Raw genomic sequence first — 72,089 nt, forward strand, 5'->3', positions numbered from 1 at the left:
GTGCCCGTACAGCGGTTTACGACCACATATGGGGTGTTTCTGTAAACTACAGAATCAGGGCCAAAAATATTGAGTTTTGTTTGGCTGTTAACCCTTGCTTTGTTACTGGACAAAAATGGATTAAAATGGAAAATTTGCCCAAAAAATTGAAATTCTGAAATTTCATCTCTATTTGCCAATAACTCTTGTGGAACACCTAAAGGGTTAACGACGTTTGTAAAATCTATTTTGAATACCTTGAGGGGTGTAGTTTCTTAGATGGGGTCACTTTTTTGGAGTTTCTACTCTAGGGGTGCATCAGGGGCAGTGGCGTCGCCAGGGGGGGGCCAGAGGGGGCCACAGCCCCCCCTACATCACGCGGTGCCCCCCCCAACTAAAATGCCCCCCTCCCAAGTGAGCCGCCGCCGTTGCCGCCGCACTGCTGCAGCCGGGCACAGGGAGATGAGCGCTTTCATTGCGCTCATCTCCATAGTAATCTGCCTGTGCCAGCAGCGGTGCAGGGGAGAGAGAGGTGTGTCCCTTCCTCTGATAGGCTGCAGGCACTAGGCCGGCAGCCTATCAGAGGCCGGCAAAGGTGGCGCGATGACGTCATCGCGCCGCCTGAGCCATACAGAGCGGGACACAGGCCTGCATTGCATCGCTGACATGGAGGTAAGTATAAGTGTTTTTTGTTTTGTTTTTTTACAATATTTTTACAGGCACAATAAGGGGGGCTCTTGTTACTGGCACAATAAGGGGGGCTCTTGTTACTGGCACAATAAGGGGGGCTCTTGTTACTGGCACATTGGGGGGGCTTACTACTGGCACATTGGGGGGGCTTACTACTGGCACATTGGGGGGGCTTATTACTGGCACATTGGGGGGCTTTTTACTAGCACATTGGGGGACTTATTACTGGCACATTTGGGGGCTTATTACTGGCATATTGGGGGGTTTATTACTGGCATATTGGGGGGCTTATTACTGGCATATTGGGGGGGCTCTTATTACTGGCATATTGGGGGGCTTATTACTGGCATATTGGGGGGCTTATTACTGGCATATTGGGGGGCTTATTACTGGCACATTGAGGGGCTTATTACTGGCACATTGGGGGGCTTATTACTGGCATATTGGGGGGGCTTATTACTGGCACATTGGGGGGCTTATTACTGGAATATTGGGGGATTATTACTGGCACATTGGGGGGGCTTATTACTGGCACATTGGGGGGGCCTATTACTGGCACATTGGGGGGGCCTATTACTGGCACATTGGGGGGGCTTATTACTGGCACATTGGGGGGCTTATTACTGGCATATTGGGGGGGGCTTATTACTGGCACATTGGGGGGCTTATTACTGGCACATGATGGGGGGCTCTTGTTACTAGAACATTGGGGGGCTCTTATTTCTGGCACGTGATGGGGGCTGGGTTCTTATTACTGGCACGTGATGGGGGGCTGGGCTCTTATTACTGGCACGTGATGGGGGGCTCTTGTTACTGGCACGTTATTGGTGGGCACTATAGGGGCATCTACTGAGGCCACAAAAAAGGGGTATTTTATATGGGGGGCTCTGTACAGTAGCATTTTATACTGGGACACATGGTCGGTACTATGGGGAAGGGGGAGAGGAGTACTATGGAGTCATCTACGGGGGGCACTAAGAAGGGGTATTTCATACTTGCAAATTATGGGGGCACTATGGGGACATTAGCTCAATTGGGGGCATTACAAGGGGGTATTTTTTGCATTGTCACATTATGAGGAGAATTATTTCTACTGGGGGGGCATAATAGTGGGCTTTATTACTCCCCGATAGTATGACCCCCTAGTAGCAGCACCAGCCTCTCCCTGCTCTGCTATCCCTCTGCCCCTTCTCCAAATCCTTATTATGAAATCTTTCTCATTAGGATAAAGCACAACATCAGCTCCGCAGAGCCCCCGGCCAAAGTCTTGAAGTGGCGTCCGAGATCCCCAAGGGCCAAGCCAAGTAACTGTAAGTTTTCATGTGAAATATGTTTGTTATACACATATAGCCTACACTGTGCCACACAATGTACAGTATACCTCTACACTGTGCCACACAATGTACAGTATACCTCTACACTGTGCCACACAATGTACAGTATACCTCTACACTGTGTAGTCTGTTCTATAAGCACCCTTGTTCTATGGCGGCGGACAGAAAATAATCTGGAAGTGCCCCTCCCGAGACCAGGCTCTGGATCCGCCACAGTTTAGAAATGTCAAATGTACACTCCTGTGAGAGGCGCGGAGGGAAATCTGTGGATGACAATGTTATGGAGGGGGAAATGGGGATGTCACTGTCATGGGGTGGATCTGTGGATGACACATATAGCATAAGATGCTATATACGGTATGTGGCATCCACAGATTCCCCCCCCCCCCAGCAGTGTCATCCACAGATCCCCCTCCCTATAAAAGTGTCATCCACAGGCAGCTAGGACATGTTGAAATCTGAGTGATTTTTCTTTTAAACCACAGACAGCAGGACTTTTCTTCCCTGTTGCGGTTTTAGGTATTGGGTAAAGTATCGCAGCATTTCTAAGCATACTTGTGTAAATGTATTGTTGTTATAGCTGCCCCCCCTACTTTTGTCCTGGCCCCCAGTGTGCCCCCCCAAAATTTGAAAGCTAGAGACGCCACTGATCAGGGGGGCTTCAAATGGGACATGGTGTCCGAAAAAACAGTCTAGCAAAATCTGCCTTCCAAAAACCGTATGGCGTTCCTTTCCTTCTGCGCCCTGCCGTGTGCCTGTACAGCAGTTTACGACCATATATGGGGTGTTTCTGTAAACTACAGAATCAGGGCCATAAATAATGAGTTTTGTTTGACTGTTAACCCTTGCTTTGTAACTGTAAAAAAAAATATTAAAATGGCAAATCTGCCAAAAAAGTAAAATTTGGAAATTGTATTTCTATTTTTCATTAATTCTTGTGGAACACCTAAAGGGTTAACAACGTTTGTAAAATCAGTTTTGAATACCTTGAGGGGTGTAGTTTCTAGAATGGGGTCATTTTTGGGTGGTTTCTATCATGTAAGCTTCACAAAGTGACTTCAGACCTGAACTGGTCCTTAAAAAGTTGTTTTTTGAAAGTTTCTGAGAAATTTCAAAATTTATTTCTAAACTTCTAAGCCTTGTAACGTCCCCTAAAAATAAAATGTCATTCCCAAAATGATCCTAACATGAAGAAGACATATGGGAAATATAAAATAATAACTATTTTTGTAGGTATTACTATGTATTATAGAAGTAGAGAAATTAAAACTTGGAAGTACAATATGTGACGAAAAAACAATCTCAGAATGGCCTGGATAAGTCAAAGCGTTTTAAAGTTATCACCACTTAAAGTGACACTGGTCAGATTTGCAAAAAATTGCCAAGTCCTTAAGGTGAAATAAGGCTGTGTCCTTAAGGAGTTAAAGTTATCACCACATAAAGTGACACTGGTCAAGGTGAAAATGAGCCCGGTCCTTAAAGGGAGTCTTTCACCTAATCTGAGCGTTTTAGACCGCTCAGATCAGGTTATAGACTCTTTAACCCTCATTACGATCATACCCGTCTCTTATGTGTCCCTCGCCCAGATAATGAAAATAATACTTTTTAAACTTATGCAAATTACCTTCTGAAGGTGCCCAGGGGCGGCGTTACTGGGCGATGTGCCCAGAAAAACACACCTCCAGCCGGCGGACGTCACGAGCGGCACCAGAGGACGGCGGGCTGGGAACTGGCCCGCACCTGCGCACTGCTCTGCCCATTATGGGCAGATGAACAGCTTTTCATATTGCGCATGCGCCGGCCAACTAAAGACAGCCGGCCGGCGCATGCGCAATATGAAAGGATGTTCCTCTGCCCATAATGGGCAGAGCAGTGCGCAGGTGCGGGTCAGTTCCCAGCCCGCCGTCCTCTGGTGCCGCTCGTGACGTCCGCCGGCTGGAGGTGTGTTTTTCTGGGCACATCGCCCAGTAACGCCGCCCCTGGGCACCTTCAGAAGGTAATTTGCATAAGTTTAAAAAGTATTATTTTCATTATCTGGGCGAGGGACACATAAGAGACGGGTATGATCGTAATGAGGGTTAAAGAGTCTATAACCTGATCTGAGCGGTCTAAAACGCTCAGATTAGGTGAAAGACTCCCTTTAAGGGGTTAGGTTTTAGACCAGGACTGACCTCTGGAGCTCATTGAAGAAGTGCTCTAACCCTGCTTTCACACCTGAGCGTTTCTCAAACGCGCGTTTTACGCGCGTTTTAGTCGCGCGTTTTTTGTAATAGTAAACGCGCGTTTGACGCGCGTTTGTGTGATTGACTGCAGTGTCCTATGGCCACAAACGCGCGTCAAAACGCCCCAAAGAAGCTCAAGTACTTGATTATGCGTCAGGCGTTTTACAGCGCGATCGTACGCGCTGTAAAACGCCCAGGTGAGAACCATTCCCATAGGGAAGCATTGGTTTTCATGTGTTGAGCGTTTTACAGCGCGTTTGAACGCGCTGTAAAACGCTCAGGTGTGAACTTAGGGTAATGGTTTCAATGCTTACAAAGTCTTTAGAATAAAATCAAGCAACTCATTAGCTCCATACATGACTCCCATAGGAGTTGGAGGACCACACATGTAGAGACTAAATCAGAAAATATTTTAGCTGCACTTGACGTAAGTCACAGACAGCCTCCCACTTCTGGCGTATTGTGAAACTGCACAACTAACCACGACTGAAGGGAAAAACAGAGAAAACCCAGACTGCAGGAACAATTTCTCCCACGCATACAGCTACCCTCAATAACCGCAGGCTACTATATTCCTGCCGGTCAGCACCCACCGCAGGGGTTTTGGAATACACGGCAGTCTAGGTCAGGGCATCCTGCTATAAGTGTGCAGGCTGGGTTAGCTCACACAGCAGGATGTGCTCAGCCTCCTGCGCTTACACAACATCTGATGGGGAACAACACAGAGGATGAGAGTGCTTGTCCACATGCTTGCTTATTCCTTAATTTCCCAACTTTATGTAAACAAAGTTCTGCAACTCCATAATATCCTTGATGCCTCACCATTTTCAAGATACACACAAACGTATTCTGTGTGCAGGGGAGAGCCGGGCCCTTCTGTGTGCAAGGGAGAGCCAGGGGCTTCTGTGCGCAGGGGAGAGCCGGGCGCTTCTGTGTGCAAGGGAGAGCCGTCGCTTCTGTGTGCAGGGGAGAGCCGGGCGCTGCTGTGTGCAAGGGAGAGCCGTCGCTTCTGTGCGCAGGGGAGAGCCAGGCGCTTCTGTGTGCAGGGGAGAACCAGGCGCTTCTGTGGGCAGGGGAGAGCCAGGCGCTTCTGTGCGCAGGGGAGAGCCGGGCGCTTCTGTGTGCAGGGGAGAGCCGGGCGCTTCTGTGTGCAGGGGAGAGCCGTCGCTTCTGTGCGCAGGGGAGAGCCGTCGCTTCTGTGTGCAGGGGAGAGCCGGCCCTTCTGTGTGCAAGGGAGAGCCAGGCGCTTCTGTGTGCAGGGGAGAGCCGGGCGCTGCTGTGTGCAAGGGAGAGCCGGGCGCTTCTGTGTGCAGGGGAGAGCCGGGCGCTGCTGTGTGCAAGGGAGAGCCGGGCGCTGCTGTGTGCAGGGGAGAGCCGGGCGCTTCTGTGTGCAAGGGAGAGCCAGGCGCTTCTGTGCGCAGGGGAGAGCCGGGCGCTGCTGTGTGCAAGGGAGAGCCAGGCGCTTCTGTGCGCAGGGGAGAGCCGGGCGCTTCTGTGTGCAGGGGAGAGCCGGGCGCTTCTGTGCGCAGGGGAGAGCCGGCCCTTCTGTGTGCAAGGGAGAGCCGTCCCTTCTGTGTGCAAGGGAGAGCCAGGCGCTTCTGTGTGCAGGGGAGAGCCGGGCACTTCTGTGTGCAAGGGAGAGCCAGGCGCTTCTGTGTGCAGGGGAGAGCCGGGCGCTGCTGTGTGCAAGGGAGAGCCGGGCGCTGCTGTGTGCAGGGAAGAGCCAGGCAGAGGAGGACTGACATAGGTTATCATGCACACGACCGTTGTGTGTTTTTTTTTTTTTGCAGACCACGGAATAGAGCAACGGATGCGGAAAACACACGGAGTGCTGTCCGCATCTTTTGCGGCCACATTGAAGTGAATGGGTCCGCATCCAAGCCGCAAAAACTGCGGCTCGGATGTTGACCAAAAGAGCAGGATATCCATATATGTGTAAGGCTACTTTCACACTTGCGGTAGCAGGCTATTCCAGTCGGGGAACAGCCTGCCAGATCCGTGCTTATGCTAGCCCACCATGCCGCCGGAGGTCCGCTCCTGCCCCATTAATTATAATGGGGGCAAGCTGGAGGTCCGGCTGCAGCACGGCAAACATGCCGAGAGGCGGCCAGACAAAAACTACAGCGGACTTCCGACGGCACGGTGGGCTAGTGTTAGCACGGATGCCGGACCCTGCTACTGCAAGTGTGAAAGTAGCCTAAATTCTGCCACATGTATGTTTGTGCATATTGCTGTGAGTGTCTGCCATCATACGCCATCTATAATATCTCTGTTATCACTGTAAGGGCCCATGAACACCATTGTTGGATGTTTTGCAGTCCGCAAATTGTCAATCTGCAAAACATGGATACCGGGTGTGTGCATTCCACATTATGCCGGTCTCTACTAGAACCGCCCTATCCTTGTCTGTAATGCCGACAATAAGAGGACATGTTCTATCATTTTGCGTAACGGCCATGCGGACATACAGACACGGAATGCACATGGGGTCATTTCCATTTTTTGCGGCCCCATTGAAGTGACTGGTTTCAGATACAGGCCACAAAAAAATAATTGGTACGGAGCAGGAGCCCTAAGGTGGGCCCCCAGAATCAGTTACACTGGTGGGCCCTAGGTCCCCCAGTCTGACACTGGATGCGGGTGCCGGGGGCGAGGTAAGTACAATCTGTGTGAGGAGCTTGGGCATATGGGGGGCATTATAGGCCTTGGATAACCCCTTTAATTTACAGAAACGTCTTTCTCCTCCTATACAAATGAACAGGGGAACGAGTGGAGGCGGCACACACAGGAACCCATCGCTCTGCAGCTCTCATTTACAGGAAGTCCTTTTGGAGAATAATAGCAGCAATCTCATTGGTTGCTATGGACAACTGCATCGCTCCCCCTTTTAATTGGTTTTCATACAGGATACCCCTAATAATATTATCTCCATAGCAGCTATGAGTCATTTACATAGGGACTAATAGTGAAACTTGAGAACCGCCAGACACCCACTACCGCTATCAGCCCGAGCTGCTGTACGTCACTGTGACGGCAGGGGGCGTCCACACCGCCTTCGGCCGAAAACAAAGAGGGCGCGCGCGAACCGCACACTAATACTCCGCAGGCGGCCACGCCCCACTGCGATTCATGGCCAGCCAATCACAACCAATCGTGACGTCACGGCGAGAAGTGGGCGTGATGTTGCACGTCGAGCGTAATGGCGCTTGTGCGACTGAGTCTGATGTGGGGGCACTAGTGAGAGCTGGTCGGACTTCTGACATATGGCTGACGGTAGGGACAGCAGCGCCATCATATGACTGCTGCGTCACGTTTCAGCTTAGCGCTCGCCTATGCGTTTTATGTGAGAGTGGGCTGCAGCCAGTGGCATGCTGGGAGTTGTAGTTTCACAACAGTCATATATGTCAGACCCAGGTGATGTATACCAGTATTCACCATCGGTTGCAAAACTGCAGCTGCCCTCTGCTGGGACTTGTAGTGAACAGCTGGAGAGCCATAGGCTATATACATTGCTGGAGATGTATGTAAACTAGTGCAAAACAAAAGCCAGGCAGTCGCCTATGGCAACCAATCAGATTCCACTTCGGGTTCTTCAAAGGCCTTTTAGGGAATGAAAGCAGCGACCTGATTGGTTGCAATGGGCATCATCTCCCCCCCCCCCCCCCCCATCGGTTTATGGCATCTCGGCCTTGTCGTACATGGACCTTAGGCTAATACGCAGCTTATTTGGCTGTGTTGGGGGTGATAGGTTTTAAATGTGCAGTACCTGCTGGTATTTGTAGTTCCACAGTGAGCAGAACAAGAAGTTACTTGGTGGATCACAGCCCTGGCAGTCTTGGGACCCTGTGTCAGCAGATGAGGTCTGTAGAAGTCCAGGTAGATTGGTGGTGGACGTGGAGCAGATCAGGGAGGAAGGGGCACGGTATCGGCACCGGACCCACACCGTGACATGGCAACAGGTTTTCTTTTTGATTCTACAGGTACCTTTAGGAATGATATCAGTATCTGGTCTGCAGGTCATTCCCTTTAAGAGTGGGGTCAGCGGGGTCATGCAGCCATGTACAGTCACGTACAGTCACTTCTCTGTTGTGTAACCTCATGATTCCCTCCTCACTTTCTTTATTACTATTGCTGGTTTTATGTGGACAGGGAGATTTCTTAGAAAGCAGCTCCGATGCCAGTGTGACCTCAACTGGAGGAATAGGAATCTTGAAGGGGTTTTCCATAATTATAAGACAATGGCTGCTTTCTTCTAAAACAGTGCCACCAATGTCCAGTGGTTGTGTGTGGTATTGCAGCTCAACCTGTTTCACTTCAGTTGACCTGAGCAGCGATAGCAGAGAAAACCAGTGGACAGATGTGGTGCTGTGTTTGGTAGAAAGCAGCCATGTGTTTTCTAATTCTGGACAATCCCTTTTAATGAGTGAGAAAAATGGTCACAGCAGTTCCTAACACTACTCCAGTTGTCACGGCATGTCCTCCCCTGCTTCCTCAGTTGTCACGGCATGTCCTCCCCTGCTTCCTCAGTTGTCACGGCAGCCCCTCCCCTGCTTCCTCAGTTGTCACGGCAGCCCCTCCCCTGCTTCCTCAGTTGTCACGGCAGCCCCTCCCCTGCTTCCTCAGTTGTCACGGCAGCTCCTCCCCCTGCTTCCTCAGTTGTCACGGCAGCTCCTCCCCCTGCTTCCTTAGTTGTCACGGCAGCTCCTCCCCCTGCTTCCTCAGTTGTCACGGCAGCTCCTCCCCCTGCTTCCTCAGTTGTCACGGCAGCTCCTCCCCCTGCTTCCTCAGTTGTCACGGCAGCTCCTCCCCCTGCTTCCTCAGTTGTCACGGCAGCCCCTCCCCTGCTTCCTCAGTTGTCACGGCAGCCCCTCCCCTCCTTCCCCAGTTGTCACGGCAGCCCCTCCCCTCCTTCCCCAGTTGTCACGGCAGCCCCTCCCCTCCTTCCCCAGTTGTCACGGCAGCCCCTCCCCTCCTTCCCCAGTTGTCACGGCAGCCCTTCCCCTGCTTCCCCAGTTGTCACGGCAGCCCTTCCCCTGCTTCCCCAGTTGTCACGGCATGTCCTCCCCTGCTTGCCCAGTTGTCACGGCATGTCCTCCCCTGCTTGCCCAGTTGTCGCGGCATGTCCTCCCCTGCTTGCCCAGTTGTCGCGGCATGTCCTCCCCTGCTTGCCCAGTTGTCGCGGCAGCCCCTCCCCTGCTTGCCCAGTTGTCGCGGCAGCCCCTCCCCTGCTTCCTCAGTTGTCGCGGCAGCCCCTCCCCTGCTTCCTCAGTTGTCGCGGCAACTCCTCCCCTGCTTCCTCAGTTGTCACGGCAGCTCCTCCCCCTGCTTCCTCAGTTGTCACGGCAGCTCCTCCCCCTGCTTCCTCAGTTGTCACGGCAGCCCCTCCCCTGCTTCCTCAGTTGTCACGGCAGCCCCTCCCCTGCTTCCTCAGTTGTCACGGCAGCCCCTCCCCTGCTTCCTCAGTTGTCACGGCAGCCCCTCCCCTGCTTCCTCAGTTGTCACGGCAGCCCCTCCCCTGCTTCCTCAGTTGTCACGGCAGCCCCTCCCCTGCTTCCTCAGTTGTCACGGCAGCCCCTCCCCTGCTTCCTCAGTTGTCACGGCAGCCCTTCCCCTGCTTCCCCAGTTGTCACGGCAGCCCTTCCCCTGCTTCCCCAGTTGTCACGGCAGCCCTTCCCCTGCTTCCCCAGTTGTCGCGGCAGCCCTTCCCCTGCTTCCCCAGTTGTCGCGGCAGCCCTTCCCCTGCTTGCCCAGTTGTCGCGGCATGTCCTCCCCTGCTTGCCCAGTTGTCGCGGCATGTCCTCCCCTGCTTGCCCAGTTGTCGCGGCATGTCCTCCCCTGCTTGCCCAGTTGTCGCGGCATGTCCTCCCCTGCTTGCCCAGTTGTCGCGGCATGTCCTCCCCTGCTTGCCCAGTTGTCGCGGCATGTCCTCCCCTGCTTGCCCAGTTGTCGCGGCATGTCCTCCCCTGCTTGCCCAGTTGTCGCGGCATGTCCTCCCCTGCTTGCCCAGTTGTCGCGGCATGTCCTCCCCTGCTTGCCCAGTTGTCACTGTAGCCCTATGAAGCTTGCTCAGTTGTCGCGGCATGTCCTCCCCTGCTTGCCCAGTTGTCACTGTAGCCCTATGAAGCTTGCTCAGTGAAGGAGACATTTACTGTACATGCACGATCTCCTCCACAGTATGAGGAGAAGGTATGGTTGTAGAGCTCGTCCTCATACAGAATCATTGTTTAGACCACGCAATCTGCTCTCCAGAAACGATCATTGATGTGCCTGCACGAAAGACCGGATCACCCAATGAACAAGCGTTTTGCTCGATCATCGGGTGATTGGGACAGATTGTCAGGAATGAGCGTTCGCAGGCGAGGGTATTGTGGTTACTTATTACTAGTGTTCCTGCAGGTCACGAAGCCGCGGTTTCCCTTATAGCTTTATCATCAGGATGTTTTGTAGCTTTTTCTATTACTATGAATGTATTATTTTGCACTTCCCTGTAATGTAAGGGGCAGTGGAGACAACAGAACGGTATCCGGCTTTCTCATTCACTTTATGCCTCAGTTCTCCTCATTTTTAGGATCTGTGGATATGTAAGAGAATTATAACTAGAACATACACCAGCAGGCTGTACCAAGTCTATTTGTATAACGGGTGTGTCCACCTTTGCATAAATTTTTTAAAAATTAAAAAATACCCTTTATGACTATTTGTAAAAAAGTATCTCTGGGCATTTTAGGAAATCTGTCCTCTGTACTGTCCTGTGCTAGAACCTTCTGCTGCCCTCCCTCAGGCTGCGGGCTCTTCTGATCGGGTCCCGACCAGATGTGGGCCCTTCTCTTCCTGTTCAGCTACATTCTAGGGTTGTCACGATACCAAAATTTTGATTTGATTTCAATACCATAAAAAAGTATTGTGATGCTCAATACCATTCGATACCACGTGAAAAAAATTAAAACACAAAAAAAGCCTTGTGCGTTCCGCATTTTATGGAACGTCCTGCCCATAATAGAACAGTCCGATCCTATTTTTTGGGGAGAACAAAGTGACAAAAAAATGGCGAATCGCGTGTTTATTTTTATTTTTCTGTTACGGCGTTCACCACATAGGAGATATTTTTTAAATATTTTATTAGTCTGGACTTTTTTGGACGTGGGGATATCTAATATGTTTTTTTTTATTGTGTTTTATATTTTTATATGTAAAATTGGGAAAGGGGTGTTTTTAAACTTTTAATATTTTGGTGGGGTTTTTAAAAAACTTTTTTTTATTAATATATATATATATATATATATATATATATATATATATATATATATATATATATATATATATATATATATATATATATATATATATATATATATTTTTTTTTTACTTTAGCCACCTTTAGGGGGCTAGAACCCTTGTCCTATTCACCCTAATAGAGCTATTAGGGTGACTAGGACTTCACACTGTCTCTGCGGCCCCATGCATACACCATCAGGAAGCTTACCATGGAAGGCTTCAGTAGCGTAATTGTTGCCATGGTAACCGATCAGAGCCCCGCCATTTCACTGCTGGGGCTCTGATCGGAAGCTGCCACTGCACAACCAATGAGGGGGAGGGGTCCCTGTGGCCACTGCCACAAATGTTTATAATACTGAAGGGGGTGGGGGAGCCACCAATGAATAAATTTTACCCCTAAATACAAATGTAGGCTGCGGGTGCCAGCCATATCATACAGCCGGCATCCGGCCTCAATGACGGGGCTCTGCGATCTGCCAAACTGCGTCAATTAACCCCTCAGGTGTCTGTCAGCCTTATCCTCTTTTGCCCATATTTCCTGCCCAGTATCTTATACAGATGCTTTAAAGGCTATGTACATCTTTGGTGGAATTTTTTTTCAATTATTGCATTGTAGTCATTTTTGGCTAAAAATAATTTTTTCAATTGGCCTTAATTAAAAATATTGAACTGTTATGTCACAAAGGTTAAACAGTTTTTCTAGCTGTGTGACTGATACTTTCATTTTCACTTTGTGCAGGTCAACTAGTAACATAGTATATGAGGCCGAAAAAAGACATCTGTCCATCCAGTTCGGCCTGTTATCCTGCAAGTTGATCCAGAGGAAGGCAAAAAACTGTGAGGTAGAAGCCAATTTTCCCCACTTGGGGTCCGTTCACACGTCTGTGTGTGTTTTGCGGACCCGCAAAACACGGACATCGGCAATGTGCGTTCCGCATTTTGTTGACCACACATCGCCGGCACTTAATAGAAAATGCCTAATCTTGTCCGCAGTTGCGGACAAGAATAGGGCATGTTCTATTTATTTCGGGATCGGAATTGCGGACCCGGAAGTGAGGGCCCGCATTTCCAGATCTGGCCCGCACATCGTGCGGCCCCATAGAAATGAATGGGTCTGAAATTCCGTTCCGCAAAATGCGGAACAGAATTGCGGACGTGTGAATGGACCCTTAAGGGGAAAAAAATTCCTTCCCGACTCCAATCAGACAATCAGAATAACTCCCTGGATCAACGACCCCTCTCTAGAAGCTATAGCCTGTAATATTATTACTTACCCACATACAGACGTTTTCTCCCAGTCCGAGCATTCTCATTTTATATACTAACCTTTTCCATGGTACAATGTCAAATAGGGTTGTTTTGGGTATCGAACTTTCAATACCTAATCGATACTTTTAGCCCGGTATCGCAACAATACTGGGATTTGTCTTTTATCAATAGTAGGCTATGCTACTGCACAGCCCAGTATCAGAGAATATGGATCGCGCTGCTCTCAGCAGCACAGGGAAGAAGGAAGCAGTCTCTCCATCCGCCCTGTGCTGCTGCTACCGCTGCCTCCAATGAGAGCGCGGAGGAGGGGAGGGCTGTGGCCACTGCGCCACCAATGATAAATAACGTTTAATACATTACAAATGCAGGCGGCGGCAGAAACACATTGCCGGCACCCTGCCTCTGACAGGGCGCTGGGATCAGCGGAAATTAAACCCTCAGGTGCCACACCTGAGGGGTTAACTGCCGCTGATCACAGCGCCCTGTCAGAGGTCGGGTGCTGGCAATGTGTTTCTGCCACCGGCTGTACTTGTATATTAAATGTTAATTATCATTGGTGGCGCAGTGCGCCCCCCCAGTATTAAAAACATTGGTGGCAGTGGCCACAGCCCATCATCTCCTCTCATTGGTAGCAGTGGCAGCTTCTGATCGGAGCCCCAGCAGTGTAATCCTGGGGCTCCGATCAGTTACCATGGCAGCCAGGACGCTACTGAAGCCCTGGCTGCCATGGTAACATCCCCGATGCTGTGTGCACTATGCACAGGGCAGCAGGGAGAGTGTGAAGTCCTATTCACCCTAATAGAGCTCTATCAGGGTGAATAGGACAAGGCATGAAAAGATCCCAGGTTCTAGCCCCTAAGGGGGCTAATAGTTATTAAATAAACTGTAAAAAAAAAAGTTAAAATAAATAAAAAGACACATCAAAATATTAAGTATAAATCACCCCCTTTCCCAATTTTACATATAAAATATATAAACAATAAATAAAATATCCGAAAAGTCCAAACTATAAAAATATTTTAAAAAAAAAAAACATCTATGCGGTTAACGCTGTAAAATAAAAATGCGCGATTCGCCATTTTTATTCTTTTTTTTTTTTTTTTTTTTTTTTTTTGTCACCCTGTCCCACCCCCAAAAAATAGGATCGGACTGTTTAATTATGGGCCGGACGTTCCATAAAATGCGGGATGCACACAGCTTTTTTTTTTTTCCGTTTTCTTTTTTTCGTTTGGTATCGAGTGTCGCAATACTTTTTTATAGTATCGAAACCGAATCAAAATTTTGGTATTGAAACAACCCTAGTGTTAAATGCTTTAAATGATCTCTTATCTCTAATTTACTAAGAGGTCATAAACTCTTATTTAAGCCAATTTCTTATCGGTAAGGTAAGAAGTGAGCTAGAATGTGTGTTTAAGAGGTCAGAGAGCAGAGATAAGTCTGTCTGCTCCCCAGATGACGGGAAAGACAGAAAATCCAAAGGGTGCTCCTAGAGCATCTCAGCTATATACAGAAAACAGGATGCCATATTTTTAATAAACGCCAATTAAATATTTATTTTTTTTAGCTCAAAATTAGTACAATGTAATAATAAAAAAATTTGCCCCCAAAGGTGTACATAGCCTTTAACTCCTTAAAGTGGTTGTCTCACTTCAGCAAATCATGTAGACAAAATTAATACAAAGCACTGACTAATGTATTGTTATTGTCCATATTGCCTCCTTCGCTGACTTGATTCCTTTTTCCATAAAGATGGGAATATCCCTTTTAAAAGCAGCAATGGTTACCTATAGATTTCATGTGAGTAGGTCATCAATAGTAAATTCCTGGACCACCCCCCTTAAAGGATCTTTTCATCTTCACAACAATTTTTTTTCTATCAGATTATACACTGCTTGTATCCAGGGGCTACGACCATCTTGCAATCCAGCAGAGGTGGTCGCACTTGGAAAACTTTTTCCTATAGTGTGCAAGTATGGTCACCTCTGCCAGACACCACGCCTCCGCTGCCTGAATTCCGCCATGTGAACGGGCGCTAAGCTGCTTAATGGGAATCCTGTCGGTAACACATTGATTATTTACTCAACTTTTTTAGTAATGAAGCTCTTGTTCCATTGACTTGATCAGGAATGAAGATGAAGGTGGTGGTGTTTCTGTCTGTGTGCCTGACCCTCAGTGCTGCCCACCTGCACGCATCTTCCAATCATCCCGACGATGGACACTATACGAACGACGAGCACAATGCCGACTATGACAAGAAGATGTTCCTGGGAGGAGAGGTACTGCGAGAGATAAAGCGGCTCCAGTCATGTAAAGATCTGTATACTGTGTATATTTTATCCTGGGGCTTAAAAGTCTTTAACTCTTGCTAAGTAACCAGTGAACTTGTTAGAAAATCTCCTTGGATCCCTTCATCCCTTCTGTTTCTTCCAGGAAAAGAGAAGGCCTAGTGCCATGCTTTGCTTGGATTCTATGAAAGTTATCATAGTTGTCACTGTGTATCTGCTCCTTTTTAGCTATTTCTATGCTGGAATGCATCTAAAATAAACACTACAAGAAAGTTTCCAGATAAACTCAGTTTAATTCCCTACCATCTTGTGTATGTAGCTCCAGTGCAGACCCTGTGTCTCCATGGTTACAGACTACAAAACACACCGTGTAGTCTGATTTTGCTGCACACTTAACATTTTTGGTGACACATTTCCTTTATCTGCCAGTTAAAACCAGATCGCAGAACATCTTGTTTTTTCTTATCTGTTTTTATTTTCTGATTGTAGATTTGTTTTATTTTATTTCCTGAACATGATTATACGGGCGGCCATCTTGTCTGAGCTGTTCTTAACGGCATTAAGAAAACTGTTTAATGGCAGCCCCGTGGTCCATAGAGACAGTGGTCAGGAGGGGACCTCATTGACTCCTATGGGAGAGTCTTCTAGGCGCGTTCTGTGACCTCTGCAGTGATTGTACAAGGAAAGAATAGATAAGATTTGACAATCACCTATTGTGAATGGCGGATCCTGTCTTATCTATACACAGAGGCGATATCTTTACAGGCAGGATTAGAATGACAGATAAGCAGGTAACTGCGGTAAAGTGATCCGTACAAACCAAGAGGTGGTGCCAATTATTAGATATAGTGGTCAGTGCGTGAGTTTTTTGTTAAACTGTATGGAATACATGGAAAATTAAAAATATCATCAAAAATTCTTAAAAAATATGTTAAACATAAAAAGCTATTTAAACAGCAGGTCATTTTCTGATGACGCATTCCCTCTGCCTCTTGCTTATTCCTCCTGTCTGTGGTAATACAATAATACGGTTATATAAATGCTCATCCAGTCCTCCGGCTGCTGTTTGGTTAACCTTGTACCACTTGTTTTCCTGTAAGGAAGAAGCAGACGAATTTGCAGAGCTGAGTCCAGAAGAACAACAGAAAAGACTGAAATCTATCATTCGGAAAATTGACGTGGATGCAGATGGATACCTGACATTGGGTAGGAGAGATCTTTGTGTGACGTTATAGCAGCACATAGGTGTTCCTTTTTTTAATTTTTTTTTTTTTTTTTTTTTGTTGCTAAATTATAAAATTGAAGCAAAATGGTGTTGTCCTTCCACACCCGTAGTTTCAGTCCCGCATCTTGGTGGGGCCAGAAATGATGCGGACCCGTGTGCTGGCTGCATCTGTATTTCCGTTCTATGGCCCTGCAACAAATAACATGTGCTGTTCTTGTTCGTTTTGCAGACAAGGTTAGGACATTTTTGCAGACCTCAAAACACTTACGACCATGTGGATGAGCCCTGATTCTGCAAATTTTTAACCCCTTAGTGAAAATTGCATACCTATACGTCATAAAATGTCTTAAAGGGACATTTTGTATATTCAGTGTCCCGTACTTCTGTTGGCCCTGCCTACTTGTGTTGCTCCAGCTTCTGTCAATTTGGGCTGGTCTACAACATGGTGATCTTTAGGCTCCCAGTCCGCCCATGATTGCAGCCCTGACATCTGACTCTGAGGGGTCATTTACTGGGAGCAGGCTGTCCCCAGTCTGGCAGCCTAGAGCCTTCCTATTCACCTCTGCCTGTGACAGGGCTCAAAGGGGATGTACAAGTGTTTGAACAGCAGGGGCCTGACTGCTGGGGCTCACGCTATCACTAAAATGGGGGGTCCATGTTCCGAATTTGAATGGAGCAGCAGACATGCATGTTTGCTACTCCATTCCAATGGGGAACCATGGCGGTCTATAGTATAATCAATCTAAAAATTGTATGTCTAAATCACCCTGGGAAACGAAAAATAAAGTTAAAAAAATTAATTTTGGTATCACTGCGTCCAAAAATGCCTGAACTATATATAAAAGTATTTATTCCCTGCGGAGAACACCATAAAAAAATCAAAAGGGTCGTTTTTCCTCCTAAACAATTGAGTAACAGTGATTAAATTGTCATACGTATCCCAAAATAAAAAAAAAATAAAAACTTCAGTTCACCCCAAAAAAGAGCCCTCACACAGCGCCATAGGCAGAAATATAAAAAAAAACTGTCATGGGTGTCAATATGGCAATGCAAAGGAAATGTTTTCTTTAAAGTTTATTTTTTTTAAAGCATAACAAACTATAGTTGTTTGTTTTGCTCAGTGCCACCCCATTAATACTTTTCTTTCCAGCTTCCCAGTACAGCATATTAAAAAATAACTAAACTTTTAATTATGTTTTTTTTTTTTTATGTCCCAAAGGCCCTAATAATACTTTTTCTAATATACTTTATTTATGGATTTTGAATTTTTAATAGTCTCCCCCCCCCCCCCCCCCCAAAAGTGCATCTTTTTCTGTGGGCTTTAAATCCGCTTTTCTCCACACCGCAGACTTCTCAGCGGTGTACAGAGTAGGGAGTCTACAGTTTATGAATGGGGCTGCAGTGCATGGAGTACAGGCAGTAGCACAATGCAGGAGCCTCTCCGCTCAGCTAATCCTGGCATAGCACATGGTTACTGGTTACCCATGTGCTCTGCCAGCATTTAGTAAACATCCAGGGGGCACAGGAAGGATCAGCAATGTGTGCTCCTGCCCGCACTCCGTGTGCTGCAGCCCCATTGAGAAACTGTAAACTCAGTACTCCGCTGAGAAGTCAGCAGTGTACCGAAAAGTGGAGTTTAAGTGCACGGGAAATGCGCTTTGGGGAGGTAAAGTCTATAAAAAATTTAAAATGCATTAAAGGGGTTCTGCAGTTTGTTTAAACTGAGGATCTCTCCTCTGGATAGATCATCAGCATCTGATCGGCGGGGGTCCGACACCCAGGATCCCCACCGATCAGCTGTTTGAGAAGGCAGCGGCGCTCCATTCCATTCAAGTGAACAGAGCTTAGCCCCACCCAGGCCAGTCATACAAGTCGTGACGTCACTGGGCCAGCGGTAAACAGTAAGAAGGCCGTGGTGCTCCTAGAGCGCCGCTGCCTTCTCAAACAGCTGATCGGCGGGGGTCCCGGGTGTCGGACCCCCGCCGATCAGATGCTGATGATCTATCCAGAGGATTAAAATGGTCTGTGTCCTTAAGGGGTTAGAGCGATGGCCTACTTCTCAGCCTTTTTTGTCCCAGTTGTGCCAGCCAGAGGTGGTTGGAACTATGCATACGGCTGGGCTCCACTAAGCTCTGTCTCTGTAGCTCTCATACAAGTGAATACGAAGATAGGGAGGAACCTCAGGTCCAGCTCGGTGGGGAGATGCTGGCAAGGAGCTGCCCAGATGACGCTTTTCCTTGTTCCTGGCTGTTTTTTAAGGGCTTATTCAACATTATATCAGACCTGACAGAATGACTGACCCACGGTGGTCAGCATACTGGTCCCTGTCGCACTCCCCGGACCGCTTTCCATCTCCCTGGTGTGCTGATATGAACATCCTGTTGATGGGGGATGCATGTGAATGCTGCAGACATTCGATGGTTGACAAATGGTCACATGGTGCAAGGAGAGATGAAGAGCCGGCTGGGGAGCAATGGAGACCGAATATAGCGGTAGAGACCTGTCTGATCATCACTGTGGGTTGGCCACTCTGGGAGGTCGGACATTATGTTGGATAGCCCCTTTAACTATAATTTCTCTGAAACTGCACAGAGTTTCAGAGTAAGACATAATTGTAATGAGGAAAACTGTCAGAATTCCATTCTGTCTTTGGCTTAGGTGCCATGTATCTCCCGATAGGGTCACTTTTTTTTTTTTTTATAGCAATATAAACACCTGTATACTTAACTTATTTGTACATAATCTGTGCATAACTATTCCTACCTTCTACACTACCCTTATCTATATAACATGTTTTTTATTGCACTTCTGATTAGATGCAAACTGCATTACTTTACCCTGTATTTTCTACATGTGTAATGACCATAAATTTAAATCAAATCAAATTAAGGAGTTAATATACTTTCTGTTTCCATTCTTCACAATTTTCAATCTGTCAGTGTCATCGTTTCCACCCATAGTCAGTCTTGTGCAGGCACACGCTTCATTACAGTGTACAGACCCCCAACCAGCTGTGTGAGCAGGACTGGGTCCGGATGTAAATGCACTACATAAGGCTAATTTCACACTAGCGGCACGGACCTCCAGCAGGCTGTTCCGTCTGGTGAACAGCCTGTCGGATCCGTCCTGCCGCTAGTGAACGTGTGCCCCGGACTGCTGCTCCGTCCCCATTGACTATAATGGGGGGCGGGGGCTGAGTTCCGGCAGCCTCTCGCGGTGCACTGCCATAACTCTACCCCCGCCCCCATTATAGTCAATCGAGACGGAGCGGCAGTCCGGGGGCGCACGGTCACTAGCGGCAGGGCGGATCACCCGACGGAACAGCCTGCCGGAGGTCAGTGCCGCTAGTGTGAAAGTAGCCTAAGCAGTGTCCGCAGAGTGGCCCTCCCACAAACAGTGCCAACATAGCCCCTGCAATCCCAGATAAACAGTGCCGGGTGAGTGTCCCTTGGCAAACATTGCCACCAGAGTCCCATAGAATGCCATGATAAGAAGGTCACTACAATACCTTGACGTCAATGAGAGCAATATAAATAAATTTGGCGTTAGCACCCTCTAGTGGCAGTGGGCAGCATTTGTCGCTGTGCAACAAACCCTTGAGATCTCTATCTCAAAAGTGAACCCAGGGGAGTGAGCAGGTATGTACTTCCCGCCTTTACCCCAAGACTGTAGGTGAGCGTTGATATTATTACTGGTCCCTGTATTGTCTGTATTGTATGAACCAGCAGCATATTTTTTCCAACTTTTCGTAACGTGGCTTTATGCAAATGACTTTATTAACCATTTCTTGTTTCCTAAGATGAGCTGAGCTCATGGATTCAGAAGTCCTTTAAGCATTATGTTTTAGAAGACACCAAGGAGCAGTTTGCAGAAGTTGACTTGGATAAGGACGGCACCGTAACCTGGGAGGAGTACAACCTGCACATGTACGACCGCATCATCGACTACTCTGAAGATACTGTTCTTGAAGATGATGAGGAAGAGTCTTTCCGCCTGGTAAGAAACTGGGCATTTTAGTCATTACTTACAGTGATTATAATTGATGTTTAGAAGGAGGCACAACTCAAGATCCCATATTCAGTGCTGTCATTTTACAGTAGGCGTTGGACGCCATATTAAACTATATATGTTTTCTTTGCAAAGATCCACTTGAAGGACAAGAAGCGATTTGAACGCGCCGATCAGGATAACGATTCGGGGCTGAATTTACATGAGTTTACAGACTTTGAACACCCTGAGGAAACAGATTATATGGCGGTGAGATGTAAATGTGGATTAAACAATCTAAGCCCTGAGATGTCCTGCAGAAATGCACTTAAAGGGGTTGGCTCATCTCAGGCAATGGGGGCATATTGCTAGGATATGCCATGAATTTCAGGTAGGTGTATGTGGGTTCCACCTCTAGGATCCTCTTCTATCTCCAGAACGGGGCCCCTGAAGTGAACAGAGAGCAGCCACGCATGTGCTGCCACCCTTCATTCACTGCTATGGGAGTTCCGAAAATAGCAGACTGTTATTTCTGGCAGTCTTATAGCGGTGAACGGAGCAATGGCGGTTCGCCCTCATTTCCTGCTATGGGACCTTCAAAAATAGCAGAGTGTGCTTGCGCGACTATTTTTGGAACTCCCATTGCGATAAATGGAGAGCACGCTTTGTGTGTACGATATGCTCTCGGTTTGGAGGTCCTGAGGGACCTGTACCTATCTGACATCCTAGCGATATGTCATCAGTGTCTGAGATGAGACAACCCCATCATGCTAGCTTATGTAATATGTATAGGGTCATCCAGACGGTTTCCCAGCAGCAGAGGATGGGGAGAGAAGGATTAGGCATGAGTTTCTACATGTCACATATTATGTTCACATGGGAGATAAGCTGACTTTTATTCAGTCATTGAAAGGGCATCTGTCAGCAGATTTGTATCTATGACTGGCTGACCTGTTACATGTGCTCTTGGCAGCTGAAGGCATCTGTGTTGGTCCCATATTCATATTTGCTGAGAAAGTTTTAATATAGGCAAATGTGCCTCCAATATATGTGCAAATGGGGATGTTGCAGTTACACCTAGAGGCTCTGCTCTCTCTGCAACTGCCGCGTCCTCTGCAGTTTGATTCAGTCTAGAGACAGCAGCAGTTGCAGAGAGAGCAGAGCCTCTAGGTGTAACACCAACGCCCCTGTTGCGCCTAGAGAATTATTAGCATATAGTAAAACATCATTTTTCTCAGTAATGCAGGCACATATGAACATGGGACCAACACAGATGCCTTCAGCTGCCAAGTGCACATGCAACAGGTCAGCCAGTTCCATAGGTACAAATGTGCTAACCGATGCCCTTTAACCCTCCACCTTCTAGTGATAATAGTGGTTAGAATCAATTTCACTGAAGACTAAAATGTGATGCTTTTCTCTTGGACTAGAGTGCAATGCAGGTTTTTTGCCAATAGATGTCACACATGTGAGAACTGAGTTGGAGATATGTTGGCAGGCTGCAACGTGTACCACCATGTAGGCATGCAATGGCATGCTTTGCTAATAGGATCCGATTGTTGTGGAGTATACATTTTTTTTTTTTTTTTTTTTTTTTTTTTTTAGGAATTTGTCATTGAAGGAGCCTTGGAAGAACATGATAAGGATGGGGATGGATTTGTTAGCTTAGATGAATATCTCGGTGAATACTCGCAGGATCCAGGTATATTGAGTTCAGCATGGTCTGCTATATTCTGGGCAAGTACAGCTGCTGGGGAACTAGATTTCCCAGTATGCTCAGCCAGGATGAGAAGCCTTGCTTTGTGTTGTGTGGTGATGGTGGTCAGTGGTGCTGAGCAGGAAGTAACCGCTTTACGTCTTCTTAAGAAGCTGTTGAAGATCCACAATGGCTGATCGTTGAAAAAGACCGGTTTGAAAACGACTATGACAAGGATGGTGATGGCAAGCTCGACCCTACAGAACTGCTGTCCTGGATTGTCCCAAACAATGTTGGGGTGTCACAGGAAGAGGTAAGGGAACTTGTTTGGTGCAAGCGTCCTATATGTTTTAAAATCATTATCTTGGATAGTGGAAAGATGATGGCTGCTCGGTACTAGTCCTTAGCACAGTACAACTAGACTAGACATAATATGGGTCCAAGAAACCTGCCCTGATGCCCACAAAACCACCCATATACCAAGGTAGCATGCTCCTAGCAAATTGAGCATCCCACTCTGCTCAAGCAGGACCATTTGAGGGCACCCACCTTATAAAGTGCCATAGATGTGGCCACATGTTCCCTGTCAGGCAATGATCTGGTCCCTTAAATCCTTTCTGCACCTTGACATCAATGGCCTCAGGTAGCTGCTGCACCTTGACTGACTATTATGTCAAGATGATGGCTGCAACTTCCAACTCCAAACCAGACAGGCAACCCTCTCAGTGCTGTGACCAGTGGCGTACATAGAGAAGTAAGGGCCCCCATAGCAAGGATCAAATCAAGCCCCCCACACAGGACAGAAGGGTTTCTGCCTAAACCCTTTTCAATGACCCTTGGCCAATTTTTCCACTGCCTCATTTGCTAAAAGTTGTTCTTTTTAGAGGGTAGAGTCCTGACCAAGTTTTCACCTCCCAGTACAAGAGGAGATAATCCCAACTTAGACTGGGCCCCATAGCAGTCGCATGGTGTGCCGCTATGGTAGTTACGCCCCTGGCTGTAACTGTGGTACATTACAAAAGGGTAAGATCCCCTCTGGTTCTGTCTCACAAACAGGGCCACATAGGTAAATTAAGAATTTGTCGAGCAAGGGCAGCACTCAGCTGTTGTAGGATCCCCCATATAAGTGTCACGGCTGAGGATGGGGGAAACCCTCAGCCGTGTGGTGCCAGATGATGTTATGGCTGCTCGGCCAGGAGAACAGGATAGGGAGCAGGTCACCTCCTCAAGCATCGCTAACCTGACCCTAACTCCTACCTGCATGGGCCGACCTTTAAGGTAGGAGGACCCATGCGCAGGAACCTCGGAGCCCTGACTTACCCTCTGCAGATCCCTGAGCTAGGAGCTGGGTAAGACGACCTACTCAATGGCCAAGCTGTTGGGAAAAGGGGAACTCATACAGCCTTACGGGTATGGCAGGCGAACTAATAGTTCCACCAACCTGCCACAGCCTTGCTGACTGGATCCCTGCGCAAACAGGAATCCAGAACCGTAAGCTGCACCAAAATACATAGGAAGGTCCCAACAGTACATGACATACAACTAGAGTTGAGCGAACACCTGGATGTTCGGGTTCGAGAAGTTCGGCCGAACATCCCGGAAATGTTCGGGTTCGGGATCCGAACCCGATCCGAACTTCGTCCCGAACCCGAACCCCATTGAAGTCAATGGGGACCCGAACTTTTCGGCACTAAAAAGGCTGTAAAACAGCCCAGGAAAGAGCTAGAGGGCTGCAAAAGGCAGCAACATGTAGGTAAATCCCCTGCAAACAAATGTGGATAGGGAAATGAATTAAAATAAAAATTAAATAAATAAAAATTAACCAAAATCAATTGGAGAGAGGTTCCATAGCAGAGAATCTGGCTTCCCGTCACCCACCACTGGAACAGTCCATTCTCAGATATTTAGGCCCCGGCACCCAGGCAGAGGAGAGAGGTCCCGTAACAGAGAATCTGTCTTCATGTCAGCAGAGAATTAGTCTGCATGTCATAGCAGAGAATGAGGCTTCACGTCAGCCACCACTGCAACAGTCCATTGGCATATATTTAGGCCCAGCACCCAGGCAGAGGAGAGAGGTCCCGTAACAGACAATCTGGCTTCATGTCAGCAGAGAATCAGTCTGCATGTCATAGCAGAGAATCAGGCTTCACGTCACCCACCACTGCAACAGTCCATTGTCATAAATTTAGGCCCAGCACTAGTGTTGAGCGGCATGTCCCATATTCGAATTCGCGAAATTTTGTGAATATTCGAAAGAATATTCGTAAAATATTCGCGATTATTCAAATTCGTTATTATTTCGCATATGCGATAATTCGAATTTTCGCATCGCATAATACATATGCTATGCAAAATTCACATGTGCGCTAATGAAATCGCCTTACGAAGATTCGCAACTCAATTCAATCACTAATGTATGAATGCAATGCCCTTTGCCTCTGTTCTGGGACAAGTGTAGATATTCGCATGTGCGCTAATAAAATCGCCTTACGAAGATTCGCACCTCAATCACTTTCTAGGGAATGTGAGACTTTTGGGAATCAATCGAGATACAGTGGGGGGTGATGACAGTAGTTGACAGAGTACAGATCAATGTAATCTGTAAGGTGGAAAGTAAAATAAAAAATACGAATATTCGTAAATCGAATTTTACGAAGTTCTACGTATTCGCGAATATGGTGCTATACTATATGAATGCACAGGCCTTTGCCTCTCTGTTCTGGGGACAAGTGTAGATATTTGCATTTGCGTTAATAAAATCGCCTTACGAAGATTCGCAGCTCAATTCAATCACTAATGTATGAATGCAAAGCCCTTTGCCTCTGTTCTGGGACAAGTGTAGATATTCGCATGTGCGCTAATAAAATCGCCTTACGAAGATTCGCAACTCAATTCACTAATGTATGAATGCAAAGCCCTTTGCCTCTGTTCTGGGACGTGCCGATATTCGCATGTGCGCTAATAAAATCGCCTTACGAAGATTCGCAACTCAATTCACTAATGTATGAATGCAAAGCCCTTTGCCTCTGTTCTGGGACGTGCCGATATTCGCATGTGCGCTAATAAAATCGCCTTACGAAGATTCGCAACTCAATTCACTAATGTATGAATGCAAAGCCCTTTGCCTCTGTTCTGGGACGTGCCGATATTCGCATGTGCGCTAATAACATCGCCTTACGAAGATTCGCGCCTCAATCACTTTCTAGGCAATGTGAGTAAGATCTGAGCTGTTGGACCTTTGGGAAACAATCAATTATATGTGTACTGTAATTTTGTGGGGGGGGGGGAAAAAACAAAAAACGAATATTCGTTTTTACGAATATATAGCACTATATTCGAAATATTCGCGAAATCGCGAAGTTGCGATATTCGCGAAAAAAATTTGCTTTTCGAATATTCGCGCTCAACACTACCCAGCACCCAGGCAGAGGAGAGAGGTCCCGTAACAGACAATCTGGCTTCATGTCAGCAGAGAATCAGTCTGCATGTCATAGCAGAGAATGAGGCTTCACGTCAGCCACCACTGCAACAGTCCATTGGCATATATTTAGGCCCAGCACCCAGGCAGAGGAGGGAGGTCCCGTAACAGAGAATCTGTCTTCATGTCAGCAGAGAATTAGTCTGCATGTCATAGCAGAGAATGAGGCTTCACGTCAGCCACCACTGCAACAGTCCATTGGCATATATTTAGGCCCAGCACCCAGGCAGAGGAGGGAGGTCCCGTAACAGAGAATCTGTCTTCATGTCAGCAGAGAATTAGTCTGCATGTCATAGCAGAGAATGAGGCTTCACGTCAGCCACCACTGCAACAGTCCATTGGCATATATTTAGGCCCAGCACACACACAGGCAGAGGAGAGAGGTCCCGTAACAGAGAATCTGGCTTCATGTCAGCAGAGAATCAGTCTGCATGTCATAGCAGAGAATGAGGCTTCACGTCAGCCACCACTGCAACAGTCCATTGGCATATATTTAGGCCCAGCACACACACAGGCAGAGGAGAGAGGTCCCGTAACAGAGAATCTGTCTTCATGTCAGCAGAGAATTAGTCTGCATGTCATAGCAGAGAATGAGGCTTCACGTCAGCCACCACTGCAACAGTCCATTGGCATATATTTAGGCCCAGCACACACACAGGCAGAGGAGAGAGGTCCCGTAACAGAGAATCTGTCTTCATGTCAGCAGAGAATTAGTCTGCATGTCATAGCAGAGAATGAGGCTTCACGTCAGCCACCACTGCAACAGTCCATTGGCATATATTTAGGCCCAGCACACACACAGGCAGAGGAGAGAGGTCCCGTAACAGAGAATCTGGCTTCATGTCAGCAGAGAATCAGTCTGCATGTCATAGCAGAGAATGAGGCTTCACGTCAGCCACCACTGCAACAGTCCATTGGCATATATTTAGGCCCAGCACACACACAGGCAGAGGAGAGAGGTCCCGTAACAGAGAATCTGTCTTCATGTCAGCAGAGAATTAGTCTGCATGTCATAGCAGAGAATGAGGCTTCACGTCAGCCACCACTGCAACAGTCCATTGTCATAAATTTAGGCCCAGCACCCAGGCAGAGGAGAGAGGTCCCGTAACAGACAATCTGGCTTCATGTCAGCAGAGAATTAGTCTGCATGTCATAGCAGAGAATGAGGCTTCACGTCAGCCACCACTGCAACAGTCCATTGGCATATATTTAGGCCTAGCACACAGGCAGAGGAGAGAGGTCCCGTAACAGACAATCTGGCTTCATGTCAGCAGAGAATCAGTCTGCATGTCATAGCAGAGAATGAGGCTTCACGTCACCCACCACTGCAACAGTCCATTGGCATATATTTAGGCCTAGCACACAGGCAGAGCAGAGAGGTCCCGTAACAGACAATCTGGCTTCATGACAGCAGAGAATCAGTCTGCATGTCATAGCAGAGAATGAGGCTTCACGTCACCCACCACTGCAACAGTCCATTGGCATATATTTAGGCCTAGCACACAGGCAGAGCAGAGAGGTCCCGTAACAGACAATCTGGCTTCATGTCAGCAGAGAATCAGTCTGCATGTCATAGCAGAGAATCAGGCTTCACGTCAGCCACCACTGCAACAGTCCATTGGCATATATTTAGGCCTAGCACACAGGCAGAGGAGAGAGGTCCCGTAACAGACAATCTGGCTTCATGTCAGCAGAGAATCAGTCTGCATGTCATAGCAGAGAATGAGGCTTCACGTCACCCACCACTGCAACAGTCCATTGGCATATATTTAGGCCTAGCACACAGGCAGAGCAGAGAGGTCCCGTAACAGACAATCTGGCTTCATGACAGCAGAGAATCAGTCTGCATGTCATAGCAGAGAATGAGGCTTCACGTCACCCACCACTGCAACAGTCCATTGGCATATATTTAGGCCTAGCACACAGGCAGAGCAGAGAGGTCCCGTAACAGACAATCTGGCTTCATGTCAGCAGAGAATCAGTCTGCATGTCATAGCAGAGAATCAGGCTTCACGTCAGCCACCACTGCAACAGTCCATTGTCATAAATTTAGGCCCAGCACCCAGGCAGAGGAGAGAGGTCCCGTAACAGACAATCTGGCTTCATGTCAGCAGAGAATTAGTCTGCATGTCATAGCAGAGAATCAGGCTTCATGTCAGCCACCACTGCAACAGTCCATTGGCATATATTTAGGCCTAGCACACAGGCAGAGGAGAGGTTCATAAAACTTTGGGTAGCCTCGCAATATAATGGTAAAATGAAAATAAAAATAGGATTGAATGAGGAAGTGCCCTGGAGTCCAATAATATATGGTTATGGGGAGGTAGTTAATGTCTAATCTGGACAAGGGACGGACAGGTCCTGTGGGATCCATGCCTGGTTCATTTTTATGAACGTCAGCTTGTCCACATTGGCTGTAGACAGGCGGCTGCGTTTGTCTGTAATGACGCCCCCTGCCGTGCTGAATACACGTTCAGACAAAACGCTGGCTGCCGGGCAGGCCAGCACCTCCAAGGCATAAAAGGCTAGCTCTGGCCACGTGGACAATTTAGAGACCCAGAAGTTGAATGGGGCCGAACCATCAGTCAGTACGTGGAGGGGTGTGCACACGTACTGTTCCACCATGTTAGTGAAATGTTGCCTCCTGCTAACACGTTGCGTATCAGGTGGTGGTGCAGTTAGCTGTGGCGTGTTGACAAAAGTTTTCCACATCTCTGCCATGCTAACCCTGCCCTCAGAGGAGCTGGCCGTGACACAGCTGCCTTGGCGACCTCTTGCTCCTCCTCTGCCTTGGCCTTGGGCTTCCACTTGTTCCCCTGTGACATTTGGGAATGCTCTCAGTAGCGCGTCTACCAACGTGCGCTTGTACTCGCGCATCTTCCTATCACGCTCCAGTGCAGGAAGTAAGGTGGGCACATTGTCTTTGTAGCGTGGATCCAGCAGGGTGGCAACCCAGTAGTCCGCACAGGTTAAAATGTGGGCAACTCTGCTGTCGTTGCGCAGGCACTGCAGCATGTAGTCGCTCATGTGTGCCAGGCTGCCCAGGGATAAGGACAAGCTGTCCTCTGTGGGAGGCGTATCGTCATCGTCCTGCCTTTCCCCCCAGCCACGCACCAGTGATGGACCCGAGCTGCGTTGGGTGCCACCCCGCTGTGACCATGCTTCATCCTCATCCTCCTCCACCTCCTCCTCATCCTCGTCCTCCTCGTCCTCCAGTAGTGGGCCCTGGCTGGCCACATTTGTACCTGGCCTCTGCTGTTGCCAAAAACCTCCCTCTGAGTCACTTCGAAGAGACTGGCCTGAAAGTGCTAAAAATGACCCCTCTTCCTCCTCCTCCTCCTCCTCCTCCTCCTGGGCCACCTCCTCTTCCATCATCGCCCTAAGTGTTTTCTCAAGGAGACATAGAAGTGGTATTGTAACGCTGATAACGGTGTCATCGCCACTGGCCATGTTGGTGGAGTACTCGAAACAGCGCAACAGGGCACACAGGTCTCGCATGGAGGCCCAGTCATTGGTGGTGAAGTGGTGCTGTTCTGTAGTGCGACTGACCCGTGCGTGCTGCAGCTGAAACTCCACTATGGCCTGCTGCTGCTCGCACAGTCTGTCCAGCATGTGCAAGGTGGAGTTCCACCTGGTGGGCACGTCGCATATGAGGCGGTGAGCGGGAAGGCCGAAGTTACGCTGTAGCGCAGACAGGCGAGCAGCAGCAGGATGTGAACGCCGGAAGCGCGAACAGACGGCCCGCACTTTATGCAGCAGCTCTGACATGTCGGGGTAGTTGTGAATGAACTTCTGCACCACCAAATTCAGCACATGCGCCAAGCAAGGGATGTGCGTCAAATTGGCTAGTCCCAGAGCTGCAACGAGATTTCGCCCATTATCACACACCACCAGGCCGGGCTTGAGGCTCACCGGCAGCAACCACTCGTCGGTCTGTTGTTCAATACCCCGCCACAACTCCTGTGCGGTGTGGGGCCTGTCCCCCAAACATATGAGTTTCAGAATGGCCTGCTGACGTTTACCCCGGGCTGTGCTGAAGTTGGTGGTGAAGGTGTGTGGCTGACTGGATGAGCAGGTGGAAGAAGAGGAGGAGGAAGCCGAGAAGGAGGAGGTGGCAACAGGAGGCAAAGAATGTTGCCCTGCGATCCTTGGCGGCGGAAGGACGTGCGCCAAACAGCTCTCCGCCTGGGGCCCAGCTGCCACTACATTTACCCAGTGTGCAGTTAGGGAGATATAGCGTCCCTGGCCGTGCTTACTGGTCCACGTATCTGTGGTTAGGTGGACCTTGCCACAGATGGCGTTGCGCAGTGCACACTTGATTTTATCGGATACTTGGTTGTGCAGGGAAGGCACGGCTCTCTTGGAGAAGTAGTGCCGGCTGGGAACAACATACTGTGGGACAGCAAGCGACATGAGCTGTTTGAAGCTGTCTGTGTCCACCAGCCTAAATGACAGCATTTCATAGGCCAGTAGTTTAGAAATGCTGGCATTCAGGGCCAGGGATCGAGGGTGGCTAGGTGGGAATTTACGCTTTCTATCAAATGTTTGTGAGATGGAGAGCTGAACGCTGGCGTGTGACATGGTTGAGACGCTTGGTGACGGAGGTGGTGGTGGTGGTGTTGGTGGTACATCCCCTGTTTGCTGGGCGGCAGGTGCCAACGTTCCTCCAGAGGCGGAGGAAGAGGCCGAGGCGGCAGCAGCAGAATAGGCCGAGGCGGCAGCAGCAGAAGAGGTAGCAGGGGGAGCCTGAGTGACTTCCTTGGTTTTAAGGTGTTTACTCCACTGCAGTTCATGCTTTGCATGCAGGTGCCTGGTCATGCAGGTTGTGCTCAGGTTCAGAACGTTAATGCCTCGCTTCAGGCTCTGATGGCACAGCGTGCAAACCACTCGGGTCTTGTCGTCAGCACATTGTTTGAAGAAGTGCCATGCCAGGGAACTCCTTGAAGCTGCCTTTGGGGTGCTCGGTCCCAGATGGCGGCGGTCAGTAGCAGGCGGAGTCTCTTGGCGGCGGGTGTTCTGCTTTTGCCCACTGCTCCCTCTTTTGCTACGCTGTTGGCTCGGTCTCACCACTGCCTCTTCCTCCGAACTGTGAAAGTCAGTGGCACGACCTTCATTCCATGTGGGGTCTAGGACCTCATCGTCCCCTGCATCGTCTTCCACCCAGTCTTGATCCCTGACCTCCTGTTCAGTCTGCACACTGCAGAAAGACGCAGCAGTTGGCACCTGTGTTTCGTCATCATCAGAGACATGCTGAGGTGGTATTCCCATGTCCTCATCATCAGGAAACATAAGTGGTTGTGCGTCAGTGCATTCTATGTCTTTCACCGCTGGGGAAGGGCTAGGTGGATGCCCTTGGGAAACCCTGCCAGCGGAGTCTTCAAACAGCATAAGAGACTGCTGCATAACTTGAGGCTGAGACAGTTTCCCTGGTATGCATGGGGGTGATGTGACAGACTGATGGGGTTGGTTTTCAGGCGCCATCTGTGCGCTTTCTGCAGAAGACTGGGTGGGAGATAATGTGAACGTGCTGGATCCACTGTCGGCCACCCAATTGACTAATGCCTGTACCTGCTCAGGCCTTACCATCCTTAGAACGGCATTGGGCCCCACCATATATCGCTGTAAATTCTGGCGGCTACTGGGACCTGAGGTAGTTGGTACACTAGGACGTGTGGATGTGGCAGAACGGCCACGTCCTCTCCCAGCACCAGAGGGTCCACTAACACCACCACGACCATGTCCACGTCCGCGTCCCTTACTAGATGTTTTTCTCATTGTTATGGTTCACCACAACAACAAATATATTATTTGGCCCAATGTATTGTATTCAAATTCAGCGGGATATAAATTTGAGGCCTAGTATTTAGGCGCTGGGTGACCGGTATGGATTTAGTGACAGAATTAGACTTGGAAATGCACAGAAGCGTGTGTGTGTGAAGTTATTCTGAATGACCCAATGTGCACCTTGAATATTATATACCCTTTTAGGGATAGATTTCAAATAGCTCTGATATAGCAGAAACCACTAAATTATGAAATTGCTAAATTGGGAATTGTATTTCAACCCAGAACAAGAAATGTGCTTGAACGGACACTAAATAACTCGCCCAGCTACAGCACTAAGGACAGATTTAGCTGGATATAAATTTGAGGCCTAGTATTTAGGCGCTGGGTGACAGGTATGGGTTTAGTGACAGAATTAGACTTGGAAATGCACAGTAGCGGGTGTGTGAAGTTATTCTGAATGTCCCTATGTGCACCTTCAATATGATCTACCCTTTTAGGGATAGATTTCAAATAGCTCTGATATAGCAGAAACCACTAAATTATGAAATTGCTAAATTGGGAATTGTATTTCAACCCAGAACAAAAAATGTGCTTTGACGGACACTAAATAACTTTCCCAGCTACAACAGGACAGCGGTAACGAGAGATTTAGCAGGATATAAATTTGAGGCCTAGTATTTAGGCGCTGGGTGACAGGTATGGGTTTAGTGACAGAATTAGACTTGGAAATACACAGTAGCGGGTGTGTGTGAAGTTATTCTGAATGACCCAATGTGCACCTTGAATATTATATACCCTTTTAGGGATAGATTTCAAATAGCTCTGATATAGCAGAAACCACTAAATTATGAAATTGCTAAATTGGGAATTGTATTTCAACCCAGAACAAAAAATGTGCTTTGACGGACACTAAATAACTTTCCCAGCTACAACAGGACAGCGGTAACGAGAGATTTAGCAGGATATAAATTTGAGGCCTAGTATTTAGGCGCTGGGTGACAGGTATGGGTTTAGTGACAGAATTAGACTTGGAAATACACAGTAGCGGGTGTGTGTGAAGTTATTCTGAATGACCCAATGTGCACCTTGAATATTATATACCCTTTTAGGGATAGATTTCAAATAGCTCTGATATAGCAGAAACCACTAAATTATGAAATTGCTAAATTGGGAATTGTATTTCAACCCAGAACAAAAAATGTGCTTTGACGGACACTAAATAACTTTCCCAGCTACAACAGGACAGCGGTAACGAGAGATTTAGCAGGATATAAATTTGAGGCCTAGTATTTAGGCGCTGGGTGACAGGTATGGGTTTAGTGACAGAATTAGACTTGGAAATACACAGTAGCGGGTGTGTGTGAAGTTATTCTGAATGACCCAATGTGCACCTTGAATATTATATACCCTTTTAGGGATAGATTTCAAATAGCTCTGATATAGCAGAAACCACTAAATTATGAAATTGCTAAATTGGGAATTGTACTTCAACCCAGAACAAAAAATGTGCTTTGACGGACACTAAATAACTTTCCCAGCTACAACAGGACAGCGGTAACGAGAGATTTAGCAGGATATAAATTTGAGGCCTAGTATTTAGGCGCTGGGTGACAGGTATGGGTTTAGTGACAGAATTAGACTTGGAAATACACAGTAGCGGGTGTGTGTGAAGTTATTCTGAATGACCCAATGTGCACCTTGAATATTATATACCCTTTTAGGGATAGATTTCAAATAGCTCTGATATAGCAGAAACCACTAAATTATGAAATTGCTAAATTGGGAATTGTACTTCAACCCAGAACAAAAAATGTGCTTTGACGGACACTAAATAACTTTCCCAGCTACAACAGGACAGCGGTAACGAGAGATTTAGCAGGATATAAATTTGAGGCCTAGTATTTAGGCGCTGGGTGACAGGTATGGGTTTAGTGACAGAATTAGACTTGAAAATACACAGTAGCGGGTGTGTGTGAAGTTATTCTGAATGACCCAATGTGCACCTTGAATATTATATACCCTTTTAGGGATAGATTTCAAATAGCTCTGATATAGCAGAAACCACTAAATTATGAAATTGCTAAATTGGGAATTGTACTTCAACCCAGAACAAAAAATGTGCTTTGACGGACACTAAATAACTTTCCCAGCTACAACAGGACAGCGGTAACGAGAGATTTAGCGGGATATAAATTTGAGGCCTAGTATTTAGGCGCTGGGTGACCGGTATGGATTTAGTGACCGAATTAGACTGGGATATGGCCAAAAAATAACCACACTATTGCTGGTTAAATGCACTTGGTGACGGGCGCAGCTTGCCCCTGATGTAGTATATGGCCAAAAAATGAACAGACTATTGCTGGTTAAATGCACTTGGTGTCACAGCTTGACCAACCACACTACTGAGGGTTAAATGCACTTGGTGACGGGCGCAGCTTGCCCCTGATGTAGTATATGGCCAAAAAATAAACAGACTATTGCTGGTTAAATGCACTTGGTGTGACAGCTTCACCCTGATGTAGGCTTTAGCCAGAAAACAACCACACCATTGAGGGTTAAATGCACTTGGTGACAGGCGCAGCTTGCCCCTGATTTTGTATATGGCCAAAAAATGAACAGACTATTGCTGGTTAAATGCACTTGGTGTGACAGCTTCACCCTGATGTAGGCTTTAGCCAAAAAACAACCACACCATTGAGGGTTAAATGCACTTGGTGACAGGCGCAGCTTGCCCCTGATTTTGTATATGGCCAAAAAATGAACAGACTATTGCTGGTTAAATGCACTTGGTGTGACAGCTTCACCCTGATGTAGGCTTTAGCCAAAAAACAACCACACCATTGAGGGTTAAATGCACTTGGTGACAGGCGCAGCTTGCCCCTGATTTTGTATATGGCCAAAAAATGAACAGACTATTGCTGGTTAAATGCACTTGGTGTGACAGCTTCACCCTGATGTAGGCTTTAGCCAAAAAACAACCACACCATTGAGGGTTAAATGCACTTGGTGACAGGCGCAGCTTGCCCCTGATTTTGTATATGGCCAAAAAATGAACAGACTATTGCTGGTTAAATGCACTTGGTGTGACAGCTTCACCCTGATGTAGGCTTTAGCCAAAAAACAACCACACCATTGAGGGTTAAATGCACTTGGTCGCAGCTTGTGCTGGCGCACCACAAGACACAAAATGGCCGCCGATCACCCCAGAAAAATGTGACTGACAAACGGTCTGGGCAGCCTAAAAACAGTGAGCAATTGAGGATCAGCAGCTCAATGATCCACAGCTGCAGATCGATCAGTTAATCAAGTCCTTTGGAGGAGTTAATCTGCCTAATCTCGCCCTACTGTCGCAGCCGCAACCTCTCCCTACGCTAATCAGAGCAGAGTGACGGGCGGCGCTATGTGACTCCAGCTTAAATAGAGGCTGGGTCACATGGTGCTCTGGCCAATCACAGCCATGCCAATAGTAGGCATGGCTGTGATGGCCTCTTGGGGCAAGTAGTATGACGCTTGTTGATTGGCTGCTTTGCAGCCTTTCAAAAAGCGCCAAGAAAGCGTCACAAAAGCGCCAAGAAAGCGACGAACACCGAACCCGAACCCGGACTTTTACGAAAATGTCCGGGTTCGGGTCCGTGTCACGGACACCCCAAAATTCGGTACGAACCCGAACTATACAGTTCGAGTTCGCTCATCCCTACATACAACCCATCACACACAACAAGGCATAAACATAAGGACAATATCTTTATGACCACAGGGGTGGCTCTCACTGGCAGGTAATATGCACAGGAGGCTGCTCCAGCCAAGCATGACTGAAGCAACCTACTGAGCCATGCCAAACACCAAGGCTATATAGGCCAAGAAGCCACACCCCACAGTCTGACACACCCAGTGACATCACACACACACTGGGAAGGGAGTTAACCCTTCCAGCACCACAGAAGGGAAACACACATAAAGGGGAAGTGACCAAACTAAGATCACACTGTGGCTGTTGCCGCAGGCAACGACATGGGTGGCAGCCGTCCTGGGAGACAGCCCGAAGGCCGGGACACTGCCACCACATGTACAACATACCAAACGTTGCCACGGGCAGCCACAGAGAAAGGAAGATGTCAAAGTGCACACCAGACAACACAAAGTGCACACCAGACATACAAACGTGCATACACACACGCACACAACTCCAAGGGAACCGCACACATCACTGTTGTCCGTGGCAACCGCACTTGAGGCAAACAACATCATGCCTCAAGCTGCGGTTGAAACAGCAACCCAAACCGCGGGCAACTGTATGCGGCTCCCAAGGAGTCACGGCCATAACCGTGGCCGTGACAAGAAGTGAATGAAGAGAGCAGTGACTACCTCTTCATTCACTGGAGCTGCAAGTGTAGATGTGGTTCCCAGAGGTGGACCCGACAACATCCGGACATTAAAGATCGGAATATGATGAGATGAGTTAAATAAGACACTTTTTTTTATTCTTTTTACTCATCCCCCAAAATTAAATGAATAAAAATGTAATGCTAACGTATACATGCCACATAATGGTAAATGTAGAAGCTACAACCTGTCCTGCAAAAAACAAAACACCATTGATACAAAAGTATAAAAGGTCTTACAACCCCAGTTCTCAAAAAGTTTGGACGCTGTGTAAAATGTAAATAAAACCAGAATGCAATGATGTTCAAATCTCATAGACCCACATTTCATTCACAATAGATCACAGAACACACGTCACATGTTGAAAGTAAGACATTTTACCACTTCATGAAAAATATTTAACTCCTTTAGAACTTTAGGGCAGCAACACAACTCAAAAATGTTAGGACCAGGGCCATGTCTACTATTGTCTTTTAACAACGGTCTGTAAACGTCTGTGAAGTGAGAAGAGTTTTGGGAGAGGGATGTTGTCCTATTCTGGTCTGATGTAGGATTCTAGCTGCTCAAGAGTCCCAGGTCTTTGACAGAATTTTTATTTCATGATACTCCAAATGTTTTCTATTGGTAAAAGGTCTGAGCTGCACAAAGACCAGTTCAGCATCTGGACTCTTCTTCTGTGAAGCCATGGTGTTGTGATGGATGCAGTATGTGGTGTAGCATTGTCTTGCTGAAATATGCAAGGCCTTCCTTGAACGAGACATTGTCTCGATGGAAGGTTTTAGAATAAATCAAGGCAACTGGACGTACTGTACATTTCTTGTCCAGTTGCCTTGATTTATTTTTTACAGATATACCATGACCTGGATAAGGCTACTTTCACACTAGCGTTCGGCTGTCCGCTCGTGAGCTCCGTTTGAAGGGGCTCACGAGCGGACCCGAACGCTTCCGTCCAGCCCTGATGCAGTCTGAATGGATGCGGATCCGCTCAGACTGCATCAGTCTGGCGGCGTTCAGCCTCCGCTCCGCTCGCCTCCGCACGGACAGGCGGACAGCTGAACGCTGCTTGCAGCGTTCGGGTGTCCGCCTGGCCGTGCGGAGGCGTGCGGATCCGTCCAGACTTACAATGTAAGTCAATAGGGACGGATCCGTTTGAAGATGCCACAATATGGCTCAATCTTCAAGCGGATCCGTCCCCCATTGACTTTACATTGAAAGTCTGGACGGATCCGTACGAGGCTATTTTCACACTTAGCTTTTATATGCCAATATAATGCAGACGGATCCGTTCTGAACGGAGCCTCCGTCTGCATTATTATGATCGGATCCGTTCAGAACGGATCCGATCCAACGCTAGTGTGAAAGTAGCCTAAATGAGAACCTTCACAGACACAATAGAGGATAGCCTAGTGGTAACTATATGTCTCTGTCGGAGTTCTTCTTTATTGTCTCATTTGTCATATTTCTCACAGGCGAACCACTTGATCGAGTCCATTGACAATGATGGTGATGGGAAACTTTCAGAAGCTGAAATTCTACAGAACAGAGACATATTCCTAACCAGCGAAGCCACAGACTACGGCCGACAGCTCCAAGACGAGCACTTTTACCACGATGAACTCTAGTTTACCTCTTAATTTATAGCACATCCTGGCATTATATTTCTGATCACTGGGGACACAATACAGATTGTAGATTTCCATTAACAAAAGTCTCTAAAGTTTTAGAGAAACATTTCCATTCCAGAGCAAGGAAATTCCTAGCTCCTCCAGTCCGTGCAGGCGATGTCTTCAGATAACAACTTCGGTAATGACAGGGCCAACTCTCCACAGGAACAAGGAGGTCCAGTCCTGTAACCTGATGGAGGCCACTGCTTTTTTATTAGAATTATTATTAATATCTCTTCTAATACTTAAAGGGGTTTCTGGGCTTTATATATTGATGACCTATCCTCAATTTAGGTAATCAGTATCTGATAGGTGGGGGTCCGACTCCCAGCACCCTTGCCAATTAGCTGTTGGAATGAGCTGTGGTCTCTCCTTTGCCTGTGACTTCACGTCCGTCAGTCATGTGACCTTTGTGGAGCTCAGTCTAAACTGCAATACCATGCACGACCACTGCACAATGTACGGCACTGTTGTTGGTATATAATGAAGAGTCTGCAGTGTTGAGCCAAGTGCTGTGGCCCAGTGAATCAGGTGAGGACCTCACCGACCTAAGGATAGGTCATCACTATTTAAGTCCTGGGCAACCCCTTTAAAGGAATTGTCAGGTTTTTCTGATATTGATGACCTGTCCTCGGGTCTCAGGATAGGCCATCAATATGTGATCGTGGGGGTCTGACTCCCAGCACCCTCGCTGATCAGCTGTATGAAGTGCTGATGCCCTTTCAAACTGCTGATCGGTGGCGATCAATATCCGTAAACCGGACAACCCCTTTAACACTCTGGAAAAAAGTGAAGCATGTTTTATAATTCTAAATTAAGACATCTTAAAACAAGATGAGGCAAGCTGCGACAAATATATCAAAGTGGTGCATGCTGTGTGTTAAATTTTGGAACATCTTACTAGACATGTTAGGCTACTTTCACACTTGCGGCAGAGTGATCCGGCAAGCAGTTCCGTCGCCGGAACTGCCTGCCGGATCCAGCAAAACATATGCCAACTGATGGCATTAGTAAGACTGATCAGTCAGAAAAATGCATTGAAATGTCGGATCAGTCTTTCTGGTGTCAGTCATCCAGAAAAACGGATCCGGCATTTATTTATTTTTTACCTTTTTTTCGGTCTGCGCATGCGCAGATCGGGAGGACGGATCCGGTATTCTGAATGTCGGATCCTGCACTAATACATTCCTATGGAAAAAAATGCCGGATCCGGCATTCAGGCAAGTGTTCAGTTTTTTTGGCCGGAGATAAAACCGTAGCATGCTGCAGTTTTCTCTTTTGCTGATCAGTCAAAAAGACTGAACTGAAGACATCCTGATGCATCCTGAACGGATTACTCTCCATTCAGAATGCATGGGGATATGCCTGATCAGTTCTTTTCCGGTATAGTGCCCCTAGGACGGAACTCTATGCCGGAAAATAATAACGCTGGTGTGAAAGTACTCTTAGACACATCTCTTTTAGTAACTGCCACTAGGGGGAGTAATCAGTCTCAGTACTTATAGACAACAGTAGGAGCTGTATATGAGACTGAAGACTGCCCTGCTACCCCATCGAATCTGGTGGCTAAGTGTTTCCATAGGAGTGGTTTACCAAATCTTTACATAGGCATACTGGAGCTCCTACTATATAGTATAGTGCAAGGTGCAGCAGCGGGAGGAGGCTCCTTGATGTTGGACATGAGTCTATTTTCTTGGATAAAGTTATGAGACCAAATAGCTACTTTTGATAATTAATTAAATTGACTTTTTAGTTTTATATTAATTCTAACAAAACTGTGATAAGGACTTTGGTGACCGATAAAAGGGAGCGGGTGCTACACCCTAGACTAACACCACAGATGTAAGTGGTTTTCTCTTTATTTTATCCCGGCAGGATCAGCCTGTATTAAATCTATTTCACTGGTAAGTAGTTAGATTCTATTATTCTAATAAAAAGAAATCCGGTTCTGGGAAAGCTGGGTCACCATTACACCCCCCACTTGTGAATAGCAAGTCTCCCTAGTCATGCAGCAATATGCCAGGCATACTTGCCATTGAGGAGTGTGGGGAAGCTGGGAGACAGCCTTGTGGGAGCTGGCGTACTGACCATGTTTTCGAATCAGGCCATCAGTATTCGATCAGTGGGGGGTGCAGCTTTCAGACTGCGATAACCAGCACAGTTGTTCAAGACGGAGCATACAATGAAGAGGCTGCAGCGCCTATGAACAGCAGATCTGGGGTCGGACCCCCACTAATCTAATTTTGATGGCCTATCGTAAAGTTCTAAAGCCTGGAAAACCCATTAAGGACTTATTTTTTAAGGGGGTTTCTGAGAGTAAATTATTGATGACCTATCTTCAGGACAGGTCTTCAGTAACCGATCAGTAGGGGTCTGACTCGGAGCCCCGCTAATCAGCAGTTTGAAGAGGAGGCAGTGCTTCGCTGGGCATTGTGGCCTCTTGCTACGCCAGTGACATCACGTTGCTTGGTTACAGCTCCGTCCCATTCAAGTGAATGGGCATGGGCTGCAGTACCAAGCACAGCCACTGTACAATGAACAGCGCTGTTCTTTGTGTGCTCATTGGAGGCAGTGTCGGGTGTCGTAACCCCTCCGATCATATGTTTACGATAAGTCATCTATATTTTACTCTCGGGAAAACCCCTCTTTTCTACAGGGAACACTGTTGAAATGTACCTCTACAGTGACCTCTAGTGTATTATGCCTGTATTGCACTCTTTTCTGTTCCATGTACAGTAGCTGCGGGGCTGCTTTCTTCACTCTATTGTTACGGACTGTGCCTGTCTGTGTGTAGCCCCAGCTTTACTACATTTGAGCACAATAAATGTCTCTAATTTAAATTCTATTCTTATTTGACACGGTTTCTATTTGTGTTAGAGAACAGGAACCACAGAAAACGTATTATCAGCTCTCTTACGCCTCCTGCACACGAACGTGTGGGCCCCGTGGCCGCGCTGCGGTGCGCAATGCACGGGCACCATCCGTGGGGCAGCCGCATGGAGATCGTGGACCCATTCACCTGAATGGGTCAGCGATCCCTCCGTTCCGCAAAAAGATAGAACATGCTCTATCTTTTTGTGGTGCGGAGGCACGGAACAGAACCCCAGGAAGAACTCCGTTGTGCTTCTGTAGTGTTTCGTTCCATGCTTCTGTTCCGCATCTCCGTATTTGCGGACCCATTGAAGTGAATGGCTCAGCATCCGTGATGCAAAATGCAAACGGAACGGTGCCCGTGCATTATATGGTATTAGGCCTCGTCCACATTTCCGTGTGAGTGACACGTCTGTGAAAAACACGTACGTGCTTCATCCGTGAAGGATCCGTGGTTGGTCTGTGTGTCCGTTTTTACCATCCGTGTGTCATCTGTAATACACTGACGTTGCTCAGCTGAAAATTAATTTCCAAAGAATCTCCTCTCAGTGGTCAGTGAAAAACGGACGCACCACGGATGCCATCTGTGGTGTGTCCGGGATTTTCATGGACCCATAGACTTCTATGGGTGTGCTTGGTCCGCATCACGGATCAAAGTTGTGCATGTCCCCATGATTTTTTTTTACTGACCCATGGTCAGTAAAAAAAAAATGCTGAAATGTGAACAGACAAATTTTAATCAATGGGTACGTGGAAAATGTGGACCGGACACATCAGTTAAAAATAGAAATGCGGATGAGGCCTTACCCTCAAACTCCATTCCTGCTCATGGGAAAAAAACATAAAAAAAACCTGCATCAACAGCGTGTGAACTTGCCTAAGGCCTGATTCAGATGATGGATGCGATTCTTTATACACAAAACATGGATGTATCTGGACATCTGTGTGGCGTCCAGCTGCGTCCCTTTTATTTTTCTGGACCCATTCATTTGAGTGAATGTGCCTTGGATGGAAATCGGACAGGAATGGTGCACGTTTCTCGGCACAGTCTGTGTGAATTGCACCACTTTCCCGAATTTTATTATTGAAGGCCTATCTCCAGCTGTTGTGCAGTAGCTCTTGGGTCAGAACTAGGGATGAGCGAATCGACTTTTGATGAAACATCCGAAGTCGATTTGCATAAAACTTTGTTTCAATACTGTACGAAGCGAGTGCTCCCGTACAGTATTAGAATGTATTGGCTCCGATGTGCCAAAGTTATTACTTCGCTCAGTCTCGCGAGACATCGCATAATAACTTCATAAATTGATTTATACTGTAATAAACCATTTCCCGAACTCGTGTTCGGTTCCAAGTGGTACCCCTTTAAAGGCTTCAAGTGCTATGTGGGTGCAATCCGGATATCACAGGTTTGTAAGACTGGAGTAGAACAAAGACAGGAACTCAGGCTGTGTAAACCAATGACTGATTTGTTTCCATCCTGTATGTACCTGCAGCGGTCATCCTCCTACCTTGCATCATGATAAATGGGGGATCAGGTAAGTATGATCACCAACACAGATCCTGCCAGTCTAAGAGGTCTGGAAATTGGTGGACAACCCCTATTTAGGCCTCATTCACACATACGTGGATTTTCACGGCCCACGATCTGTGAAATCCTGGCCTGCTGGAAGGGTTTTGCATTTTAATTTTTCCACTTCGCCTTGCTGGAGCCATTTTTTTTTTTTTTTTTCCATTGACCGAATGTTCCCCCTTCCTCTATAGATTCAGTGCTTACCAGGGGCATATATTAAGTTGAGGAGGCTCAATGACAGTGATTAAAGGAAGTTACCCCATGAATATATACATGGAATAAAAAATATTGTTTGTTTTCTCATGTATTTGTGTTACCTTTTTTTTTTTTTATAGCATATTACAGTATTTTTCGCCCTATAAGACCCATAAGCACTGGCCCATAAGCCACACCTAGGTTTTAGAGGAGGACAATAAGAAAAAAATATTTTCCATTACACCTCAGATCAGACCTCAGCTAACAGCCCCAATCTGACCCCCATTGTTAATAAGAATGTGAATGACCCCAATCAGACATATTGGCCCCCCCCCAGCAGCCCCTATTGCCTCATATCAGGCCTCTATAGCCCCAATTGCTTCTTCTGTTGCCCCCATTGCCTCTCTCTCATATTGTCCCCTTTCCCTCATGTTTAATAAAATAAATAAAACCCTTACCTCTCCTGTTCCTGGATGCCGCCGCTCCTCTCCTCCAGCACGCTCTGTCTTCCGGCTAAGCTGTGAAGGCTGCGCACAGCATGAGATCACAGAGCGCAGTCACGCTGTGCGCAGCCTTCACAGCCGAGGAGGACCAGGAAGCTGTGAGTACAAAGCCTTTACCGCTTCCTGTCCTCCGGTACTAATGAGCTCCTCTATAATGGAACTGCTCAATAGTATTTGCCCCATAAGACGCAGGGGGTGGGGTAAATGTGTCTTATGGGGTGAAAAATACGGTTATTTTTTAACTTAAGTAAAAGTGTATAAGAATACACAGTATTTTAAACAGCTCGGCCTAAGGCTACTTTCACACTAGCGTTTTTGCTGGATCCGAGAGGGTTCAGCAAAAATGCTTCCGTCACTGATAATACAACCGTCTGCATCTGTTATGAACGGATCCGGTTGTATTATCTTTAACACTGCCAAGACGGATCAGTCATTAACTCCATTGAAAGTCAATGGGGGACGGATCCGTTTTCTATTGTGGCAGATTGCGTCTTGATCAGTTTCCCAGGACGGAAAGCAAAATACAAGATATTGTGGTCTGCTCTCCGGTCTGGGAACGCAACGGAATGTATTTTTGAGCACTCTGTTCTGTTCAGTTCAGTTTTGTCCCCATTGACAATGAATTGGGACAAAACTGAAGCTTTTTTTTTCTGGTATTGAGCCCCTATGATGGAACTCAATACCGGAAAACTTAAACGCTAGTGTGAAAGTACCCTTACTCGATTGGTAGCGCCCCCTCCTGTTTCTCCTTCTGGTCCACCTATGCTGAGTAGCTTTCTGCTCCCTCCCTCCCTCAGACACCCTTTATTCATCCATCCTTACTTCTAAATGCATAGAAATATATAGCTTCATCTCTCTCTAGACGGGGAAGGAAATAGTTTTACACTTGGTTACATACAATATGTATCTGTATATGAGGGACTATTTTCTATGCAAGGGAGGAAGGTGTTCACAATAGCCATCCATTGTGAGAAAAGCAGCTGCTGCCCCCCACAGAAAGGTAAGCACGTCCTCCAAATAAGTAAAAATTGGGGGTACTTGAGGAAAGAGAAGTTCAAATTATGCCCCGATCGGATCCCCCAGCAACCCGATCGGGGCAATATGGGCCTTTAGATGTGTTTAAATAAAGTTATTAGGCCACCCCCCCACATCTAATAAAAAAAAATGGCGCAGACATGTGTACTGGTTACTGTGCTGAAGATCTGCCTTCAGCACAGTAACCATCAGGTCCCTGATCATGTGGTCTCCATTAAAAAACTTATCATAGAGATCACATCCATTATATTTACAAAGCAGAGCCAGGACAGGGGCTGCGCTTCTCTCTCCCCTCAGCGCAGTGGTTCTGTGAGGAGAGAGAGATCAGACTTCTGTCCTGGCACTGTGAAAAAAAAAAAAATCAAATTATAAACTGTCCGTCAGTAACTGGCGGTCAGTGGGTGTCTGTGATTAGGCGTCTATTAGTGACGGTCAATTATCTTTATTAGGGACCCTGTGTCCGTCTGTTACTGGCGGTCAGTGGGTGGGTGTCAGTCATTTTTAGGGACAGTCAGATATTTTAATTTCTTTCTGAGCTGTACAGAAAAAAAAAAATGGCTCCGAAATTGTTAAGTGCGGAGCAGGCATACGAATTTCTCTGCTCTGACCACTCTGAATCTGGCACCACTTCAGAGGTTGAAATATTTTCAGATAGCGGGGACTCCGATTCCATCCCCAGACCCCATAGCCCTATGGTGGTAGAAGTCGCCACCTCCTCTCATTCTCCACCCAGCGGTCCCGTCCCTTCTGCTACGTGGGTTCCTGCCACTTCATTTCCCCCCCCCCCCCCCCCCAAGTACCCCAATTTTTATCCACTCCCCAAATAAATGTGGATGTCGGCAATTTTACCCCTTATGATTTTTTTCATTTATTTGTGGATGATAACGTCCTTGAGTTAATTGTGCAGCAAACTAATTTGTACACCACACAGTTTGCTGTACAAAAGCCCACGTCTATGTAAGACGGTGGACCCCCACAAGTGTCCCTGAAATAAATAAAAAATTGGGGCTTACCCTGGACCTGGGCATCGTAAAAAAAAAAAAAACTCAGTCCGATCCTATTGGGCTACGAGTACTGTCCTCTCAACCCCTGTGTTTGCAGCAGTTATGTCCCGTAACCGCTATGAAGCCCTAATGCGGTTTATGCGTTTTTCTGACAATTCCCTAGTCCCCCCTAGAACTGACCCAGCCTTCGACCGCCTAAATAAATTGAGACCCCTTATTTCCCTCCTTACAGATTTATTTTTGAAATGATATACCCCTGAAAAAAAATTATCCGTTGATGAGTCCCTTTTTAGTTTTAAAGGCCGCCTTTCCTTCCGTCAATATATTCCTTCCAAGCGTGCCAGATATGGGGTAAAGTTGTATAAGGTGTGCGAGAGCACAACCGGCTAGACCTGTGGTCTTTCTGTATATGAGGGCAGAGACCCCCAACTTAACCCCCCCCAGGCTGCCCCGAAAATATTGGAACATCAGGCAAAAATGTGTAGGATTTATTGGCTCCATTCCTGCACAAAGGGTACCATGTGTACACTGATAATTTTTATACCAGTATACCCCTTTATAAATCCCTCCATGCTGCAAACACAGCTGCAAAATAGAGTTGGATATACGCAACCGCTGGTCTCCAAAAGTTTGGAGAAAGGAACATCCTTCACCTTCGCAAGTGACCAGCTGCTTGCTGTGAAGTGGAAGGACAGAAAGGATGTCTACATGCTGACCACCTTGCATGCAGACACCACAGTGGCAGTTAGGGAGAGGGGGGCTACGGCGGACAAGCACAAACCTGTCTGTGTGACAGACTACAATAAATTTATGGGAGGTGTAGACCTCTCGGACCAAGCGCTTCACCCCTACCTGGTGAAGCGAAAAAACAGGGCCTGGTATAAAAAGGTAGCAATCTACCTCATCCAGATTGCTACCTACAATAGTTTTATTTTATTCAAAAAGTCCCAGGGAAACCTCAACTTCCTCGAGTACCAGGAGAAGGTGGTTGAGAGTCTCCTGTTTGAGTCCCCCGCACCTGGGCAAGCCTTCGAATCGGAGGACGTTCGAAGGCTTTCAGAATGCCATTTCCCTCACCCCGTCCCTGCCACTGCCAGCAAAATGTATCCACAGAAAAGATGCCGGGTGTGTAGTAAACATGGAAGGAGGAGGGACACCCGAATTTACTTCTCCAGATGCCCATCACAACCAGGCCTCTGCAATTACCCCTGTTTTGAAACGTACCATACGGTTGCAAATTATTAATTTTATTTAATACCAAAAAGAACGGGGGGGTGGGGGGTGTTCAGAAATTCTATTTATTCTCATTTTCTGTTTAGTTTGTGGCCTTTCCAGGGAGGGAGGGATCCCTTTGGGATGAATGGTGGAGCTAATTTTTTTTCTGACATTGGAACTAATTTTACCTTTTCTGATTTGTTTCCTTACATTTTGGAGTGTACTTCTTCATTTTCATGTGCTCTGTAGAAAAAAATCTGTCTTTAAATCGACACTTTTGTGTAAAAAATGAAAAATATTTTTTTTCACCTTCTTAGCATTAATTTTTACAAAAAACTAGGGGGTCTAAATGCTCACTACACCCCTAGATTAATACCTTAGAGGGTCTAGTTTTCAAAATGGGGTCCATTATGAGGGTTTTCTATTGTTTTGGCAGCTCAACGCCATTACAAGTGTGCAATGGGCCTGAACCATTTTCAAGCAAATTTTGTGTTCTGAAAACAACTGGGTGTTCCTTTAAGTTTGGGCCCTGCTGTTTGTCAAGACATAAGATTAAGGCCACAATGGGGGTATTTCTGAAGAAAGGAGAAACGGGGTGATACATTTTTGAGTGTACATCTTCATTTTCATGTGCTCTGTAGAAAAAAAATCTGTCTTTAAATTGACACTTGTGTAAAAAATAAAAATTATGTTAAAATGTTAAGTCTCCTAAATAAAAAAATAAAAAGTAAAATGTTTTTGTAAGTGCAGCCAAAATAAAGTAAAGATGTGGAAATATATTTCTGATAAAAATATTGAATAGTATTTATGTATGTATATGAAATATTGCAGTTGAAAATAGGAAAGTGTGACAATTTTTACAAATTTTCATTTTTTTTTATAAAGATACGCATATTTTATCAGTAGAATTTTACCACCTAAGTAAAGTACAATATGTGATGAGAAAACAATGTCAGAATTACTTTGATGTGCAAAACCGTTACAAAGTTATTCTAAGCTAAAATGACACGTCAGATTTCCAAAATTTTGCTTGGTCATTAAGGCCCAAACAGGCTTGGTCACTAAGGGGTTAAAAAAAGTGGCTGCAGATGCCATATAGGTACAGGAGAAGGAGTGGCCACACCACGTCAACCACAGGTGCAGGGTTTCCCGCCCGCATGGACCATAGTTTGGGTATAAAACCCTGTTTTTCTGCTGTGGTTGGGCGAGTTGTCGGAATTCTAAGCGACCAGATGTATGTCAGAGAGGTCCAACAACTAGTACAGATGCAATGTTCAGGCTGCTAGGGGCACCTGCCTGATAGCAATGTGCGAAATTCTAGAAAGAGGAGATAAAGACCACCTTTAAGAAACACTGTGGTCAGCAGCAGAGGTCACAGTGCCAACTGTACAAGCGTCAGACACATGTACAGGCAATTTTACTCTATTACTACGCACAGCACTTTCTTTGGCCCAGAACGCTGTTCAGTCCCTGCCTTCTGCACACAAGGTATACGGCCTCATGCACTCGACCGTTTCGCTTTTTGCGGTCCACAAAAAAAACGGAAGCCGTCCGTGTGCCTTCCGCAATTTGCGGAACAGGTGGCCCATTGTAGAAATGCCTATTCTTGTCTGCAAAACGGACAAGAATAGGACATGCTATATTTTTTTTGCAGGGCCTCGGAACGGAGCAACAGATGCGGACAGCACACGGAGAGCTGTCCGCATCTTTTGCGGCCCCATTGAAGTGAATGGGTCTGCATCCGAGCCGCTAAAACGGCAGCTCGGATGCGAACCCAAACAATGGCCGTGTGCATGAGGCCTTCCAGTGCATAAGAAAAGTGATGTCCTCTGGTGGAACTAATAAATAACCGTTACAGGTTAAAAAAAATTATTAAATTTTTTTTAAGTACCCCCCACCTAAAAAGTTAATAATAATGATAACGTTTATTTATTTACTTCCCTAAAAACAATGTTAACAAAAAACAAAAGAAACAGAATAGTTTTTTTTCCTAATCACCCTCACCCCATAAAATAAATGTTAATCAATAAGTCCCATCTACCCCAAAAAACGGTACCAATGAAAACTACATCTCGAGCCGCAAAAAACAAGCTCTATACAGCTACATCAGCGCTTGACTTCTGGCGACATATTGAAATGTGCTATTATTATGTAAAAAAAAAAAAAACACGGAAACCTATACATGTTTGGTATTGCCATAATCGTACTGACCCTCAGAATAAGGGCTTATGCCCACGACTGTATGTATTTTGTGGTCCGCAAAAAATACGGATGACATCTGCGTGCATTCCGTATTTTGCAGAATGGAACAGCTGGCCCTTCAAGACGCCCCAGGTTTTAGAGTAGGACAATAGGAAAAAAAAAAATCATCAGACCTCAGATAAGACCCCCAATGTTAATCAGACCTCACCTGACAGCCCCAATCAGACCCCCAATGTTAATAAGACCCTCAATCAGACCTCAGATCAGACCCCATAGCTCAGATCAGACCATGTATGCAGCCCCCAGTCTCATGTATGCAGCCCCCAGCTTCATTTATGCAGCCTGCAGCCCCTAGTCTCATGTATGCAGCCCACAGCCACCAGCTTCATTTATGCAGCCCGCAGCCCCCAGCTTCATTTATGCAGCCCGCAGCCCCCAGCCTCAGATCAGATAAAATAAAAAATCACTTACCTCTCCTGCTCCGGATGCCGCCGCTCCACACTGCCCGCGCTCTTCATTCTCTCACGCTGTGCACAGTTGAGGACCAGGAAGCGGTTAGTACGGAGCCTTCACTGCTTCCTGGTCCTCTGGTACTAATGAGTGCTTCCTTAATGAAAGCGCTCATTAGTATTCACCCCATAAGACGCAGGGACATGAGGTGTGTGCGCCTTATAGGGCGAAAAATATGGTACTATCCTTGTCCATAATGCGGACAATAATAGGACATGTTCTATTTTTTTGCGGAACTGAAATACGGAAACGGAATGCACACAAAGTACTTTCAGTTTTTTGTTTTTTCCCGGACCCATTGAAATGAATGGTTCCGTATACGGTCATCAAAAAAAAGGGAGGGACACGGAATGAAAATACATTTGTGTACAAGAGGCCTAACAGTAATACGCTAGTTATGCCACACAGAACGTGAGCATTGTAAAATCCCTTTTTTTTTATTACCGGCCACGCAACAATATTTTGTCGCACAAGCTGCACGCCTCATCATAAATTAGCCAAATTTTAGAGCAACTGTGGAGGGGAATCCATACCCTGCGTAAAAAGCTGGTCTTAGTAAATGACCCCCAATATGTTATATGTACCCAAATCGTATCACTGAAAAGTACAAGCCCTTAGGGTCCATTCACATGTCCGCAAAATGGGTCCGCATCCGTTCCGCAATTTTACGGAACAGGTGCAGACCCATTCATTTTCAATGGGGCCGGAATGTGCTGTCCGCATCCGCATTTGCGGATCTGCACTTCTGTTCTGCAAAAAAAATAGAACATGTCCTATTCTTGTCCGCAATTGCGGACAAGAAAAGGCATTTTCTATAGGAGTGACGGCGATGTGCGGTCCGCAAAATGCGGAACGCACATTGTCGGTGTCCCTGTTTTTGCAAAACGCATACGGACGTGTGAATGGACCCTTATCTGGCTTTATTTTGCACTTTTCCTTGGCTGAAAGTACTTCTGTAAAAATGCTAAGAGGAGTATTTTTACTCTTCCGGAATAAATGTAGTGCGACCTCTGGCAGATTGAAGTCTGTGAGGACTGGTGTCCAGGCCAGATAGAACTGCGGCAGCTTGTGACAAGCCACGATGAATGGACATCTAAGGACATCGCTTACCAGAAAAGGGATGTGGCCTAAGATGCTAAGTCTTGTGCCAAACCGTGACAATTCTGGCATCAAATTCTGTCTCCTTGTGAGCTACCACCAGTCAGTATAGGGTTCTGCCTCCTGCCCATGACCGGATCCATATTTCAGTCTGGAAACCACAGAAATTGCAGATGAGAACAGCCATTTCTAGTAAACACAGAAGGTATCTGTATTTTGCGGACCATTGTTTGCAAACTGAAATCCGGACTAGACTGTAAGCGGAGTTATTAGTAAATCTGTCCCGATGGGTTTCATCTGTAAAAACTGCATGGATTCTGTAATTACTACATTTGAAAACCGCATGACCAAAACGCATTGTGTAAACCCGGCCTTACTGCATCTTTTTCACAGGAGTGAGTCCATTGACGAATCGCGCTTCGTGTGTGAACGTGATCCTCCGTTCTGGACTTACAGGAACGCACAGCATTAGGCCTCATGCACACGGCCGTTGTGTGGCCGTTCAGTGCATTGGGGACCGCAATTTGTGGTTCCCTATGCACAAGCAACATCCATGCAGCCGCGGGGACGGATCGAGACCCATTCAACTTGAATGAGTCAGTGATCCGTCCGCACCGCAAAAAAATAGAACATGTTCTATTTTTTTGCGGGGTGGAGGCACGGACAGAAACACCACGGGAACACTCTGTAAAGCTTCCGTACCACAGCTCCTTCAAGTGACTGAGTCCACATCCGTGATGCGGGGGGCACACGGCCGGTGCCCGCATATTGCGGACCCGCTGTTTGCGGGCCGCAATACGGTCGTGTGCAGGAGGAGGCCTAGGTGTTCTGTTGCCGTATTGCGGACCGCATTTGCGGATCCGTAATACACGGGGCACCGTTCCGTGTGCATTCCGCATCACGGATGAGGACCCATTCACTTCAATGGGTCCGCAAATCTGGAGATGCGGAACCGAACGGAACGGAACCCTACTGAAGCACTACGGAGTGCTTCCTTGGGGTTTCGTCCCGTACTTCCGTTCCGCAAAAAGATAGAACATGTCCTATCTTTTTGCGGAACGGCCAGATCCCGGACCCATTAAAGTGAATGGGTCCGCGATCTGCTGCGGCTGCCCCACGGACGATGTTTGTGCATTGCGGCCTGCAGCACGGCCACAGGAGGCCTAATACTGATTTATAATGCTATGTGTCTCTGCTTGACCTTACTGCAACAGAATCACAGTGACATAAAGTTGTCAGTATGAGGGCTCATGCACAATAACTTATTTTCTTTCGGTTTCCGTTCTCCATGTACATTCCGCTTTTGTATGTCCGTTTCTGTTCCGCAAAAAAATAGAACACGTCCTATTATTGTGTGCATTACGGACAAGGAAAGTACTGTTCTATTAGGGGCCAGCTGTTCCGTTCCGCAAAATACGGAATGCACATGGACGTTATTTGTATTTTTTGCAAATCCGTTTTTTGCAGACCGCTAAATACATACGGTCGTGTGCATGAGGCCTGACCCTGTAGAAATAAGGTCATGTAGAGGCCATGTAAAGCCTCATGCACACAAATGTATTTTTATTCCGTGACCGTATGTCGGTCAGCAAAAAAAACTGAAGGTACTCCGTGTGGATTCTGTTTCCGTATGTCCGTATTTCCGTTCCGCAAAAAGATAGAACATGTCCTATTATTGTCCGCATTACGGACAAGGATAGGATTGTCCTATTAGGAGCCAGCTGTTCCATTCCTCAAAATACAGAATGCACACGGATGTCATCCGTATTTTTAGCAGACCGCAAAATACATACGGTCGTGTGCATGAGGCCATTATCAGTATAAGGCCCCATGCACACGACCGTTGTTTTGGTCCGCATCCGAGCCGCAGTTTTTGCGGCTCGGGTGCGGACCCATTCACTTCAATAGGGGCACAAAAGATGTGGACAGCACTCCGTGTGCTGTCCGCATCCGTTGCTCCGTTCCGTAGCCCCGCAAAAAAAAATATAACATGTCCTATTCTTGTCCGTTTTGCGGACAAGAATAGGCATTTTTACAATGGGCCGCCTGTTCTGTTTCACAAATTGCGGAACGCACACGGGTGGCTTCTGTTTTTTTGCAGATCCGCGGTTTGCGGTCCGCAAAAAACGGAACGGTCGTGTGCATGAGGCCTTATGCCGAGTGCTCCTGCAAGTCCAGAACAGACGATCATACTCACACATGGAGCGCGATTCCCACAATGGACTCATTCCTGTGAAAAAGCCCTTATTATCAATGTATTGTGGCCAAAAGATAAGATGCCTAAGGGCTTAGGCTTCATTCACAAGACAATAGGGGACTATACTAAGATGGCTTTTTAGGCTGGTCTTAGTTTTCCCCTGCACTGTAGTATTATAGGGCTAATTTATGACGAGGCATGCACCTTGTCATACATTTAGTGCCTATATATATATCGCAGTTTGTGCGCCTGGCCGGAATAGTTTATCGTCTACTTTTTTGTTTGGTGAAAAAGTAGTAAATGTGTTGAGCCAGAGTTCCGACTCCCAACCCCCCATGTTTTACCCCCTGCCGTATTTGGTGTAAAAACGCCCAGTCTTAAAAATCCCCTATAGGCCTCATGCACACTGTTGTTTTGGTCCATTTACTTTAATGGGGCTGCAAAAGATGCGGACAGCTCTCTGTGTGCTGTCCGCATCCTTTGCTCCGTTCCGTTGTCCACAAAAAAAATAACCTGTCCTATTCTTGTCCGCGTTTATATTAATGGCTGTCTGTGCCGTTCCGCAAATTGCAGAACGGACGCCACCCGTGTTTTGCGGATCCGCAATTTGCGGACCACAAAACACACAGCAGTCGTGTGCATGAGCGAGGCCTTATTACTACTTTTATGCTAGCTGAGTTTTAATACATGAGACCCCCGCCCCCCCCCCCCCCGCAGTGTCCGATCTGTGACTGCCATCACTGAGTATGAGCCAAAACCAAGGGCATATCAGACACAGAACGGGAGCAGATCTTTCCAATAGACCTTATGGCTGTGGAGGCTCTACTCCTGGTCTTGGCTCAAAATCACCGATGCAGACATCCCAACCTGCAAAAGCTCATTTCCGGGAGGTTTTCTTTTTTTTTTTTCTTTCCCAAACATATGCAGTATCTGCACACTTTGCTCTATGGTGTGGAGCACTGGGCTCATTACCCTGCCCCTATCAGCCCTGTGAGTGTCCAGGGTAGCATTCTGATTTCTAAGGTGGCCTTATAAAAGCTATTTGTGGCTTTATTCTGCGGAAAAACAGGTTTTACTAACCTGTCAATCATTAAGGTGCCCAAGCAGGGGAAGTCTGTGGATGCATGGTGCCCAGCCGCATGCATTGCCGTTCGTGCCCAGCGCCGCCTTCTACTCCTGAGTGCCGCCTCCCCCTCCTCCCGCTTTGAGATCCCGCGCATGCGCACAGGCTCAGCCTGATGCGCCGTTGCGGACTGCTGGCATCGGCTTCTTCTTGCACTGTGCGCACGCGCCGAGAAGGGGACACTGCTACAGGTTGCCGGAAAGGTTTACTGCGAGTAAACCTTTCCGGGATATATTGTTTCACATGCGGGCGTCAGGGAGCCGCTATCTAATAGCGGGAGACTTCCTGAACGTCCGGGAGACTTGATATCCCCCCTGCCGATGGAAATCGCTGAACATACACTGACTGTAAATTGCCCAGGAGCCCCGGCCAAAAGAAGGAGCCAATCAACATGTAGGCACATACTGTATAACGCAGTCACCTGTAATACTTAGACTCGACCACAAGATGGCGATAAAAACATCTATTTGAAGCATCGCGTTTTGCACGTTTGTCCCTAGTGCTTCTCCGTAGTCTTGGTTATAGGGGGTGTGTTGCTGGAAGCACCGTGCTGTCACACTGATCGTAGCAGCGTCATGGCCGGTAAGAGAGCCCTGGTGATCCTGGCCAAGGGGGCCGAGGAGATGGAGACCGTCATACCCACCGATGTGATGAGGAGAGCCGGGGTGAGTGGCGCAGCTGCCATGTGTACAGAGGCCAATGTCTGTGAAATCCGCAGACACACTGCCTAATGAACTGTGCTGCTGGTAAAGGACGCTCTGTACCATAAGAGGGCGCTCTACCCCTTCACGTGATGGATATTTATATAGCGCCGTGGGCGTGGCTTCATCCGAGTAGGCGTGGCTTATCACTTGTAGTCGTAGTCCTGTGCTATGAGAGGGTAATAAGAAGAGACCCCTATAGCTTTTGGGGTCTTATTGTATAGGACCAATGGCCTCACCCACAGCATGTTGTCCGATTCCAGTGATTGGCGCAGTTGCCATACATGGCGGAGGCCATGAGCTCTGCCGAGCACCCACTGGAATAGCTGGCCATCATTTAGGTGATTGAAGGCTGGTCTCTCGCTAATAGAGGGGGCAGGCGATGTAGGGTTTCCCTTTATTCCCTCAAAGTGCACCAATAGGGTGAAAATACTTCGCCATCTGGTAATTTCCATTATTTTTTTTGTACCGAACAGATCATTGTGACGGTTGCGGGATTGACGGGGAAAGATCCGGTTCAGTGCAGCAGAGACGTGGTCATCTGTCCTGACACCAGCCTAGAGGAAGCCCGGACAAAGGTAAGTCGGGGGCTGTACCAGTGCTGGCCCATGTGGATGAGAGCGGGGGACCTCTTGCATCGGTCGGCCATTTTGGATACTAGATCCTAATTCTCTTCATAGTTGGTTGCTTTCTTCCCAGGACAGCGCCACCTGTGTCCATGGGTTGTATGTGGTATTGTATCTCAGTGAAGTGAGTGGGACTGACCTGCAGTACTACACACAACCTGTGGACAGGTGTGGTGCTGTTCTGATAAGAAAGCAGCCACAACCTGTTGAGCTCCTAGCAGGACTATGGCTCCTCCATTGTTCCCGGAGATGTGACCTCAAACACTTTCCATTAAAGAGGTCGTCCTCCGCAAACAGCCGACTCGCCTAGGGAAGACACGTCCAACCTAGAGTCCATGGCAAGGGCGGCTCCCAGTTCTGGCCCATATAGAGGGGGTCCCAGTGGGGCACAACCTTCTATGATGTCTATATTCCCTAAGTGGGCAAGCTTTTCTGTATTTGAGACGACCCCCTTTTCGATCAGTGAGAGAAATGGCCTCTTTCTGGTTCAGAGACGCTATGAAGGGAATCTACTGCTAAGTGCACTATATAGATGATGGGCAGAGCAAGCCAGGCATTCCTACCTAGGATGACCATGCGGGATGGTGTTTATCAAGCCAAAGACCACAAGTGCCACAGAGGCGGTCTTGTCACGTTTGGCGCCCTGGCACTGAAGGCTTCTCCTGAGATGTCGCGCTGTTCTTATTGAGCCTAAGAGCAATAGTTGTGCTGCCCTTCCCCCGCCATTAGAAGGCCTAGCCCATTATTTTCTGTAGTTTTCATTTTTCTCATAACTGTCGACCATTTTACGGCTGCCGTTGGCCAGTGTCCACACTGGGGATTTCCCCCCCCCCCCCCAGTTTGATTACATTTCAGCTTCTATATGACAAAGGTGAATGGCGCAGACGGCTCTCGCAGATCACTGCAGCACTAAAGGTCAGAATGTTTGGCACTCCGGGGGACGTGGCTCAGGCTAATTTAGGAAGTCTCCTTCTGCCAGTTATTTTCCCATCTACAGTTTAACCTCTTAAGTGCTGGAGTTGAGATTGTTCGATGCACTGGAGGAGATTTACTACGGGACATCTAGACCTGAGCGGTTCTGGATTAGTTTTGCAGACGTGCAAACGCATGCACACGTAGCTGACTTAATTTGCTGCCAGTTAAACAAGCATTGAGAGACGGCTGAGGCGTATAGCCTGGCGGGGGTCCGACTTCCAGCACCCAGGCTGATAAGCTGTTTAAAGAGGCTGCAGCCCTCCTTTGAGCATTGCAGTTTACCAAGAACAGCGCCGTCCACCGTACAGTGGCTACGCTTGGTATTGCAGCCCAAGCCTATTCACTACAGTAGGACTGAGCTGCACCTAGGCCGTGTAACCGATGACCGTGGCGTCGCTGGCCTAGAAAGAGGCCACGGTGCTCACGGAGCTGAGCAACAGGCGTCCTAGGAGTCGGGCCCCCACCGATCTGATGTTGGAGACCTATCCTGAGGATAAGCTATCAATATTAAACACCTGGACGACCCCTTTAAGCAATTGAGTGATAAAAATGCAAATGCAAAAATATCACCAATCCTGTGGATAGGTAACCAGTATCTGGTCAGTGGGGTCGGACCACCAGGACCCCCATATATCAACTAGAATGGGGTCTTGGAGTGATGGCCACGCATGCACGCTTCTGCTCCATTCGTTCTCTATAGATGGCTGAGAGCTGTACTCTGCTGGAGCAGCAGTGTGCATGTGTGGCCATCACCCCATTCTAGTGATTGATGGGGGTCCCAGCAGTCAGACCCCCACTGATCAGCTACCTGTCACCCGTTCACAGGTGGGATTAAGACAAAGTGAGTAAAACAGAGGATATGCAAAGTAAAATGGTTGTTTAAAAGTGAGTGGGGTTTGTTTCAAATTAAAGGAGCACTCCAGGCAAAACTGCAGCACTGTGACATGCCTGGTACAGGTTCTGAGAGGGTGGACTATGACCCTGTGTCATGCTCCTCCCCCTTTGGTCCTGCACAAGCCATGACACGGCGTACCTGGTCCTATAGTTTTTATAGTGATCTCTCACTGATGTCGTGATGGCAGATTGATTGGTGGCGGGTAAGGCCTCTGGAACACTTGCCGATCTTGAGAATGAAGTAGCCACTGCATTGATTTGGCTCCAAATCGCCTTCATACCGCGACCAGCCACTGTGCAGGGAACTGCATGGTGGGCTATTCAAGTCAATGGGGGCCGACTGCAGCTTTCCACACAGCCTGGTGGCCAGGGGCATCGCTGTGCACTGAAGGCTTAGAAGGGCTATAGCACTAAATCAGCCTTCATTCGGTGGGTTGTGGGGGCCCCAGAGGTCAGACCACCAGTGATCATAAAGCGATGGTGTATTTTAGTGGTATGCCATGAAATTACCCCTTTAAAATGATTGGTTGTTTTGATGAACCATCCCCATTGAAGGAACCTGGAGCAATGGCTGCACCATGGCGGTGTGCCACTAATATAAATGTATAATCCCGCCCAAGTGATATCGCCGTTATATAGCTGTCCCCAACTACCATCAACTGCCTTATTCTAAAGTTATCCCCTACCAGCGCATCCTATGGCAAAGCTATATTGATATTCAGTTGCTGTAGGCTACATCCTGCACCGGAGGCTTGTAATGTAGGCCGTAGGGAGCGTCATTGGTAAGGACAAGGGGCGTGGTTAGTGTCACATGATCTGCTGATGTCAGCACACAGTTCACTGCCCTGAGGCATAACGGGACAGCAGTCACCTGACAAACCAGGAAGTGGGATTCAAGCATGGGGGATAGGAGAAAACTGCAAAGGATGTAAAAAACGCACTTGGTGAAAATTAGTTAATGGCAAAACCCCTTTAATGTGGCCCATGATTTATGGTGGGCCCCTAAAAATGTGTTGAAATAAAATTGACTCCTAGGCAGACACCAAAAATGTTGGTGTTTTCTACAGTATGTATTTGAGATGCTGGGTTTGTCTGGTCTTTCATCAGTGTCTCTTCCTTCCAGGGCCCGTATGATGTTGTAGTGCTCCCCGGAGGTAATCTCGGTGCCCAGAACCTGTCGGAGGTATTATTCCTACACATTTTTTTTTTTTTTTTGTATTTTTTTTTTTGGGGGGGGCGGGGGCAGAAGGTGTTCTCAACTGCAAACTGGGCAAGTATTGGGTGCTGTATAAATCCAGTGATTTGGGCTACCTCCTCTGCCCAACAATTGCCTTTCACTGAGACAGGAGCTGCCTCTCTGACTCCTGGGGTTTAGCCGAACTTGTGGGGGGGTAGTGTTATCACACGGCGGATACTCAGAAAAATGGCCATCTATGTAATGCAAGATGTGCAGGGTTCACCACAGTGGGCTCAAGTGCGGAGTCCCTGCTAATCGCACATATTTGGGGAATGCTTCACTTAGAATATATGAAGTAATTTTTCATTTTTTCTCTTCCAGTCTCCTGCAGTGAAGGAGGTTTTACAAGAACAAGATGCCAAGAAGGGTTTCATTGCTGCAATATGTGCTGGTATGGACACGTTTCCTTTGTCTGATGTGCCTTCAGGGGTTGTGGCATGGTCTACTAGGGGGATATCTAAGAGAAAAGAGGAGCGCACATTGGGAGGACCGCTTGAAAAAGGAATTGGAGCAAGCGGAGAAGATGCTCACCTGAAATGGTTGTGCAGGAGGCACAACACTCTGCCGCGCGTCTTAATATCTCCCACCACTGACAGAGAACTGAGCAGACATGGAGACCAGGAACAAGGTGAAAAAGAAGTGGCGCTGCTGGTCTCTGTAGATCAGGGGAACGAAGAAGAGCGAGTACAAATTCTCTATTGGCAGGAATTCCTTCGTTCCTCTGATCTACTGAGACAAGCGGCACCACTTTTTCACTGTGTTCCTAATGGGGAGCTACTGATGGCAGACCTGGGGCCGCTCTTATGCCACCAGCTGCCATCTCAATCCATTAGCTGATGGACTTTCAAAGGAATCCAAACATAGGGTCATTCGTACCTTTTTTTTTTTTTTTTTTTTTTTTTTTTTTTTTTTTTTTAATGCCACTGAATGGCATTTATTAGGCGCATTTTTATTTTTTATTTTTGCAGAATGGCATTTACTATATTTCCCGTCTCATAAGACGCACTTAAGGTTAGAGGAAAATAAGAAAAATTATTTTTCATCAGTCCCAGATCAGACAAAAAATAAATGAATGTACCTACCCTCCTCCAGATGTTGCTGCCACCCATGAGATCAGCGCACTCTTTCTACAGCACGGTGACCTGATATTACATAGTGTTAGGAAATGTAAATGCACAGTATGACCCATCAGGACACCGCTAAAGCGCCAGCACCCCTGGAGAAGAATACCCGTGAGTAAAGCCAGCACCGCCATATTCACCGCTCCCTGGTCCTACTGTACTAATGAGCACTTCTATAGTGGAGGCAGTCATTACTATTTGCATTATAAGATGCGCTGCTATCCTCGCCCTCTTCCTGTGTCTTATAGGGCGAAAAATACTTTGTATCCCCCATGGTCGTTGAGGTTAGCGCTGCATTCTCTATTCATGGTTATTACACCACAGTGGAATAAGGCAGGCTGGAAGCATCTTGTCTGTGTTTTATGCTACTTTATCTGTTGCTGGCGGGGTCAGATGTTTGCTGTGCAGCATAACTGCGGCCTCGTGGGTTCTGTTATTCCCTATGGACAGGGCGGTGGGGTCTTTAGGGATGACTGCGTTCTTAGGAAGCATTTAGCCATCTAAAGTGCTGGGCTACTATGCAGCGCCTGGTGCTAATATGTGGATAACCTGAGCAAGAGAAGTACCGAGCTATGTGGACAGCAGGGTCCGTGTGCATCGCTTACCGGGGAAGAGTTTGTACTAGGATACACGGTGGGAGGCAGTGTGATACCTTGGGCAATGTACCACCTACCTAAACATTGTAAAGACAAAGTTCACCCTCCTTGGCAGCGGTATACCATAATGGCAGGGTCCTTTCAGCGGGATAATGGGGCGTCCACACTGCAGAAATTCAGGAATGGTATAAGGAACCTGTCAAAGTGCAGGTGATGACTTGGCCCCTATATTGCCTTAGATCTTAATCTGATCGTCTGTGGGATCTGTTAAAAAATAAAATCAGATCCATGGAAGATGCACTTCACAACTTACAGAACTTAAAAGGGAGTCCATATCATCCAGACTATGAGAAAAAAATCCTGGTAAGAGGCTCATGTGTCCTCTTATAGCAGACTTCTCTCCTTTGTATGACCTATAGGCCCTCACGATTCCTTCCCCTGCTGTAGGATGGCAGCCTCTAGACTCTCCTATACATTTATTTAACTGCATCATGAATATTTATTCCAGGAGACTGCAGGCACTTTGTTGCTTGGCTATGCAATCTTAAAGGGCATCTGTCGGCAGATTTGTACCTATGACACTGGCTGACCTGTTGCATGTGCGCTTGGCAGCTGAAGGCATCTGTGTTGGCCCCATGTTCATTTGTGCCCGCACTTCTGCGAAAAATGATTTTATATATGCAAATGAGCCTCTAGGAGCAACGGGGGCGTTGCTGTTACACCTAGAGGCTCTGCTGTCTCTGTAGCTGCTGCACCCTCTCCACTTTGATTGACTTTAGGGGAAGTCAGGGCCTGGCATGATCACATTTAGACTGCGTGGCCCTGTCAAATTGCAGAGGGTGTGGCAGTTGCATAGAGAGACGATCCTTTAGGTGTAACGGCAACGCCTCATTTGCTCCTAGAGGCTCATTTGCATATATTAAAACATCATTTTTCTCAGTAATGCGGACACATATGAACATGGGACCAACACAGATGCCTTCAGCTGCCAAGTGCACATGTAACAGGTCAGCCAGTGTCACAGGTACAGATCTGCTGACAGATGCCCTTTAATACTGAAGTGGTCTGCTGTAATTGTGGCTTATTAGCTATATGGCATCCTAGTCCGAAGGTCTGCACTATGCACCTCACATGGGATTTCCACAGTGCTCTGGTTGACGTGTTAAGCTAGGAGGTCTGCTTTAAGAATAAAGGAGGTCCTAAAAAGCATGTTTAGGCCTGGGCCAATAAGTTCAAACCCTAAAAAAAAAAAGGCTTGATTGAAATCCTTATAAGGCACCACAGCTGCAGTGTCGTTTGCACAAGCATAGTCTTAGTTGTACTGCACCGTCAGATGGGGGGACCCAAAATCATTGTGGGTCACTAATCTGTAAGTATGGCGGACATGCAGCTAGACTGGTTGATGGTTTTTAAAATTCTCAGTGGAGCATAACTGAAACGTAACGGATCTGTTTTGCAGCCCATAGACTTCTATTGTGATGGAATGAATGAGAATTGCGTTATGGTCCATGGTAACGGAATCCATAACGCAATTCACCTTTTACCAGTAAACAAAGCATGAACGAATTTCATAACCTGAAAATCTCTAAACTGCAATGGAAAGCATAGTTTTGGTAGACGTTTAGCCAAAGTAGGGGGGGCAGTGTAGGTTTAGGGGGACCAGAGGCTGCAGGCTTATGTATATCCTCTGCATCCTGCCCATAGACTGGTAATGTATGTTTTCCAAACTCCTCCACAGCGGCACAGATTCATAGCAGGATACCCTGCCTGCTCTAGGGACAGGAAACAATGTGGAGGTCTTTAAATAGCTCCCTCCCCTTACCTGCTCCAGCTGTTTCCTGTCCCTCTGGGATGTGTGGAGATCCTCCTGGAAGGGGCACACACCGGCAGGAGTTTTCTTGGACGCCCAGCTGAAGTTTCCAAGGAGCACTTCTTAGTGTGCTGGGCGGAGAACAGGGCCGCGGGGCTAGCGGTGCGGCCCTTCCTGCTTCTCTGGCATAAGTCCTCCAGTGGAGGCAGCATCCGTGCGCGTCATCGCGATAGGACGGGCGGGTCACGTGATTGCAGACGAGATCTCAGTGGGCTCGAGATCTGAGGAGCTGCTGTAGCTGGCATACGAGCGCTAAAAAAAAAAAAAAAAAAGGAGAGGGAAGAAACATTTCCCAGCATCTTTCTGGAGAGAATGAAGCACTTGGAAGATGTCTACTACAGGTGACTCAGACAGTGTTCGGAGGTCTGTAGACCGGACCAAAGTCCTCAGCCCGGTAAGCTCTCCTCATCTGGGGGGGGGGGAGTTAAATATGAATTTTTCCGCTGTGTTTCGCTTGGAGGTGGCTGGGAAATTTCTGTTTTTACAAGTCTGGTGAGGGTATATACGTATTTATTTCATGGCTAAAGGCTGCTTCTTTCTGAAAATATTTTTTTGTATATTCCCCCAGGTCGGGGATGCGCAAAATCGTCTGAAACTTCTCAGCGTACCAAAACCTTTTCAATTTGCAAAAAGGGACTGCCTCCCAGTCATAAAAAACCCCTCTGTGTAAAATGTTTGGAAAAAATTATATCAGAAGAATTTCCTTCCCTTCTGGATAATATCAGAAACATTATCAAAGAGGAAGTGAGCAGCGCTGTGGACCGTAAATTGGCATCCACATCTCAAAAACCTTCCACCTCCATGTCGGCAATGTCTGCCCCTTCTTAACTAGATCTGCAGGAGGAAGATTTTGCTGAATAGGAGTTACTTTCTGGATCTGACTCCGATTCCTCTGAAGACTAGTCGGTCGTCCCCTTTGCTCCATTGAAGAGACAGATTCTCTTTTAACCACTTCCCATCTGGGCCATTTGCCCCCTTCCTGACCAGGCCTAATTTTGCAAAACTGACATATCTCACTTTATGTGGTAATAACTTTGGAACGCCTTTATTTATCCAAGTCATTCAGACATTGTTTTCTCGTGACACATTGTACTTCATGATAGTCATAAATTTGAGTCAAAATATTTCACCTTTATTTATGAAAACATCCCAAATTTACCCAAAAATTTGAAAAATTCGCAATTTTCTAAATTTCAATTTCTCTGCTTTTAAAACAGAAAGTGATACCTCATAAAATATTTATTATTTATTCCCCATATGTCTACTTTATGTTGGCATCATTTTGGAAATGTCATTTAATTTTTTTAGGACGTTAGAAGGCTTAGAAGTTTAGAAGAAATTCTTCAAATTTTTAAGAAAATTGCCAAAACCCACTTTATAAGGACCAGTTTAGGTCTGAAGTCACTTTGTGGGGCCTACATAGTGGATACCCCCATAAATGACCCCATTGTAGAAACTACACCCCTCAAGGTATTCAAAACCGATTTTACAAACTTTGTTAACCCTTTATGCGTTCCACAAGAATTAAAGGAAAATGGAGATCAAATTTTTAAATGTCACTTTTTTGGCAGATTTTCCATTTTAATCCAATTTTTTCTTTAACACATCGATGGTTAACAGCCAAACAAAACTCAATATTTATTACCCAGATTCTGCGGTTTACAGAAACACCCCACATGTGGTCATAAACTGCTGTATGGGCACACGGCAGGGCGCAGAAGAAAAGGAACTCCACATGGTTTTTAGTTGCCATGTCCCATTTGAAGCCCCCTGATGCACCCTTACAGTAGAAACTCCCAAGAAGTGACCCCATTTTGGAAATTAGGGGATAAGGTGCCAGTTTTATTAGTACTATTTTTGGGTACATATGATTTTTTGATCATTCATTATAACACTTTATGGGGCAAGGTGACCAAAAAATTGGTTGTTTTAGCACAGTTTCTATTTATTTATTTTTACAGCGTTCACCTGAGGGGTTAAGTCAAGTGACATTTTTATAGAGCAGATTGTTACGGACGTGGCGATACCTAATATGTATACTTTTTCTCATTTATTAAAGTTTTACACAATAGCATTTTTGAAACAAAAAAATTATGTTTTAATGTGTCCATGTTCTGATAGCTATAGTTTTTTTTTATTTTTTGAGAGATTTTCTTATGTAGGGGCTCATTTTTTGCGGGATGAGGTGACTGTTTTATTGGTACCATTTTGTGGGACATACGCGTTTTTGATCACTTGGTGTTGCACCTTTTGTGATGCAAGGTGACAAAAATTGCTTGTTTTGACAGTTTGTTTTTTTTTGTTTGTTTTTTACGGTGTTCACCCGAGGGGTTAGCTCATGTGATATTTTTATAGAGCTGGTTTTTACGGACGCGGCAATACCAAATATGTCTTTTATTTTATTTTTTCTATTTTTAATTTTTTTTTTATTTGTTTATTTTACACTTTTTTTTTACATGTGAAACTTTATTTTTTTTATTTTTTTTCAACCCTTTATTTATTTATTTTTTATTTTACACTTTTCGTCCCCCATAAGGTCATACAAGACCTCTGGGGGACATTTGCTTCACTTTTTTTCTTTTTATTTTCACTGTTGATTTCTCCTGTAACTGGGGCTGACATAGTAGCCCCAGTTACAGAAGAAATGCACCCCCCAGAGAGGCTGTTCAGCGTGATTCTGCGCTGTACAGCCTCAGAGCAGGGCTGATCGAGGTCTCTGTAAGACCTCACACAGCTCCTGCACGCTCCGGTCCCGGCGGTCACATGACCGCCGGGCCGGAACAGGAAGCGCATAGCGCTTCCTGCTCTGCAGACACAGCACTCGGCGAGCGCTGTGTCTGCAGCGATCCGGAAGGCAGGGACACCTGGGAACTGTCCCTGCCTTATCTCTGGGTTGCCCTGCTGTCACTGACAGCGGGCAACCCGATCAGCAGCTGCACGATTAGCGTGCAGCTGCTATTTCTGAAAGGACGTTTTAAAACGTGCTTTCAGAAATAGAGGTCCACCCATAGGACGTTTATATCCTATGGGCGGACTTAAAGTGGTTAAAAACCATATGAGCGACCTTAAATCTGGAAGACTCTAAACAACCAAAATCCGCACAGGACCTTATTGTTTAGAGTCTTGGGAGAAAAAAGGAAAAGGGTTTTTCCCCTGCATTCTAATATTATCAGATTTATTAATAAAGAATGGACTGACCCAGAGAAAAAGCCTGGGGTCTCCAGGATTTTTAAAAGGAAGTATCTGTTTTCCGAAGAGGATACTACCCTTTGGGATAAATTTTCTAAAATTGATGCTCCGGTAGCAAAAATAACAAAAAAATCTGCGCTCCCTTTTTGAGGATGTAGGTCTTCTAAAAGATCCCATGGACAAAAAAAGTGAAGCTCTTTTAAAAAGATCTTGGGAAGCTTCTATGGCCATTTTAAGACCAAGTGTAGCAGCCACTTATACTGCCAGGTCCATAACCATTTGGATTAACCAGATGGAGGAGCATTTAGTGTCAGGAACCCATGTTTAAACAGGCAGCGAATTTTCTGGCAGATGCCTCTGTAGATGCTGTAAAACTGGCAGCCAGATCTGCAGCCTTCTCTAATGCCACTAGAAGAGCGGTGTGGCTGAGGTCAGGGGATTCAGCCTCTAAAAATAAATTATGCGGTATCTCCTGTGAAGGAGACAGAGTATTCGGGTCCGTACTCAATGATATCCTTGAAAAAGCCACAAATGGGGAAAAAAAGATTTCCATTAGGACCCAAAACTTTTTGTCAAAGACAACATTTCGGCTCCTCCACAAGGGGCAGGCAGGACCAGAAAAAAAAGTTGTTGTTTTTTTTCAGGAAGATGACAGACAGGTAGGGGTAGAGGGTTTTCTCTTTTAACCCAGCAAATTCCTCCCAAAAACCTAGCAATCAATGACGCCAGAAGTGCAGTAGGAGGAAGGCTAAAACATTTTTTTTTTTCCACCCTGGGGAAAAAAATCTCCAGATCCCCCTGGGTATTAGATGTAATATCGTCAGGTCTAAAAATATAATTTTCCTCCCCTTCTCAAAATGTTTTTTTGCATTACCAAGGGGCTAAAAAAGATCAGTCAGTACTCCTAAATCAACTGATGATTCTGCTTCAGAAAAAAGCCATCGTTCCTGTTCCACCTGGAGAAGAGACATGCTTTTATTCCTGATTTTTTTTTTTTCCTAATGAGAAAACGAAATGGCTCTCACAGCACAATTCTAAATTTAAAAGGTCTAAATTGTCAGGTCCAGTACAAGCGTTTCAAAATACGGAAACGATAAAATCTACAATAAATCTTCTCGGGAAAGACCTTTTATATGGCAACCTTGGATCTGACAGATGCATATTATCATATCCCTATATGTAGCGGTCATCACAAATATCTAAGGGTTGTGGTTCAGTTGGGGAAAAAGGTGTTCCATTTTCAATTCCAGGTCCCTCCCTTTGGCCTAACGTCAGCCCTTAGTCTTCTCAAAGATAATGTCAGAGGTAGTAGCAAGTCTACATCGGAAAGGGATACTTGTTATCCCTTATCTGGATGATTTCCTCATTGCCGCAGAATCAAAAGAAAAATTGGGGAATCACTTGAACATAGTACAGCAGGATCTGAAAGACCGAGGCTGGATTGTAAATCTAGAAAAATCTGATCTTCATCCCGAAAAGAGGAAGGTTTTTCTTTGCATGTTGTTGGACTCGCATCTTATGAAGAAATTTTCCTACCAGTAGAAAAGCTATCAAACATCAGCCAAGAATTTTCTCAGTTTCTGAGCAGGAGAAGTGGCTATTCGGGTAGTGATGAAGGTGCTGGGCCTTATGTCATCTTCAATCCCTGCAGTAAGATGTGCACAAGCACACTCCCGGCTCCTACAAGCGTTCTTTTAAAAAAAAAAAAAAAACTGGGACAAAAGCATATTCTCGTTAGAAAAGAAAGTGAAAGTCCCTCAGCAAGTAAAAGACTCTCTTTAATATGGTGACTAGACAAAAGAAACCTAACAGACGCCAGCAGATCCGGTTAGGGGTCTCATTCAGACCGGTCTGTAGTACAGGGGATGTTATCGGCAGTGTGGGAAGCCCTAAAAGCTCTTCATTTGGAAGTAAAAGGAAGAGATATAAAAATCCTATCAGACAACATCACTACGGTCACATACCTGAACAAACAGGGAGGTACCAAAACTGCATCCTTAGCAAAGGTATGAAGAAAAATCTTTTGATGGGCAGAAAGGAATATACAGTCTTTTACAGCAGTCCATATAAGGGGAAAAGACAACAGGATCACAGATTTTCTAAGCAAAGATACCTTGAGAGAAGGAGAATGGAGTTTAAATCGACAAGTTTTTCCGTCAGATAACAAAGTGATCGATACCATACCTAGACCTGTTTGTGACCTGGCAGAAAACAGACGGATACATTTTGTTCCCTATCCTACAGAGATCGCCCTTTGTTCGTGGATACACTCTCCCATCCTTGGCCGAACGAGATCCTGTACGCATTTCCCCCGTTTGTCTTAATACCCCAAATTCTGTCAAAAGTGTTACAAGAATAGTCCAAACTAATCCTAGTTGCTCCATATTGGCCAAGAAGATCTTGGTTTCCCCCACTATTGAACATGTCAGCAGGGGATTATTGGATTCTGACGCCTTTTCCAGACCTTCTTCATCAGGGTCCAGTCTTACACACCAAGTCAGCACAACTACGTCTGGCAGCTTGGAACCTGAGCGGGAATTGTTGAGGAAAAAATGTCTTTCGGAGGCAGTAATTTGTACTATTTTATGTAGTCGAAAACCTAGAACATCTAAGATTTACCTACAACTCCCAGCATGCCCAGACAGCCTACAACGATCATCCTACAGCAGGGCATGGTGGGAATTGTAGTTTTACAACAGCTGGAGAGCCACAGGTTGGCCAGACCTGCCATAGTCTGGGAGGCTTTTTTAAAATTTTCCAAAGATAGTTTAAAATCAGCTGAGGCCCTAGATGTATCTGTCATTCTAGAATTCCTGCAAGAAGGCCTAAACAAAGGTTTAAAAGTCAGTATCAATAAAGTCCATATCTCAGCTCTAAGTGCCTTCCTAGATACAAAGTTGGCAGATCTACATCTTCCTAAAAGATTTGTAAAAGGGGAACGGAGAAATGAACCTATAGTCAGATCTACAGTCCCTCCTTGAGACCTAAATTTAGTATGGTCAGCTTTTATCTTCCCCCCCCCCGCCCCCATTTGAGCCGTTATCTGAAATTCCTTTAAGATTGCTGTCCGTTTAAAACAATTTTCCTCATTGCAATTACTACAGCTAGAAGAGTGGGCGAAATACAAGCGTTTTCATGTAGACCTCCCAATCTAACTAAGAGAAGACAGGATAGTGCTGAAACACTCTCCCTCTTTTTTTTACCGAAGGTTGTCTCAAAATTTCACTGCCTGCAAGAAGTTTCGTTGTAGTCATTCAGTTCTCCGGCAGGTTGTCCGTAAGAGAGGCGTTTTCATAATCTGGACGTTCGCAGATGTATGTTAGCTTACCTTAAGGCAACACAAACTTTCAGGAAGACAGACAGACTCTTCATTCAGTTTGCTGGGCCAAATAGAGGATAAGCGGCAAGCAAGACCACCATCGGAAGATGGATCGGCAATCCTTTTTTGCTACAACTTCAAAGATGTCATTCCTCCAAAGAGACTAAAAGCTCATTCAACTCGATCAGTCACAGCTTCCTGGGCAGAGTTGGGGGACGTCTCTCTGGGACAAATATGCCAGGCAGCCACCTGGTCTTCGCCTTCTACTTTTTTATAATTTTTTTTTTTTTTTTTTACATTATCGATTAGATGTTTAAAAAAAATAGGGACTTATCGTTTTCTTGCAGAGTGTTATCCGCAGTGGTCCCACCCTAGTATTTCATTTCTGTTATTCCTCCTATGAACGCATGCCGCTGTGGAGGCGTTTGGAAAGATTACAACTACTTACCTGTAATTGTTTTTTTCTCTAGCCTCCACAGCGGCATGGGAAATTTTCCACCCACATTTATGTAATAATTTGATGCCGTATTTTGTTTTGTTATTTGAAAAATAGATAAATAACATTATGTTGCATCCTTTTCAGAGTTTCTCAGTTAGTCACTGGGGCAGGTTAGGGGAGGGGGCTATTTAAAGATCTCCACGTTGTTTCCTGTCCCTAGGGGAGGCGGGGTATCCTCCTATGAATCTGTGCCGCTGTGGAGGCTAGAGGAAAACCTATTACCGTTAAGTAATTTATAATCTTTACTGTTCATAGGTCCAACTGCTCTGCTGGCTCATGGAGTAGGATTTGGAAGAAGTGTGACTACACATCCCCTGGCTAAAGACAAAATGATGACTGGAGGTACTGTGTCCTTATCACTATACTATGGATCAGCAACCTTTGGCACTCTACTACTACAACTCCCAGCATGCACACGTACTTGACTGTTCTTGTAACTCCCATAGAAGTGAAAGGTGGAGTCTGAGAGTTGTATTTTCAGAAAAGCTGGAGTGCCGGAGGTTGCTGATCCCCAGACTATACCTTTTATGGGGTCCAGGGATAATACATCTTCTTGTGATGGAGTTCCCGTGAGTAGTCTGTCTGCTTACAGTGACTTGTAATTTGGCTACTTTGCCATTTTGCCTATGGGTTTTGTGGCTGGCATTGTACCGGGGCACTTCAGCCAGTGTAGTATTGGGAGCTGACAGTCTCATTTGACTCATCTATTCATGAGGGAATATCTTATAGGGGTATACCGGTCCAATGAAATCAGTGTTCCATGGCCTGTAAATGGTTGCAAAAATAAAGGATCTTTATACTCTTCTCTCTGATCTGCTGCTGCTCCGACTGCATTTCCTGTGCCTGTTTTTGACAAGCCAGGGAATGCCACTCAACCAATCGGTGGCTGCAGCAGTCACCTCTCCACAGCCAAATAGTAAAAAAATAAAATAAAATTTCAACCATTTACATTTGGGTGCGTCGTACAGGCATGTGTAGCAGTCTGCCTCATATAAATATACAGTTGCAAGAAAAACTATGTGAACCCTTTGGAATGATATGGATTTCTGCACAAATTGGTCAAAAATGTGATCTGATCTTCATCTAAGTCACAACAATAGACAATCACAGTCTGCTTAAACTAATAACACAAAGAATTAAATGTTACCATGTTTTTATTGAACGGACCATGTAAACACTTTTTCCAGCTGCACTGTGAATATGTGAACCCCTAAACTAATGACCTCTCCAAGAGCTAATTGGAGTCGGGTGTCAGCCAACTGGAGTCCAATCAATGAGATGAGATTGGAGGTGTTGGTTACAGCGGCCCTACCCTATAAAAAAAACACACCAGTTCTGGGTTTGCTTTTCACAAGAAGCATTGCCTGATGTGAATGATGCCTCGCGCAAAAGAGCTCTCAGAAGACCTACGATTAAGAATTGTTGACTTGCATAAAACTGTAAAGGGTTACAAAAGTATCTCCACAAGCCTTGCTGTTCATCAGTCCACAGTAGGACAAATTGTCTATAAATGGAGAAAGTTCAGCACTGCTCCTACTCTCCCTAGGAGTGGCCGTCCTGTAAAGATGACTGCAAGAGCACAGCGCAGACTGCTCAATGAGGTGAAGAAGAATCCTAGAGTGTCAGCTAAAGACTTACAAAAGTCTCTGCAATATGCTAACATCCCTGTCAGCGAATCTACTATACGTAAAACACTAAACAAGAATGGATTTCATGGGAGGATATCGCAGAGGAAGCCACTGCTGTCCAAAAAACCCCATTGCTGCACGTTTATAGTTTGCACAAGAGCACCTGGATGTTCCACAGCAGTACTGGCAAAATATTCTGTGGACAGATGAAACCAAAGTTCAGTTGTTTGAAAGAAACACACAACACTATGTGTGGAGAAAAAGAGGCACAGCACACCAACATCAAAACCTCATCCCAACTGTGAAGTATTGTGGTGGGGGCATCATGGTTTGGGGCTGCTTTGCTGCGTCAGGGCCTGTACGGATTGCTATCATCGAAGGAAAAATAAATTCCCAAGTTTATCAAGACATTTTTCAGGAGAACTTAAGGCCATCTGTCCACCAGCTGAAGCTCAACAGAAGATGGGTGTTGCAAAAGGACAACGACCCAAAGCATAGAAGTAAATCAACAACAGAATGGCTTAAACAGAAGAAAATACACCTTCTGGAGTGGCCCAGTCAGAGTCCTGACCTCAACCCTATTGAGATGCTGTGGCATGACCTCAAGAAAGCGATTCACACCAGACATCCCAAGAATATTGCTGAACTGAAACAGTTCTGTAAAGAGGAATGGTCAATAATTACTCCTGACCGTTGTGCACGTCTGATCTGCAACTACAGGAAACGTTTGTTTGAAGTTATTGCTGCCAAAGGAGGTTCAACCAGTTATTAAATCCAGGGGTTCACATACTTTTTCCACCTGCACTGTGAATGTTTACATGGTGTGTTCAATAAAAACATGGTAACATTTAATTCTTTGTGTGTTATTAGTTTAAGCAGACTGTGATTGTCTATTGTTGTGACTTAGATGAAGATCAGATCACATTTTATGACCAATTTGTGCAGAAATCCATATAATTCCAAAGGGTTCACATACTCTTTCTTGCAACTGTACATGTATACACACACACACACGCTTTGTGGTTTTATTTTTCCCTATTTAACCCTCTGGTTTCATCTTCCTTCAGATCACTACAAGTACTCTGAAAATAGAGTGGAGAGGGATGGACATTTCATCACCAGTCGTGGACCTGGCACCAGTTTTGAATTTGCCTTGGCCATTGTGGATGCCTTGTTGGGAAAAGATGTGGTTGATCAAGTAAAGGCCCCATTGGTTCTTAAAGATTAAGTCCTCCCATAGAGAGTGGGTGGCATACTTTGCACTTGTAGTGGAGATGAGCAGTCCCTCGTATCCAGACCTTCTTTTGAAGGCTGTTCCAGATAATATATCTTGAGCTTTCTGTACCAAATGGTCCATTAATTCTTCACCTGATCTCTAGTGATATTGCACTCAAACTGTAGCACTTAATACTATAAAGATCTGCTGGTGTTAACGGCAGTGATGAGACGTATGAGGTGTGTCTGATCGGGAATAAACCCAAAAAAGAGCTTTTGGCTTTTATTTTCTTATTTCGACAGTACTATGTATGAAATGAAGAATTAAAGGGGATATATATATATATATATATATATATATATATATATATATATACTTGCGAAATAAAACCTGCCTGGCTGTGACTCTCTGCGCTGCGATTGGACAGCACTACAGGGAGAAGGAGACGCCCATGGAGAAAGACTCGGTCTCCTCCTCATTGCTCCGATGCTCAGTATTGGCATACTGAGCCGGAGAAATCGGGCGGGGCATAGGAGCCATATTTTAAAAAGACAAGCAGGGAGGCAGCATCAGTGGGGGTACCCGGCAAGTACAGGTATATATCTCCCTTAATAAAATCGCATGAAAGGTCCTCTTCTTTTTTTTTTTTTTTTTTTTTTTTTTTTTTTTTTTTTTTTTTAAACTCGTTTTATTGAAGTTTAACAAGAAAGGCATGTTCCATCAGCACAAGTAAAGAAGTAGCAAATCCAGGGTAAATCCCACGCAGGGGACATAGTGCAAGCACAGCAGTACAGGACAGTATTGCATTAGATCCAATACAGAAAGAAGATGTACTAAGTCAGATATCATCTAGAGACCGCAAAGTAGATGAGACAATTGCCTCAAAACACATAGACATAATACTACACATCAGCAGCTGAATACATACAAGCATTATGCACAGTCAAAGGAGATGCGCACCATTCACCCCACACTTTGTCAAACTTTTGTGGACACTTCCTGTGAGTATAGACAACCTTTTCCATGCTTACAGCCTGATTGACCAGCGCTTTCCATTGACCCAGTGTAGGTGTTCTATCATCCATCCATCTCAGGGCAATGGCTTTCCTGGCAAGGAATAGGGTTTCACTCAGAAGAATCCTGTGGTGGTGACCCCAAACCTCCTCATCTAGGATACCGAGTAAGCAGCTTTTTGGGCACAGCGGTACTGCATTTGGGACTATTGCGGATAGTACCCCTACCACAGCTTCCCAGAAGCACCTTAAGTACGAGCAGTCCCACATGAGATGCCAAAAGTCTGCCCCGTCCTGATGACACCTGTGACACCTACTATGTGACAGTCTACCCATTTTATGCAATCGGACAGGTGTAAGATAACTTCTATGCAGGATAAACAGTTGAATCAGCCTGTTAGTGAC

General features: G+C 46.3%; 2 protein-coding genes across 3 annotated transcripts; both read left to right on the plus strand.

The window, feature by feature from the left end:
- Positions 1-7,387: 7,387 nt before the first annotated feature.
- LOC122926892 (reticulocalbin-2-like) lies at positions 7,388-38,302 on the plus strand. Of its 2 annotated transcripts, none has more exons than XM_044278409.1 (8): positions 7,388-7,498; positions 14,894-15,045; positions 16,155-16,260; positions 20,079-20,275; positions 20,423-20,536; positions 21,872-21,968; positions 22,133-22,275; positions 37,080-38,302. In XM_044278409.1, the coding sequence occupies exons 1-8, from the start codon at positions 7,489-7,491 to the stop codon at positions 37,230-37,232; spliced, it is 972 nt and encodes a 323-aa protein (XP_044134344.1). In that variant the 5' UTR covers positions 7,388-7,488; the 3' UTR covers positions 37,233-38,302. The 2 variants fall into 2 exon arrangements, with proteins under 2 accessions (XP_044134344.1, XP_044134345.1); XM_044278410.1 differs by having other exon boundaries at positions 22,136-22,275.
- Positions 38,303-53,320: 15,018 nt separating this feature from the next.
- On the plus strand, positions 53,321-70,943 carry PARK7 (Parkinsonism associated deglycase). The gene is made up of 6 exons (XM_044278412.1): positions 53,321-53,465; positions 53,978-54,079; positions 57,120-57,179; positions 57,555-57,624; positions 68,083-68,169; positions 70,523-70,943. Exons 1-6 carry the CDS (start codon positions 53,376-53,378, stop codon positions 70,681-70,683), a joined length of 570 nt encoding a protein of 189 aa, XP_044134347.1. The 5' UTR covers positions 53,321-53,375; the 3' UTR covers positions 70,684-70,943.
- Positions 70,944-72,089: the final 1,146 nt, after the last annotated feature.

This window comes from Bufo gargarizans, chromosome 2 (assembly GCF_014858855.1).
Source record: "Bufo gargarizans isolate SCDJY-AF-19 chromosome 2, ASM1485885v1, whole genome shotgun sequence".
In the NCBI taxonomy this organism is placed as follows: Eukaryota; Metazoa; Chordata; class Amphibia; order Anura; family Bufonidae; genus Bufo; species Bufo gargarizans.

What these genes read in the sequence shown, in the direction of transcription:
- LOC122926892 (XM_044278409.1), top strand. An exon ending in AGGAAGAGTCTTTCCGCCTG is followed by an intron (nt 20,276 to 20,422) that starts GTAAGAAACTGG and finishes TTCTTTGCAAAG; the next exon opens with ATCCACTTGAAGGACAAGAA. An exon ending in AGGAAACAGATTATATGGCG is followed by an intron (nt 20,537 to 21,871) that starts GTGAGATGTAAA and finishes TTTTTTTTTTAG; the next exon opens with GAATTTGTCATTGAAGGAGC.
- PARK7 (XM_044278412.1), top strand. Translation starts at nt 53,376, where the DNA reads ATGGCCGGTAAGAGAGCCCTGGTGATCCTGGCCAAGGGGGCCGAGGAG. An exon ending in GTGCCCAGAACCTGTCGGAG is followed by an intron (nt 57,180 to 57,554) that starts GTATTATTCCTA and finishes TTTCTCTTCCAG; the next exon opens with TCTCCTGCAGTGAAGGAGGT. An exon ending in CATTGCTGCAATATGTGCTG is followed by an intron (nt 57,625 to 68,082) that starts GTATGGACACGT and finishes TACTGTTCATAG; the next exon opens with GTCCAACTGCTCTGCTGGCT.